Genomic DNA, 72,089 nt, shown 5'->3' with positions numbered 1-72,089 from the left:
ATGAGAAAATTAGTAATATATTGGCACAAAGGAGAGTCATGGCTTGCAAAGGTCTTGATCTAAGGTCTGTTGCAATCTGCTGTAAGATTTGCAGCAAAGTCAATGAGTTAGGGATCAGGTTCTCAGACTGATAGTTCATGGAAAGATTAAGGAATGACTTGAAATGCAGTTAGGCAGTGAAAATACACTGGCAGCTTTTCAGCAACATTACTATATGGTGGGGGGAGTTTAATCTTGTTTCTCATTAAATACATGTGGGAGGGCACAAAGCAGAGGTCTTCCTCCTGTTGAGGAGGGAAAGAGCCAGCTTTGAGGCTCTACAGCTCTTCAGCCACGCTGAAGATTACAGTCACTCTCTTCTGGAGAGTCCAGCAGTTCTCTGAATTTCACAAGAGCAGCTCGCTCTCCAGCCTGTCTAGCTCCCCTTGGCTGGTAGACCTGTCCTTGAGCATACTGACTGGTTCCCCAGTTTGATGTCGTTACTACCTGCCACTGCAAGCAAGGGTAGCTGAGGTTCTTGTCAATAGATCCCTTGGAGTGGATTAGAGTCAAACAACACTGAATGACTGGTGTTTATATATATATATATGCAGGACTTATTTTAGAACGATGTGGTTGCAATGGAAAGAAGGTATGTAGCCATTTTGGTTATTATCTATAGAAATGCAACAGTGTAAAAGTACAAAGATATCATATAAGAAAAGATATAAGGAAAAGAAAGAAAGAGAAAGAAAGGATCAGAGTAGATAGTGGAGAGGTACCTCCCATGAGACTTGTAATGAGACTTGATTGTTGCAATTTAGATGTCCCTTGGTCAAAGTGATGGTTGAGGTTTTGATCTGTTGGGGGTAGGGGAATCTTATGAAACACAAAGTTCAGTGGGTAATTATATGTTCAGGTTTGGGTGGGAATGCTCAGGTACCTCCGTGGGGAGGAGTTTTACACTGTAGCAACATGTGGATCTGTTAGAACATTGTGAATCATGTGCATTCCCTGGTGGAAGGCCCCAGAAATGAGTCTGGGAGCACTTTGGGCGTCTTTGATGGTTTGTGACACCTAAGGCATCTCATATCAGTGCAGTTGAGCCAGTTATGCCCCATCAGAAGGGATGAACAACTTCAGGCCTACTTATGAATGTCCTGGTACTCCCAAGGGTGGGAGTTTTGCACCTGAGCCAGTTGTGCAAGGGGGGACATTGGCATAATAAAAACCATTATCCCACTTTTCAGAATTTGATTCTTAATGGCCCCTTCCCTTACCTGGCTCAAAACCCAGCTTGTTGCTAAACAAAGTTTGGTTTGTTGTGGTCATCCTCTGGTGATGGGTGTGCACCCCTCTGCACCTTGGCTGTTCTTATGAAGTTTTCGCCATCCCACATACAGAAACTGTCTTCCTCCTCTTTGGCTGGGGGAGGTGCAAATGTGGCCTCAGCAAAGCACCCTGCTACTTTCCAAATGGTCAATTGTTTGAATCATTAACCTTAATGTTTCAGTCACTCACAGGTGTCAAATGCAAACTTGATGAAGGGGCACTCAGTCACCTCCTTTAGGCCTCTGATAAGGACATTATACTGGACAAGTTCTGGTAAAGGCCCCTAGGCAATGCTAATTTGTCACTTCCCACCAGGGAGAGTACAACACACTAACCACTAACCTATTTAATCCACTGTCCAACCAGTTCTTTATTCCCTTGCCCTTCCACCCATCCATTCTGTAATATCTTGGATACAAGATTAGTGTGGGAGACAACGTCAAAAGCCTCATTAATGTCAAGGTAAATGACACTCACTAACCTCTCAGCTACAAATCCAGGAAATTTGTCATAGAAGGATATCAGATTGGTCAAGTATGACTTACTACTGGTAAATCCATACTGGAAATTTGCTTTTCATTCTCCATGTACTCATGACCAGCTTTTTGTCTGGGACAAGTTTTTTGTCTTTAATCCCTGACTTGGTCTTCATACTGTGCTCTTAACATCATCATCTCAGAACTCTCCCACTTATCACCAGAGGCCTGGGAGACCTCACTGATGAACACAGGCAAAGCAGGCACTGAGTACATTATTTTGTCCACTATCTCTAAGTCACTACTCCAATTAGTATTTAACCTTGCATTTTCCTTTTTAGTAGTGTTTTACTACTACTTTGGTCATAGAAGCTCTTCTTGAAAGTTTTAGCTCCAGCTGGCCTTTGGCTTTTGTGACACTGCATGTCCTGAAAATGTTTTCAAGTTCTTCATTCATATCTTGGCCCTGCTTCCCATTTACATTGCCTTTTTGCATCAGAGCTGGTCATGACTTTCCAGCCCAGCCAGACTAATATGCTGGTAAGTCCGCTTGGTTTCCTAGGGACTATGATGAACTGTTCCCTAAAGACCTGCCAGCTTCCCTGATCTCCTTTGACCCCTCAGAGACACAATGATGTCACTTACCTGTTCCTTGAATAGTCTGAAGTCTGCTCTCTTATGCTTTACTATCTCTTTCCTTGCTCCCCTCTGGATCTCAGAGTCCACTATTTCATGGTCATTGCAGTCAGCATTGCCACTGATTATCTTACCTCTGATCAGCTCTTTTTTATTAGTGAATAGTAGATCCAACCATGTATCAACCTTAGTTGCCCATTGCATACCTGAGACAAGAAGTTATCCTCTTCCACAGATCCTCTTGACTGTCTGTGTCCCACTGCATTATCTTTCTGGCAGCTGCTGAGAATGTTGAAGTCTGCCTTGAGATCCAGGGTGTGTGATCCAGAGAGTTCTGTACATTTGAAGAACTGCTGTGATGGAAATACAAAGCTGAATGATGAGAATCTAGCGCAGATTACTTCAGCTATAACATTGTAAATAATAAATATTACTTCGTAGATCATAGGATCGTAGCACACTTCAGGTGCAAAGGGACTTCAGGAAGACCACCTCAAATCAAGGGCAGCTATGAGATCAGACCAGATTGCTCAGGCCTTAATCCGTAGGTGTTCTGAAAACCTCCAAGGCTGGAGACCACAGAGCCCCTCTGGACAATCTGTTCCTGTGGTTGACTGTCCTGACCTTTTTATGTTTAACACTGAACAAGGAAGAAAAAAAAAAGTTAAAGGAATGAATATGCTCATTATCATTTTGTGGATGACAATATAATGCTCCTCCTAGTGAAAGCTCATAAATCTTCTCTTTAAAACTGAGATAATGAAAAAATTATAAACTATTCCATGAGATAGCCATTGAAAGACAAATACAATTGTCTTCAATAAATCGCTATTTGATTTAAGAAATCATCAGAAGAATCTTAGTGTGTTAGCAGCTTCTCTTCAGAGGCTCCCTCAGTCAGATCTGTAGTATTACCATTGCAGTGCTGCACTGTATAATAAGTACTGAAAAAATTACAAGCTTAGCCTTATTTTGCTCATACGGTTTGAGGTTTCATTGCCACAGACTGATGGAGGCATGACACAGTATGTAAAATGGAGCATTACCACATCTGCTGTTGTATCAAAGGCATTTGTCTTGCAGTATCACCACTGAAATTTTGTAAAGAAATAGAATGATACTGTGTTGCCATCATATTAGTATTAGTTGTACTCTGACATAATTTTATACCCTCTTTTCCCCGCCAGTATTTCAAGTCTGGTATTCATACACCAATTTGGGACATGCTTTGGTGATGATGTAGATGTATGAAAACAGCGACATAGATGATTCATATATATTTTTTATTTTATTTTAATTTAATTTTTTTTATTTCTGGACAACTCTTGGCAAAACTTAAAAAACCAACCACTAATATAACATAAATATAGAGGATACATTTCTATTTCTAGAGGTAAATGTACTTGCAAAGGTGCTGTATTTTAACGCTTTGAGGACTGCGAGCACACAGTCATGTCCTACCATCTAGGGTCATAGTCACTTCGAAAGCAAAGCACTGTCCATTTGCAGTTGTGACTATTTGTGTTATTTCCTTTCCCGTGCACAGAGATATCTTGGTTTTTTTTTTTTTTCCTAAAAATGGCCATTTCAACTCCAAGAAAGGCACGCCTTCCTAACAATGAGGTCCAAAGGGAGAGCTCATGCCGAAATGCCTGAAAGCGCTCTGTGAAAGAAGGGGGAAACCCTGTTGTAATGAGGCTCTCCCTCGAGATGTGAGAGCTTTTGCAAACCTGGGGGACAAACTGAGCAGCTTTTTCCTCTGACTGAGGAATTCAACCCTTTTTGTGGGGAATATATAAATGCCCTCCCTGGACTGGTGCAAATACATGACTTACCACTGCTCCACCAAAACTGAATCAGACAGGTAGTTCTGGCCTGTTCATGAGGATGTGCTGTCGCAGAGCAGTTTTCAAAAGGACTTTAATTCTGCTTTTATTTCCTGTGTGTTCACGCTGACATTGCCTCTGGTCCTGAGCTCAGATTTTGGGAATATGGGCAAAATTGGAGAGGGCAAGTGAGAGAGGGCATTGCATGTTAACCCCAAGAGATATACTCTGTCAGATGCTTTTCCTCAGACAATGTGGACCTGATTGAAGCTGTGCTGTTTCTTTGGTGCTCCAAAGACATCAGCGGCTACAGCCTGCACCACCATAATCATAAGGTAAGAGAGAAGGGCGTCTCAGATATGTTCCATAGCAGAGCAAGTAACAGCAGCATATAAGGATTGATATAAGGACTGATGGGTACCAAAGGAGCTGAAGAAAGTCTGATAGAGAATTGGAAACTTTGCTGTGCTACAGTCCAGGCAGACATCTCAAATATCCTGCAGCTAGCTTCTTTGAGAGATTGGTGTTTTTGAACTCTCCTTGTGGAGAGGTGGATTGTGAAATATCTGAAATATGGAGCTAAACCTGCAATTCCCACATCCCAACAGGTGAGTTTTTTGGTGGGCAATCAAGGCCTTCCTGGTGTCCCTGTGTGTCCCCATAACTGATTTTTTTGACATATATAGATCAGATATGCAATGGCCCAAGCAACTAGGACATTTAAGGTCCTTCCATCAAAAATTAATCAACACTCTGACTCTTAACTATCAAATGTAATCTTTTCCATGAAGCTTTTTGTGAATATTGGTTCAAATGTGATGTATTCTGATATAGAATCTCACAAAGAAGTTGTGACTGTTAACTTGGAATTGAGCACAAATCAAGGCCCTGCTCACCAAGCCACCATAAGCTCTTTATTTAAGTTACTTCAAAACCAAATACTTCTTCCATTGTGCCTGAAGTACATGATACGATTAACATAAATTAATAAATTTGCAAGTACCATCAGGACAATTATATGTAAAAAAATTGTGAGTACCTAGTCCCTTTCCTAAACTTTATTAATTTTTTTTACTGTCCCTCCCCTTGTTTATTGGTGGCATCTGGCACATCCCACGCAACAGAGGTCTATCTTGTCACAAGTGTGAGCTACTAATGAACTGCTGAACTACTCTAACTTCCAGTGAAGTGATCGCATTTTGCCTTCTTCTGCACTCAGCAGGAGCATCACTTCCTGCAGGTACCCAAAAAGCAAGAGGGCTCTTTTCTCTTCTGAAATAGACTGAAAAGTCTGAAAAGTCTCTTTCAGAGGGCTACTTAGCTTCTAGGGAAGCTGAGAAGGAATCTGTGTTGACTGACTCCTAATTTAGGATCCTTTGGTTAGACAAAATGAACCTGGGCCCTTGACAGGACTTGAGTACGTAAATCTTTGAGGATTTGAGCCTAATCTCTTTGTACAAGGATCAAAGTCAAATCTTGCCTATTTGCTTTTTAATGCCTAACAAATTTTTTTATGTTATTTAAAAATAACAATTTCTGATAATGACTCATTTATAGAAGTTATTACTTGCTTCTAGTTTTCTTTTAACAGATCTAGAGATAAGAGAAAAACTGGATTATAATATCTTTGTATTACAATCTTGTCTTTTATTGGATTTTTTTAAAAGCCAGCAAAACTGGAAAGTCTGATGTTACATTTTAATTTGAACTGCATGCATTAATGGAATTAGGTACAAATCAAAGCTTAACATCTTGAATGTATTACCATTTTTGCATTCCTTTTTACTTACTTAAGAGCCTTTTTGGCTAACCATGTAGAATTGAAATGGTGAGTTAGTAATAATACAGAGACCTGGAGTATGGCACATGATTGTGCATTATCAAATAAAAAAACAAATACACGGAAAGAGTATAATTTTTGCAAAGAGATGTTTACCTTCAGAGAAGCACCTGTTTTGACCCGCTTGCTTGTCAGATAACCATTCATTTAAAATAACAGATAGATGAAATAGGTTCTCTGTAATCTTGCTCTAACGTCTGAACCAGCTGTTGCTATGGGAAATGTATTTCCCATGCAGCTCTCCTGAATATTACATGATGATCCTAATCCTTGCCATATGCGCACATTGAGAAAAGAGAAAGGTTATGGCTTTTTTGGTGTGTTCTTCCCTTCTGGTCTCTGCTGTATTTGATCTGTTTGACCTGTAAACATACTGCTTGTCTCCACTGCATTTCACTCTATAGAACATAATGCATCTTTTAATGAGTCACTGTCTTGCTGTCTCATGAATATTCAAATTACATGTGAAATTACTAGATGAAAAGAAAGCAAGTTAAATACCAGTACCCACTTGGTTAAGCTGTTATACTATTGTTACATTTCTAGTGAAATGCCAGCCAAATTTCCCAGGTGCAATTTCCACATCCTTCACATAACATCAAAAAAAAAAAAAATCTCTGCACTAAAATAATGCATGCAAATATACTGGTGGTTTTTAGGGGAAAAAAACACACATGGTGTAAGTTCATCCAAAAGAAACTACATTAAATATCCGTTGTGAGACAGAATTTTGGATGAGCTCTAAGCAACTTTTCATCAGCATGGTTCTCTGAAGAGAAACACTTTCCAGTATTGCTCCTCTTTATAAATGAGCTAACATCAGACGTTACCAAGCACCCAAACAACTGGGCTGTTTCAGACTTGCAGAACATTAATAAATGATGATGTTTATAAAAGATATTGCAGATATTTTTCCAGGTCTGTGCAAAGCCAGTAAAGAAGGAAAAAAAAAAAAAGAAAGAGAAATCCAAAAGAAGTCTCTAAGGTCTTTTGTTTTTTTGGGGATGGGCAAAGATGTACAAGCCTAAAGCAGGAAGGCTACTCTGTGTTGAAAGACCATTGCAGACAACCTGTGATCTTGGTGCTAGGGAAAGGGTAGACATCCTCAGAATAAGCCTACTGTCTGTCTGAACTGGCAGCCCTGGGTTTGTTTATTTATTTGTTGTGGATGTTTTTTGAACAGTAGCACAGCAGAAGGTTGCTAAATGCAAGTATAATTAGAAAGGTCTGAAAATCCTCCATTGACTAAGCAAATCCAGAGAAACAGATGGTTACCTCTTTGATAGTCTCCTGTTAGAGAGGGTGATACAAATCCTCATCACACTTTGTTCAAAGTCTCATCACACAGCTTTGAGGAAGATTTCAGATGATTCATTACACTCACTGAATGGGGTTGTTTATGTACAGAGATATCAAAATGCTGTCACACCTCACTTAATTGCTACAACAGAGACTCTGTGGTGGAAAACAAGTATGAGCACACAGAGAAAACAAACAGGTACTTGTACATGCACACCTACTCCTCAGTGCTGCTTGTAGTTTTCTGTCTTGCTCAGAGATAAATTTCTTCTGTGCACTGTAGCCTACTACTCTCAGTCCCCACTCACTCAAGTGTTTGGAGACAGACAAAGTCCAGGAGCAGGTATGGCTGCAGGTTGAATTCACACAGTTCTGATGTCTGCTGGCTTCTTGGAGCTTCTGTGTTACTCTCACAGCCTCCTGTACGTCTGTGTGTTTTGTTCTAAGGTCTGCAAAAACCTTTTTGCAGATTTCTATGGAGATGCCTTGATATGTAGTCATGTTCTAATAGGTTCTGGTATTGGTCTGACGAGCCTGAAGAGAGGATCTTGGAGCAGTTTTAATGTGCTTTCAGAGTCCTTCACTTTTTCGTCTTCATCAGCCCAGCTACACAGCATGCCAACATTTTTGATAGCTTTGGGTACTTATTCAATGACTCTGTGCTCAACCTGGCAGAAATGACAGCTTCCTGGGGGTACCCACAGTAGCACCATTACTGTGAAGTAGAATACCAGTGTTTGTCAAACAGTCGTGCCAGAGGATATCCAAAACATTAATTAAGCAGACATGATAAAGCAGCTAGAGCTGTTGGATTTGGCAATAATGTGGATTCCGAGAATCTGGCTAACAGAGGGAACAGATATTTGAGTACTTTCACATGGCCAATATTGAGTATTGGGCTGGTTCTTTGCTCCAATGATAATTTTGCAAATGATCAAAGGATGAAAATTTTAAAAAGAAGAAGAGAGATTTTTATCATCAATTATATTACACGTATGAAATATAGGTATTTTGAAATTAACAATTTGCTTGAAGATCTTCATCCTGCGCTTGTTCAGGACTTTGAAGTCATCAGATGCAGAAAGATTCTAGATTGAGGAATGCGTAAAAAAAATTAATATAAATTCTTTGGTGGTGTTCACTGGCTAGAAAACAACTCAATATGCAAGAGATGTAGGGTGTAGAGAAGCTGTGCAAGGCAGCGGTCATCTGTAATCTTGTAAGAAAGTAAACAGAGCAGAGGTGACAATTTGTCAATAAACCCAAATGCAATATCAGAAAACAGACAACTGGAGAATATGCAGCTTAAAGAAATGCAGTTTGTGTGAAACAGGAAGGTAGAAAACAAATGCCCAAACCAAGGCTTGTACTCTTTTAATTCTGTTTCTCCCCTTGATAAAAATATCAGGCTAAATTAAGCCCTGATGTAACTGCAGCAAAGTCAGTAGGGTTGTATTGAGGATAAATTGCTGCCATAAATCATCAAAATCAATGACAATTCTGTGTGTTCATGCCAGAAATTAATCTGGCCCATTACAACAACAAATTTTTGACACTCAGAGCTAAATTTAATTTCTGATTTCTATGTAACAAAATCAACTCGAGTTTTGATGTGTAATGACATGCCTGTGTCCTGGGAAACATTCCTCCAACCATTACTCTACCAGCTTCATGAATGTGAGCGTACAACATCCCTGTTCTGCCATCCACTTTCCCTTCAGGTGTGCCTGGCTCCAAACTACCCTCCTGTTGCACTGGGATGGAGGGCTTTTGCAGTGCATAGAGGCGAAGAGGTATGAGATAAGGGAAGAATCCATCCCGTGCTTGGCCTCATACCTTGATCTTGCTGAATGCAAACACCTGCACACCCAGCACTTGGTGCAGCTCAATTTCTGCTTCTCAGTATAATAGCATTTCAGAAGGATGTGAGTGAGGGAGATGAGAATAAAGGAAAGGGGTTTTGTATGCTGTCTGAGATTTCTCATGATAAATAAGGTAACATGAAACAAAACAATGTTGCTGAAATGGAGGCCTTTGCACTTTAGCCAAGTGTTTTAACAGATAATTTACTCTGACATGCTCTTGGACCTTTCCTCGTTTTGTTACCCTGGGATCCTCCTCAGAAACAAAAGCAAAGACCGTTCCTGCACTTGGGCACCAGATGGACAGGACAGGGAGATGGGATTCACTTCCTTGTGTGGAAAACAGGATTTGAAATGTTGGTTTTCTCATATTTGCTCCCCAACTTTGAATTCAGGGACCTTTGGGAAGAGTCAAAGGTGGCATAGTTCTCATTCTCTTAGTGTCCATAGGGAAGAGGGCGTATGCTCTGCATTCCCATTCTCTCTCCAGTTATTTTGTGATTTGCAGAGGAAAGGTATGTGTTTCACATCTTGTTCTGGACAAGTTTCTTTCGTTGAAAGAGACAGCTTTTAGGACTAGTTAATAGTTTTCAAGCTCTAGGTAATCCAGTATTCTCTTGACATTTGCTTATTATATGCCCTGAGGCTCAGCTCCCTCTCCTAGTGTTACTCCTTCTGCAAAAAAAAGGAGTCTCCTGGTTCTCAAATTATTTGACACTAACTCCAAAATGATACCTTGGAAGACTGATTCTTAAACTTTATGTTTTGACTCGACTTCCAGGTGTAACACCCATTTCCCTCATGATTCCACCCCAGATAATCAAATTAATGATGATCTTTGTCAGGCTTGCAACCTCCATTGTAACTTCTGTGACTCTAAGAGGAGTCAGCTACCTTAAAGTAGGCAGAGATTGAGTTTTCCCTGTGGAAGGCACCAAACAGAAACAGAGACTATACCACAAGTGGAGACAGATCTACAAAGAACATAATGAAGATGAAGTTTAAAACTATGGACTTACACACTGGAATGGACATCTGTGAACAGACCTTTGAACCTGCTTGACATGGACAATGTTGTTTCACCCCCATTAGTAATGTTAATGCATGTTAAAACCATTGTACCCCAGTTGTAAATTCATATTTTATTCCCTTATAAGTTTTCCCTCATGAACTCTCCTCCCTGATTGGTTGTTCAGTCCCCTGTTATGATTGGTGAGATTTTGCCGCAGTAAGGCGGTCTCACCACACCCCCAGATCATCCTATAGGTTAAAAGTTAATGTATTCCCTCTGTTACTCCCTTATTGGTTCTCCCCTTATGTCAATCACCTACTCCTCCCAGTTTCTAGACCCTTCCTTCCTTAACCCTATATAAGTCCTGTTCGCCCTTTGTTCTGGGCAGCACCCTCACGGCTCAGCGCCAGGAAGCGCCCTCACGCCTCCTGTACCATCAATAAATCTGCTGCAGACTGCGAACCCCCTGAGTGCTGTCAGTCCTTTCCCACTCGGGCTGCGGCATTTCCCCTACAACAGTAAGGCGTAAGGGTCTGTGGAACACTCAGCCAGCAGTGGCTGGGCATCTGATTTCCCTTTACAGACCCAAAAACTGCCTTCACATGGCATAAACCTGGCTTCTCATCCCTTAGACCACACAGTACTGACACAGTACTCTCTACTTTGCAAGTAACTTTGAGAAATGAGTATTATCTTGGCAGCACAACAAACTGATATAGCCTTTTCCTTTTATCAAGAACTGTAACAGAGACAAATGGAGATTATTTAGGTACCTGATTTTTTTGCATGTATATGTAAGATTCCAGGTTAATTCATTTTCTTTCTATTAAAAACTCTGTGCTAGTTTGAAGGGCTGCATTTGCATTCCAGCTAGAGTGAAGGTTTTATTTTCTAGCATGAATCTCAGCATTAATCAGAGCTGGATGCAATTTACACCCCCTTCAAAGAGCCTGTAAAAAGATAACGAAAAAATGTTAATCAAATGGCAAAATCCACAGAGAAAAATTCAACCCAGAAATAAATTATTTGAGCATATCTGACTTCCCTGGCATTGCCAATGTAAATCTATGCGGTAGGTCACTGCAGTGGAGTCCATAGTGGCTAAGTCTGAGGTTTTACTTTATACATATTTTTTTAAAATCCCAACCATCTAATTGCACAGTGTTCTGGGGTAACTGAAAAAATTGTCTTTAACACAGTATATGTAAAATAACTCATATTTCTTTTCTGCTGTTACAGAGATGTGCATAATGAAATCACCAACAGAACTTCATTAATTTACTATATTGTGTAGATCTTCAAGACCTCATTATGATTTTTGTTTGCCATGCCCACTGTTTACTTGCTCAGCAGCCTGTCTTCATAGTCATTAATATAATGAAAGTATAACTTTATAGGTCAGGCTGTATAAGAACAGATGAATTTTACAGGATATTAATTATTTTAATATTAGACACATATATTAAAAATTCTTCATATGTTTTAAATTTTATAGACACAAAATTTAGAATTAACAAAATTCAACCAGACCACAGGAGTTTCTTCTTGTTATTTATATGCGTTTCAATCCACATTTCTGTAATCTTCAACAGTGAACAGTGTAACCTATTTCAGGTTCTCATTTTTATGGCAGATTTCCTATAGGAATCTGTAAGACCTAAAGAGAGAAATGCAAAACACTTGAGAGACCACTCATTTTAATAATTGAAAATTATTTTTAATGGATTGTTTGAGATGCATGAAGTAAGATTTAAAAGCCTATGTGAACCCTTAAAATGTCAGTTTTAAGAATCAATATGACAACAAAAATAGATGAAAAAAGATACTGAAAAGTGTCAGGGGCTAAAGTGGTAAATTGCTAGGTTTGTGCCTGTTTTGATGTTAATTTTGCAAATTACTTTTTTTGGGTGAAGATGGCCTTGGGGCATGCAGTCTTTGCAACTCACTGTTCCCAGTAGAGAAACTGAAATGTGAGTAATTATGTCTGAAAGCAAACGTTTTGAAGAGTCTCGAGATTGTTTACATTGCTTGGAGGTCTTACTTTTTTTCCTGTATGATACAGCACCACCAGCCCCGGTTTTTTCCGGTTTCCAGGAATGCCCAGGAAATGGCTGCTGTGGTCTGTGTGGAGCCAAAGCATCAGCTGAGTGCAGGGCAGCTGCCTCTGACAGCCCTGACAGCTGGGCAGCTGCCGTTGGATGAAGCTCTGTGAAGCACCCATCCTACACACTGGTTTCAACCTTCCTTTGAGGTGGTGACCTAAAGCAGCCTGCATACTCAGAGAGGCAGATATCTGTAGCAAGATGTGGTGTTCACCATTCAGAGACAAAAATCCCATCTGGAGGAGGAAGACAAAAAAGAAACACCAAACATTCCCATGCTGCAATATGAGGTTGTTTTGAGTTTTTTTCTGCTCTCTCATGCACATTTTTCTAATCTGAATTCAAGCCTGATGTCATCTGCCTTCCTTTCCTCAGTGCATATGTGCTTTTCACACGTGCTCATCACTTTGAGGACAAATTCTTAAATGACAGGGAATGGGTCCAAATGGCTCATCCATTTTGGCAAAACTGATTTATCCTCAGGATCGAAGCAAGCCTCTTCTTCAAGATATTTCCCCTGCTGCTTCTCCAGCTTCCTAGGGATTTGTTTCTCTTCTCCTTGTTTCTAGGGAGGCAGGCTCTCCTTTCCTGTTTCTGTGTTATCTTGGTTTCCTTGCTGCATTTGTGCTGGGTATGGTCTAAAGACCATGATCTCTATGGAGCTGCTCTGCTGCTGGAGTTTTCTTTGTCCTGTTAGGTTTTTTTTTTGTTGTTTTCTTTGCTTTCTTCTGGGTTTCTAAACTTCTTTTTTTTGTCTCTTCTCCTAACATTAGCATCAGTAACCTGCCTGTGTGCCATGCCAGTGTTTTGAGAGAAAGCACTATCTTCGGCAGAGAGGTCCTACCTCCTGTCTCCTAGTGTTTACACTGAAGTAAGACCTAGCAAATTCTGCCATGTATTTGCTCAGTATAGGTGCTTTGGTAGGAGCAAGCACTGCAGTTAAGACATCCAACCACTTTCAGTGTCTCCCAGAGTGGTAATTTGCAATAGGTAAACCCGTTCCATGCACAACTTCTTCAAAACTTAGCTTTCTTTGATCTGTAGAGATATTTTTATACGATTTGTGGAAACTAACAAAGCTGTGCAGTGATGAGGAGTAAAATTTCCTAGCTAGGATGCAGTAAGTCTGAGACAGGTAATGAGCTCAGACTGGTTTGCCTATGTCTGCATCTATGTGGAGGCCTTCCTTTGACAGTTAAAATTAGCAATTCCATGTGCCCTTTGAAATTCATTATGTGCCTTTTGAACTGCTCCTGAATGGTCTTCCAAAAAAGATTAACACAGAAAAATCCCAGGATAAGTCTGCATCTCTCCTAGGGAAAACAGTACCTTTTCCCCCACTCTTTAGAGCACCTGGTGTAATTTCTGTGCATGCTTTCATTTTACAGATATGAACTCATCTAATGAAATGCTAATGGCAGAGTTTTTGGGTCTGCCTGGGTGTGGGTAACCATGTGTGCTGCAGACAGCAGCCTTGCACGTACTGCTTGGCATTGGTAAAATTCTCTGCACAGACTGTTGAGATGATCTTGAAAATGTTCTTGAGGTTCACCTCAAAATGCAGTTAAATAAACTCTATGAGTCCAGGTTAAAATACTTCTGTGTTACTGTTTTCTCCCTCTCACTGCATGTATCAAGGTTGGAGGGGGAGAACCATCAACCAGCATGTACATTTGAGTAAATACAGCAGAGGATGTTGAAAATGAAAGGATGGGAGACCTACAAATTCCTTCTTTTGAAACAATTTGAAGAATACTATCAAGCTATTCTTTCTCTACCACCATGTTATTTTTGACACTGAAGTAGGAAATCACAGTGTTTCATACACCTCTGGGTGGTGATTTTTGGAAAGCATACAAATCTGAATCTTGGCACAGTATCACTGATTAGCTGGATGGCACTGTCTATTGACAGGTGTCTGTATAATTGTAGCTATCTACGTAGGTTACTATCAGAGGAATTAGTACAGCAAAGATGCTTATCTCTTCTAGCAGCTATGTACTGTTGAAAATGAGTGCTGTTTATCCTCCAATTCATGTCTCTTAGAGCTTGGATACCTTTTCTCTGAGTATGTAAATATCTTACAACTAAATTTCTCAATCAAGTCCACCAAATGAATAGGGCATAATGACCTACAGTGCATGGGAGGGAGCTCAGTCATGGGTAACACTTTTTGCGCTGCTACTCAGGGAGCAAAAATGAAGTTCCTTCAATCAAAAGGCAGAAATACAGTTCCTCCAGACTTCAGGCATCTATAGCAGCAAAAGGTGGACTGCCTTTGGGAAGATAGTCTCAGGTGGGACATGAGTGAAGATGCCTCTATTGAATCCAGTGCATAAATATTAACATTTTCATTCATCCACAGAGAGAGAGGTGGAAAAACATTGCTTTAATTGCTCCCTATGGCACAGTTACAGTGAAAGCAGGTTACTCATCAGTCAGTTCCTCTTTTAACGCATCTTGGTCATCCTGTGGCTTGCTTATAACCAGCTGAAAAACATGTAACTTCCTTTACAGTATTTGATCACCAAACATGCAAAACTCCCCTTTGAATAGAAAATGAGGAATTTCAGTTACTGTATATAGGTCTCTAGATGTAGGAATAAATACCAGAATCCTGTGGTTATAGTGTTAGTTTCTTTCTAAAATTTACTGTCTACTTTTTATAGTGCAGTATTTAACTGACAAACGAATACAAATGGTAGATTCTTGTCTCCTGACTTTATCCTGGTCACTGAAGAAACATTAATACAGCTCATATCCTCAAAGAGAAAAAATAAAATAAGCATCAGCAATGTGCCAAAAGCAAGAGCTGTGTTCTTTAAAAGAGGACAGAAATGGACAGAAGTTGTTGCTTGATAAAAGTATTTGAAGAATTTAAAGAAAGGCATCCAAATCACTGGTATACTGAGTCCAGAGAATTTAGTGCAGAGCTGAAATGGATTGTCCCTTACACTCATATATCTTATCAAGAAGTGCTTTAAATAAACACACAAAAACATTCTCCCTGTAATGATGCTAGTTAGTATTTTTTTTCTGCTACTAATTTGTTTTGTCATGTTCCATGGTATGAACAAATTAAATACCACACGTCTCAAATGTCTCAAACAATTAGATTTATCTTGGTTAGTCTTGCTCTCTATCTGCTGCTCTGTCTGACACTATCAGGTCAATGCTCATGAGAAGTGGCGTGGAGTGGTGGTACCATGAGATAACCAAGCCTTACAGGAGTAAACTTGAGGTGTCCCTTAAACCTGTTGTGGATTTTCAAGAGGGAAAACCAGCTTCTGAAACTAAGACAGCTTGTGAAGTTTTGCTGAGACTGCAAAGACACAAACAGGTCAGACAAGGCATTTGATGCCTGGGACAAAATCCCATACAAGTTTTTTCAGGCCTGGAAGGATACCACCGTGCTAACCCCAGGAGTACACTGCCAGAGGCAAATTTCCAAGTGTGGTGTCAGTATGTGTTGCTAGCACTGAAATTTTTTAACCATCACACAGAGGGATAATCCATCCTGGAACTGTCTTCCCGCTAATCCCCTGTTAGCCTCATCTTTCAGCACAAACCAGAAAATGTGGCCCAGATACTGCAACTCATTCTCTGAGTTAGACTGACGATCATAAACTATCAAGATAATAGATGTGTTCTTACATAAAAGCACAGGACTTACTTTGTTTGTTTTTAGCTAAATCTGGCTCTGCACATCCTGACCAGTGGTTAAGTAGTGTCCATGTGCCTCTACAGAGACTATTGGCAAGCCACTGCAATATACAAGCATACCACACCCAGGTAGAAATCTTGCTAGTACTCAAAAAATGCTTTCTTTGAAAACCGGAGTACATAAACAACACAACACATTCACTTTAAAAGAAAATAACAATGGTCCCAATATATTGACTGGGTTGGGGTCCCTCAACTTCTGTGTGTCTCATCTAAGCCCACTGAGCATGGTGCCCAGTACAGCCAGAGCTCACTCCCCTCTGTGTGAGTGCAACAAAGCCTTCCTAACCTACGGGCTGAAACCCACCAAACTCGAGGGTTCAGAAGATCCTATTACCCCCTGGCATGGGATTGTGGCTAATTGGCTTCTGAATTTTCCTGCCCAGTGAATGCTGTGCAGCCTGATGGCTCAGCAGACATTTTTTGCCTTGCCTTTACTGCAGCAACCAATGTGTCTTCAAAGGCACCTGGGGAAGATTCTGGGAGGGGGTGTTGTGCACACAGACACTTGCTGCATCTGCTTAGGCATCCTGGGCATGGTCTAGCTCTGTTAGCGCTGTGAGCAGCTTCCTCTGGTGTGCCCTGCTGCATCCCAGGAATGGAGGCGCACTGTAGTCCTATGAACACCCCCAGCAGGTTTTTTTGGGGAAGGGCTGCATGGAATGCTGTGAGGTTGCCTCTGCCTCATAGCACAGGCACAGCTTGGAAGCATTATCCCTTGAAAGCTGAGCAGACATTGCCATTGCCATGTGGGACCAGGAGGCATGTTATCAGCGTGCAGATGTTCAGGCTAGGCTGACCACTCAAAAAAACGAAACTGCTCTAGCCGGAACAATACTGGCTGATCCTCCTGGTTCTTGCCCCAGGCCTACAACTGAACACGAAGGCTGCTGTGCATGAGGCTGAGCATGCACCCTACAACTCCAGTGTCTGTGCACAACCTCCACAAGAAACTATTTTTATTCCTACAGCCGATGGTGCTGTTCTAAAAGGTCAGTAAACACCAGCCATGTATCAGTGCCAGCCATATCAGTGGGAATCCAGATAAATTGAGACACGTTTTGAACAAGATATTGTACTTTACTGCTGTGTAGCGAGCCATGATTGCATACGTACAGACAGCATGGGTGTCAGCCAGCTTCACGCATGAGTCACTGCCAGGTCTGGAAATACAGACTGCTGGCTGGTAAGCTCTGCTCCTCTGGGCATCAGTGGTGGCCCTGGGTAGAGGTAAAAACGAGCACAGGCCAACAAGGAGCATGCCTGGAGAGTCACAGAATCATGGAAACATAAAATGGACTGGGTTAGAAGAGACCTTAAAGATCATCTGGTTCCAACACCCCTGCTATGGGCAGGGACTTCCACTAGACAAGGTTGCTCAAAGCCCCATCGAACCTGACCTTGAACACTACCATGGATGGGCCACGCACAGCTTCTCCAGGCAACCTGTTCCAGTGCCCCACCATGCTCACATTAAAGAATTTCTGCCTTATATCTAATCTAAATCTCTCCTTTTTCAGGAAATGAAAAAATGTGTGCAAGTATTAACAACAGAGGGAACAGAGAGAGAGTTGGAAGCAACCAGAAAGCCTGGTATCTGTGTGAGAAAGAAAACAATCAGAGCAACATGCAAGTAGTTCGGGGGAAACCACTAACTCTAAATAGTGATTACCTCCTCCTTTTTGATTCCTACTATATTCAAGGAAGCTAGAGTCTGTGCATTTTTTTCAATGGCACAGTATCCTAGAAGAAGTTGCTAACATCAATTTTCAGAACATCCTCACTGACAGCTTTCCAAACCCCTTGACAATCATAGAGACCCAGGGTCTGGCTGTCAATATTTTTTTATACGTGACATTAGAGGAGGAAAAAATAGTGATTTCATTATGCCGAGGTGGATAGTATCAGTGGGTGGGTACTTGGAAAAATATGATTCTAATATTAGCTTGAAAAATAAGCACATTTGTAGTGTGTTAGACTATGAAGACAAGGTTGTGTGGAGCAGAATTCCAACAGTGTTCCAACAGTGACGTGATGAAATAATATTTTAAAGTTAAAATTTTGCCCTTTTTAAGGCTTATCTCAACTTTCTTCATTTTCAGTAACACACTTGGATAGATTAAAACAAAAAGAAAGTAGAGGAGTAGCAGCATACTGAAGACTCAATGTACCCTTTGGTTTAAGAAAACAGAAAGAAGGTAAGACTTTCCATCAGACCTATTTTTCTAAATTATTTATTTGTCCTGCTGTTTATATCTACATGCTGCCTATAAATTACACAGATAAGCAAATCTACTGTCTCAGAAAGACTATATTCTAATTTGCTCAAGATAATCACCAGTGAGGAGCTGGAGACAGGCAGCCTTCCTAGGTCTTAAGAGGAATTTGAAGGCAAAGAGAGCATTTGAACATAAGGAAAGGTGTTTTAAATGATCTGGAAATCAGGCTAAGAGGGTGAAGTTACCAGTGGGAGAAGGCACTTTCAAAAGAAAGGACTCAGGTAAGATGATGCCAGAGGGATGCCAGGTTTAGATTCCTGGTGGTAGAACAGAGGGGAAGACAGAAGGCAATGGATGCAAGAAATAAGGAAATTCAGAGGGCTGTGCAATGCTGAAGGTCCGGTGCCCTATATTTCGGCTGCAGCGAGTGTTGTTAGATAGGATGTGAATATAAAAATTTATTCAGGGAATAAGAGGAAAGGATGACTAAGGTATGAATCCCAGGAAAGGATGTTTCAAGCTCACATTTTAGATATTATCAGCTCCAGTGTTTAGGTGGTTGTTCCTTTTCTGTCTATCTGTCTGTCTTTCTGTCTGTCTATCTGTCTATTTATCTATCTAACAGAGTTTTCATGTGTCACAGATTTTTTCTCAGGTAGTGGTGTTAGTGTTAGCTTTTGAGGAACATACATATACTCAAGGCTTGCATGTCATTCAAATTCTGCTTAAATCCCATTTTGAAGATTTCAATCCTTTGCAAGTCCTAAATTCCTCAAACTTAGGAGCCTGTTATTTGCCATTTGTTTTTACTTTCTCAAGCCATAAAGTATGTTTAAATGAATTACCTGACCCACACAATATTTTTAAGGCATATTTGTGGGATTCTCTGTTTCTGTTATCAAAACCGCTTTCCCACTAGTGTTCACTAATAGTGCACAGACGGGATGGTACTCTTGTTAACCTGTATCAGTGTGAATTTACAAAAATTTCCTGCCCTACCTTTGCAAGTTTTATTTTCTCACAGTCCAGTGGAGCTCTGGTGGATGAGCACAGTGCAGTGGGGCCTGGCTGCTGGCTCTCAAGGAGAGTTGGGCTGAATAATTTCTGACAGACTGAAGTGATCATGGTCACTTTTCATTTAATCCTCCTGCTCTCCTGTGCTTGATGCTGTCAATGTATTCTTGGAAATGAAGCCAGGGTTCAAATAGTGACTCTTCAAAGTTTGTGTTGTTAAAATTTCAGATGCACACAGCAATTTGCATTTTAGATGGCCTCTGGTGCGGGTCTTTTGAGCATCAAAATGTTGTGAATGGTGCAGCATATCTTTAGACATTAGCTGATTGACTAACACACTCCAGGTCAGGGGCACAGGATAAATGTATTTCTTACAGTCTGTTTAATCTTGCCTTAAAAAGCGTGTGTGCTATGTACACCCTTTGTACAGTTATGCTACTTTTAGCTATGTTTTTCTGCTCCATGTTAGTAGTCTCTCTGTTCTGAAACTCTAATTTTCTCTCTGCCTCTCCAGAATCTTTAATTCTCTTACACCTTGTGTAGTTTCACAGTTTAGTGAATTGCATTACATTGCAACCTTACCATTTACACTGGAATTACACTACAAATCAGCAGGATATATCTGCTACTTCTCTGCAAGTCCCTTATGAATATCACAGTCCTGCTGAGAGAACATCTAGGGTGATTGGAGAGAGAGGTCTCCTCTTCAATTAGTTTGTGAAAAAACAGTTCCTTTAATGTAAGGTTTGTGCTCCACCTCAGAGTGCAGCCACTGATGGGGAGCAGGGGCTTTTAAAATAATTTACTGAATATGTTTATATTAAAGTCTCACAAAGAGGTTTATTTCACCAAGAAACCCTTCTTTTCAGTGAAGTGGGCTGCAATGCACTTGCCAAACCACTCATCCACTTCTCACAGGAATGAGTGTGGAATTAAATCAAAGAAACAGATGTGTCTGGGTGAGGCAGGTTTCCTTTTATATGTAAAAAAATAGGGGCATGTTCATCTGTTTTGTAATTTTCTGATAGTGTTTTGATTGGCTCAGTGGAAAATGGCAGTCAGGAAAGCAATCCCCATACAGTATTTGTACTCTGATCCAGCGCAAGGCTTGGTTCCTTAGAGACTACTGGCATATCTGAACATCCAAGCTCCAGATTTTGGCCACTACTAGCATGCTTGAAGGTCAACAGCATCCCTTCTGGTTTGCTCGGATTATGCAGGGGAGCTTCCAGCAGTTCCCAAAAATATAAATCTGTGTGACAATACAGGGAGGAAGGGCCGACATGTCACAGACAAGATTTAAAAGGGCAAAGGACTCAGCCTTACCTGTTTCTGCCATCTCTGTTCCCCTTTTCCCAAGAACACTGTGCAGCTGGGATTTTTGAAATAACAATAATAAAAAATGTGGATTGTTAAAATTGGATGTACATCAAGGGAAACCCATCTGACACATATTTTTATACTATGGCTGTCTTACTAAGATGTACAGGCCCCATTTTTGTTGGGTTTAATTCAGAATTGGTCAGACTGGCTTCTCCTTGTGGAACCACAGAGCCTGCCTGTTGAATTCCTCTAAACCCTCCAAAACAAAGATACAGTAAATCACCTTTTCTTTTTCGTTGAACTATAAATCCAGCTGTTTTCTCAGTGCTGCTTTCTAAAAGGCTCAGTTTCTACCAAAAAAAAAAAAAAAAAAAAACGTACCAATTTTTTGATAGAAGTGTTGAATCAGGACATTATAGCATGTCACAGACCTTTTGTTTTCCATTCTTTACTAATAACAATGCCAGAAAGTGTTCCCTCCGAAATCCATAAGATGCATTCTCACCTAGATTTTGGACTATGAGTTTTAATGAAAAGTTTTTCAGTTTGTTTTTGTTTTGCATCAAATTAAACTAACTCTATACTTCAAATGTATTGTTCCCAACAGAATGCCAATATTGTATTAGCTTACCTCTTCACAGATTCTGTCAGAAAGACTAAATGCAAATGGGTGAGTATTTCTTGCACATCACACGGAGTGCATGCTAATTATAATATGGCTCTGCTAACCTGTATTTTGTGTATTATGAAGTTTTGAGGAATGATTATCATCTCCCAAATGGAGATCTTCTCATCCTCAGAGGAGCTGATTGGCCTTTTGAAATGAGTAGGGATTTTTTGGATGAGTCACTAGCTCAGATCAATTTTTTGCAGGTTATATGAAAGAGAATGAAAGAGTTAAAGAAATCCTGGCACTTACCTTCAGCTGTCACTGGCCAGCAGCTAAGAACCAATTTTATTTCACACTTCAGAAACAACGAAATATAAGGTACCCTCCAGACACCAGATATTAGTACTTTAGTAAATTAATTTTAGTCTTTTAGTCTACCCATGGAGCTGCAGCATTATTGTCTTTACAGATTTTCGATGTAATCCAAAGCCTTTTACTTCCACAACACAACATTTCTCTGCAGAACAGTGGTCTTATTCAGAACAAAGTGGTTGTTTTCAAGGTCTACATGCATACTTAAAATTGTTAAATATACTTATAATTTTCCAGTCCAGCAAGCATGGGAGTGTTCCTCCTTGTCCTGCCTGTTAAATTTAGTTAGACGTTTTGAAAAGGGGAGCAGATTGTTCACCATTGGCAGGTAAAATCAGGAAATAAAAATATTGACTCAAGACCTTTGCAGGACAATTAAACAGCTAATGAAAGGGCTGGAGTTCCTGCAACCACAGTATGCAGGAAAGAAGGATGATGTGCCTCAGTTTGACACTTCTCTGGGTCCTACTTCTGGCACTGAAATATTTTGGCTCCGGAGATTATAAAGGAATCCTGGTGAAGCATCACGAGTAACAACTCCTTCAGTTTTCTGAAGGACCTCTCAATAAACCTAGACATTTTATTCCCTATTTCTATTCTTCCAGAGAGGATGTTAACAGTGCTTTACCTTTTCTTTGGACAAACAGTGGCAGCAAACCTGTGGCAAAGGTGAATGCTGAACAATACAGACAAAGGTCTTCCTGCACAACTGCTTCTCTGACAGACAACCAAACTCTCCAAGGGAATCATGGAAAGAAGTCCAGATACCAAGAGCAAGGGTACTCTATCCCACTTGTGAAAACTTTAAGCAGCTTGGTTCCCTCTGACCCCAGGTGTGTGGATACTGTCTCCCTGAGTCCGGTGTCAGTCCTAGCAACTCAGGGTTTTCCCATGCACATGTTGAACTTCAAAATCCAGAGATAACAATTTACAACCATAGCATGACATAGGGTTTTGTTTAGCTGAAAATTTCTCTATTTGTTGAACTCTTCTGGCTCAATTCAGCCAGAATCCAGAATCCCCGTAAATACAGGTGGTTTTAGGTTTCAAAGCAGAAGACTGAATTTGAAGCACCTACGTGTGTGTAGGTAGAGATGGGGGGAGAAACCAAAGGGAAGTATGCATGAAGAAGTGTGAAAATACATATTCTTAAATTTGAAATGTCATTATATTTCCTCACTAGATAAAAAGACCAATTTTTATTTATACTTTTGGTCACAACAGTGAGAGAATCAGATACCACAGGGTATGCTCAGAACTGTAGAATATTAGGAGGAACAAGTGAACTTCAAGGCAACTAAATTCATATCCAAAGATTCTGGGTTTCTGCTTTTCCTCAGGGTATAAGGCATGGGGACACGAGTTTCTGGACTTGAGGGTTCTGTACCATGCAATGATTTCCCAAACTAATTCATCCCCATTGTAGAATGTCTGTGTTTTGGGACAACTAGAAGAAGATATCACCAGATAAGGGTCATCTAGTATCCAGACTGCAATAACTCTATCAAGATAGGGATGGCACCACCTGCCTGAAGTACAGCAAATACAGAACAGCAAGTAGACGTGCCCTTCAGAAAGCTGAGTTGAGTGCTGGGCGAAAGGAGTGATTCAGTTGATCCCATGAGTGGAACTGCCAAAGCTTGGCTTGTTCAGCAAAGGCTAACAGGAGATATGCGTACCCTGTGTAAATATATTAGGACATAAACGTCAGGAAGGGAAAAGAGCTGGTTAAGCTAAAGGACAATATTGGCTCAGCAGGAAATGGCTATAAACTAATCATGAACAAATTTGAAGTGGAAGACAGAAATAATTTCTCACCATCTCAGTGAGGTTCTGGAGCAGCTTGCTGGTAGGAGAAGTAGACATTAACTATTTCTTACAAAATAGAGCCCTGGGAAGGGAATATATGACATGACAACCTGTGGTAGAAAACTCTGGGATTGATGTGTTCCAAAGTGACAAGAAGCAATCATTGGAAAAAGCCTATTATCTCAGAAGAGGACTGCCTTGCCTGCTGCCATTTGATGTAAATGTTAATGTCAGGCTTATCAGGGCTGTCTCCTAGACTAAAGCCTCAACTCCCTCCTGCTGTCATCATGATGTGTTGCCGACTCTTCCTTGTTGCACAGCGCAGACTGCCCTGGCAGAAGCTGACCTCGACAGAGAGACTGAATCCTCGAGGCTATAAAGACTTGTTTCTGGCAGAAGTTGAATATTTCATAATTTTTGGGTCACGGTATCAAGAGGAAGAATATTTCTGACCTGATCACACCCACTGCACTCTGGACAGTTACATGTTTGGCCCCAACCATGCTTTTGTCACAAAAGGTACAGAAGTTTAGTGACCTGGCAAGAAGGTTGAGCCTAATGTGACATAACTCACTGGGGTTTTGGCTCTCCATGCTGCCAGGGAGTCTTAGCAGGTAGGTGAGACTTGTTCTGTCAAATAGCAATGCCTTACGTGTTGCCCTGGGTCACAGCAGGGCTTCTCTCACTTTTATTGCTTGAACCTTCATTTCAGATTTGGGATGGTTTAGCCAGATACGGGATGAACAACTTATTTGAAAATAGCTATGTGACAATGGATTTATTTGATAGGAGGATTCTACTGATAATTTCATACTGGGCATGTTTGGAGTAGGGGTTTGTGGCAACTGTTAGCCCTAAATAGGGCAGTTTCCACAGGGCTTTTTCTGGGTCATGAATACAGATAGTAAATGGTTAACATGAATGTTGACAACCAGCAGAATGTGTATGTTTTTGTATGGAAAAGAGTTTACTAAGGGTGCTTAAGATCAGGAACAACCTTTCTTACAGCCAGGACATCTCAAGTCAAGTTCTAATCACCACTTTCTGTCCTTTCAGGAACTACTTGTTCTGGCCTATTTATTTTGTCTTAATATTAATCTTTACCTTGTGTGTGTAAGGAAATATGCTGGTGACTGCTCTATGTCTGGAAATACAAAGACTGATCACATTTGTAAATTGTCCCTGTTACTCTGCCACTGCCAGTTGCAGCTACTTTTATTACTTTTTTTAATTAATCAACATGGCAAGGAGAGGGAGTGGAAGCGGCTCAAAGTGACAGACCGGTGTTTATTTGCACTGACATCTGAGATCATCTCAAAATGTTTTTAGATATTATGTCAAGAAACACAGGAACTTTGAGTCTTTGGATCTTGTGTTAATTTTTTTCTGGGTGTGAGTTTTATGTTATCTGGCAGGAAAATCATTTGTTGAAAATTACTTCACTGATGACCAACATATAAGTGTGATTTTGTGTTGCTATCCACTTTCTAATGGAAAGAAAAATAATTGATTTTCTTTTGGTTAGGATTATATTTTCTCTGGGAACACTGGAGAGAAATAAAAACATTATGCTTTATACATAATGACATGCAATATTTGGGGGGAGAATGAATAGCTTGACTATTAGTAATAAAAGAAAAGGCAAAAGATGCCTTTCAAAAATGTTTGATTTTACTCTAGTTTTAAGCAGAGACTTTACAACGGCTTCATATTTTTGTTCTAAAAGAGAACCTTCATGAATCATTCATAGCAAGGATGAATTTCTATTCAGTGTGCTGCTTCTTTACTTATTACCTTTATACTTTATCAGTGTCAGAGATGACTCAACTCATTCATATAGTTCAGGAAAACTGCAGAACTGCTCTTCCATACCACAAATAAAAGAGAAAAATAACTTTCAATCTTAAAGAAATAGTCTGCAATGGTAAGTGTGTCTACTGAGATGGATGAAAGTGTTAAAATAAAGTAGTTTTATCGAATCCATGTCCTGAACAAAGCTTTTCTGTAACATTTTCTTTAAAGTAGAAATTTCCTTTCAGCATAGGTACATGTATGTGATATACTTAACCACATGAGGTCACTTATGAAACAGTCTGGGTCTCATGCTGTTTTCAATATCCTACACTTTTTTTGATCAATTTTTGGCCCATTCATCTTTCCCTGAGAGTTTGACAATTTGAGTCTGAACTTTGAAGCCAGATCCTGTTTGAGTTGGAACTGAAGTCACATAAAAAACTAGCCATGTGACAGATATGGGAAAGAGCTGGTTTAGTAGATCTGCCAAAAAGTAGGCCAGACACAAAGTATCTGGAGGCGTCTGATTTAGCACCCAGAAATAGTCTGAGCAACGAGTGCCTCAGGCCATCCACTTGCCGGTTGTGCTAGACCCTGCTCCCTTACGAGGCCAAGGGAAAGAAGTAGGCACAGCACCCAGGTCATTCATGTCTTTTAGGCCATCTGATTTCAGTTTCTGCCACCCACATCTTTATGCCCTCTATTTTTAATCTGTCCTTTCAGATCTAGTTGAGCCCCATCAGGCTTTTGTGTACTGTTCTAATTTATTAAACCTAAGACAGAAAGTCCTAACCAGTGTTTACCAAAATAAAACCAACACCAAGGTCAAACAGTGAGCAAGAAAATGAGGTTTTCAGAATTAGGCTAGTGAAAAGGCATCTGTATCCATTGCAGTGTCTTTGAATGAGCTGTTTTCAGTCATGTATTTACTTCAGCTTGAGACTTGTAAGATTTCTTCCTTTGCCTTATAGCTCTGTAATCAGGAGTGACTATGAGACCTGCCTCTTATTCATGAACAGTTTCCGTATCATATTACTTTGTCACATAATATTGCAAGGAAAATGTGCTTTCATGATAGAGGGTTTTTGTAGTAGAGATCAGTTTGGTTGGTTGCAGTTTTGGATCTGAAATCAAGCTGTTTTGGCAGATAACAGTGAAGTCATTCTCTTGTACTCTCTTCTACCAAGCATAATGGTATTTAACAAAAAAGGAAAAGATATAAGTAAGTTACCATAATAATGATTGTTTCTAATCCTTGACTTCAGAATTCATTTTTTGGAGCTTCTGTTTTCTGTGATCTTATCTTTATGAAGAAAAAGATATCCAACCCTAAATGAAAACATGGTCTGGTCGAAGAAATGCCAAACACAGCAAAAGAAATGTTTTCCTTTTCTCTACCTTTTTCTTCATTAACACCATGGTTAATCAAAGTGGTGATTAGCAATTGGTTATATTTCTAAGTGTTATTCAGCTACGAAAGGGATCTCAGTATTTTAAAATAGATGAAAATTTTCAATTGAAATAACCTTTGTGGGTGCTTATCACCTTTTCTGTTTGTTTTAGCTGTTTTGATTCAGGTAGCTCTGTCCCGTTCAGTTCACCTGATAATAACAGAACAAAGGGGAAGACAAAATGTAAGTAGGCATGAAAAGTTCCTAAAGCCAGGGTACAGTGAATGTAACAAATGCTTATTTGACACAAGGATGTTTTTAATATTTGCAAAAGATATAAAAAACCTTCTTCTAATTTTGAACTCTGATGTATATCCACTGTACTACTCCAAAATCTCACCCTACCTTAATTATAAAATTAAGCTTGCTATGATAAAATAACTTGAATTTTTATACACCTGGTTAATTTGCTTCACCTACAGATTTCCGTGAAACCTCAAGCTAAACAATCTGTTGATCAGCAGCTATAAACTATGTGCAGCAAACCCCTGAATCAGTGCCACAGGCATTTAAAAATATTGTCTTCTAAAGTTGTTCCCACAAAAGTAAGAACAATTTTGTATGTGAAAATTCTAGAGAGTTAGACTAAGTGAATATCCATTTAAATAACTCCATTCAGACATGCTAAATAATCTTTTTGTGCAATACAATGGGATGATCAATAATGTAAAACAGGCTCTTTGACTATAGCATTTTGATTTATAAGAAATTAAGTGAAGATAGCAAAGAAAACATTATTGACTTCATAATTTCTCAGAACAGAGGTAAAACTGCACAGCAGTTTTAAATAGAAAGAGATTTTCTGGAGGACACATCACATTTTGGCTGCTGGAGGAAGCCAAAGAAATAACTGAAGAAACTACTTTTTAGATAGATGAGCACTGTAAAAAAAAAAAAATCTGGAAAAAAAGACCTGTAGGTTGTTTGCATATTGTTTTAAAGTAAAGTCTTGTTTATTAGAGTTTGTTTTACTCCACTTGTATCTGAATATTGGTCATGCCCTTCTGCAGATGGCAGAACTTTGGCATAGTGTCTATTGGCACACTGAATGAAAACAGCTTTTCCCGGGTGACTAGCTCTCCTTATTTTAAGATTAAATGAATGATCCTCTGGAAATGTATTTCTCCTCTGATCAGCAAAGCCGTATGGTGCAATTTTTTCCTAGCCATTCCTATAACTCTAGGTGAAACCATATTTTCGTAGGTATTTAAGCTCAAAAAAGGTGGGGAAGTCACTCTATATAATAAAAAGTGAGGTGGTGATCAAGCTGCCTGTCATCTATATTCATTTGCTGTCTTGTCCTGTACCAATAGACTTCCTCTAACCAACAAGTGGCTTCTTTCAATGGCTCTTCAATCACCACACTTCTGCTTGAATGTGAGGAAGAATTCAAATTTTATACTCAAACGAGATTCAGTCAGGAAAGTTAGAACATAGCTAGATCAAAAGCACCAGCAAAACTTGTTTATTTTCTGATGTCTCTTCCTGTGAACTGGGTGTACATCCTCAGATTTATTCCATTTTAAATGAAGAGGGGTCAAATAAAGGGGCTCTGTGTGTTGGAAATGGTTGCTTGCCAGATTCTGTAGTAAGAAGATACAGCAAGTAAGAATTATTTGAAAGTTTTGGTTAAAACTCTTAACAAAACATAAAAACAGGAGAGTACATTTAAAAATTAAGAGCAAAGAGCCCATTGTCCTCTTTCTGTCACTTGCCAGCATATGAATAACAGTGAAATACAGAAAAAAACAGTGTATAGTGATTCTTCAGCATCAATCCTTCTTGCTCAATTATGACATTTCTTTAATATTAATTTTTTTTCTCATTTTCCTTAGTACTAATATCTCACAGCATTTGATACTTTAAAAAAGAAGGGTGCCAGGTAAACAGGATAGTCTGGTACCGTTGAATATGCCATTTTGTAACCCCATGAAGAGTGTTAAAAAAATTCTTTCAATTTAGATTCTGTGGGGAAAAAAAAGGATTTAAAAAATCCCTCACTCCATAATATATGCCTCAGCTGAGGCAGAGGCATGCAATTACTGAAAGTCATTTAGGAGTTATAATATATCAGCCCCTTCAAGCAACAGCATGAAGTCTTTATTCAGAGGACTTAACTGAAAGGATCTGTTTAACAACTCGAGCAGGACTTGACCATAGATCAGACATGTCGTGGTTTTGCTCTGGGTCCATTTGCTTTCACACCCTCCACACAATTATTAATTAGTTGAGAGAAAGTTTATGCAGACAAAAGAAACTGGATTGGGAAAAAAGGTATGAGCATTTATTACTAATAAGCTAAAATTAAAGAACTACATCTACAACAATTCTACTTAAATAAAAGGTGCTATGTATTTACAGAAAAATACTTCTCCCCCTCCCCCTTTATATCAGTTCAAGGAGGAGAAGCAGTCCTTTTCCATTCTTGGAGTTCCAGCTCTCTCTCTCCAGTAACTCTGCAGCACCTTCGTCGCAGCTGGAACTCTTTCTCCTTCTCTGTGTCGGCCTCCAGGGCTGGGCCTACCCCCCTCCTGGGTTAAGACCAGAGGCTAGGGGGTTACCCAGGTTCTGAAGGCTTTTCCTTCCATAGGCTTGCAAGGGGACCCTTGCTTACTATGGATCTTCTTCCACAGGGTTACAGGGGATAATGGCTTAAGAGTTCACCCCTGTTTCCCTATGGAGGTCCCTTCCCATGGGAAAACAGTCCTTGATAAACCTCTCCAGCATGGGTCTAGCATGGATCCCACAGGTGGATCCCAACATCCCTACCCGAGCCGTTTTCCGCTCCAGCATAGGTTCTCTCAGGGTCACAAATCTCCAGTACCAGCAGCATGGATCTCTCACTGAGATCCCAAGCTTATCCGAGCCGTCCTTGCTCCGGTATAAGCATCGTCCCCTTCAAGGGTCACAAAGTCTTCAACAGGACTCTGCCTCATCCGAGCCGCTTCTGCTCCAGCATAAGGCTTTCTCTCTCTGTCAAAGTCACAAATCTCTGGTACATCCACAAGCTCCTCTGTGAGCCGTATGAGGGATCTCTTCACCCCAACAAACTTTCACAGGTAGCAGGGATTTTGTTTTTCAGTCTTTACCCTGCTAAAGGGAGGGAGAGCAAAAGGGAGAAGAAGCAGCTCTCCTCCCTTCGAACCTTTCTTCTCTCTCCTCCGACTGCCAGCTTTGACCTTGAAAATCCTTTATCTCTTCGCTGAAATTTCTCTGCAGCAGTTTCTGTCCAAGCAGTTCGTTTTTTAAACTTTTTTTCTTCACTCTTTTACAGAAGAGAAGGAAGGCTTCAGTACTACACCTACCCCCCTCGGCCCAAGCTGGGGAGGAGGGGGTCTTGGCCCTCCTCGGGCCCGCTACTTTTCTACATGGCTGCTGCCTCTAATTTCAACTGTGCAACCAACCTTCTCTTCCATTTTCTTAAAGATGTAATTAGCAAAGGCGTCACTGAACTTTTTGATTGGTTTTTTTTTGTCCGGAAATCACCTGGACAAAACCATCCTCAGCCCATCCAGGGATGAGCTGGTGGGCAAAACCATGACAAGACAGCACAAATAGAAGACGAGGTTAAAGACTTAGAATTAATAAATTGCTTATTTACTTCAGTTGTCTGCATTACAATTAAGAAGAAAAAATAAATAAACGAGGGAAAAAGTTTTGTTTATCTGAAAAGCTCTTTCTCTTAGTTCAAAAAAGTGGACAGCTTCAAATAGTACAAGGCACCAAAACATTCTTGGGCAATAGCAAGTAGAAGTCATTCTGTATTAGAGGATTGTTTGGGTTTTGTACAGCCAAGTTATGGAGTGACTGCTATTGTATTTGAATAGGGAAAATAATCTGTTACTTTTTGGAGGTAGGATGATGCATTTGCCCAATACTTCTGGTTGATGGAGTGACAGATCCAGCCATCAGTATTGTTTTGTGCCTTCTGATTTTTAGCTTAACAGTCTTACACAGTAGTTGTGGATTTCTTACCCATGACATTTTACACTCACTTCACACTAGCTTAACAGAGGTATAAATGCAAAGCCATTTGCTAGACAGCCATTTTCCCCTTAACCTGTCCTACAAACCATCCTTTCTTTTACAAATCTAGTACAAGAAATGCATCTGCCCTGAAGCCTCATAAAATACTTGACAGTATCAAAAAAGCAAGTGTTTGACAACTTCATATTTGCTTAAAATGCAGCCACAGTAGAGCATAAGTGCAGTCTAAAGGTTTACCAGGCTTTACAAAAATAGGGAGCAAGGTGGGAAGGAGAAAGGCTGTTTGAATTTTGCCTGCTTTTGCTTTATGTAGAGCTGAAAAGTCTCTAATTTTTATTAACTTTGTAAATTTTTCAACATTTTTATACTTTATCACATGTAAGTTTACATATTAATGCAGAGGAGCTACACTGATTCTCAGATGAGAAGAAATCTAGAGAAAAAGGTCTAATAATTTCAGCTAGCTTTGTTTTGACATGCATCTCAAATCGAGTGAATGTAGATACTTACAAATAAATGCAAATACATAAATATACAAATATATTCTAACAATTAAGTACTATGTCCTTATATAACCAGTGATCTGCATGCAAAAGGCATGCAAAACATCAATAGATCATCCTGATGACAAATTTACATCCGTTTTGAGCTGTGAAAACCAGTCAAGGATTGAGTTTATAACTTGTGTTGAGTTCGAAAGTTAAAATTTAATATTCTTCCTACTTATCATAACTACAAAGTGCACTGAGGAAATGAGATAGAAAACCTAAGCTTCTTACTATCTCTACTGGTTACAATAAATAACCTGCAATGACAGATTTGACTGACAATTTTTTCAATAATACATGAAGCAAAATAACTTACCAATCACTTATTCCTGAGCATATTGGATTTGCATTATTAACAGTGATAAAATTGTTGTTATCTGCAGAAGTAAGGTGGGCTGAGTGAAAGCAAACAGGAATTTGAAACAGTGTTTTCCTTTAACATGCATATGTTCAGATAGGGTCAAAATCAGAAGAGCCAATGCACTTACACTAGTGTGAGTCCAATATAAATCAAATTGGAATTAGAGCCAGGAAATCAACATGTTGAGGTAAAATCCAGTGGTATGGTACTCCCAAAGAAGAGCAACAGAGCTGGTGAAGGTTCCAGAGCATGAGTCCTCTGAAGGGTGGCTGAGGTAGCAGGGGGTGTTTAGCCTGAAGAAAAGGAGGCTCAGGGGGGACTTAATTGCTCTCTAAAACTACCTGAAAGGAGGTTGTAGCCAGGTGGGAGTTGGTCTCTTCTTCTGATTAACAAATGACAGGTGAGAAGAAATGGTCTCAAGTTGCACCAGCAGAGGTTTAGATTGAATATTAGGAAAAATATTTTCCCTAAAAGGGCTGTCAAGCATTGGAACAGGATGTCCAGGGAAGTGTCAGAGTAACCATCCCTGGAGGTGTTTAAAAGATGTGTAGATATGGCAGTGAAGAACACGGTTTAGTGGAGGACTTGGCAGTGCTGGCTTAATGGCTTAATGATGTTAAAGGGTTTTCCCAATCTAAATGATAGTATGATTCTATTAAAGAATATTTTGTGTGATTATTTTTCTGACCATATTTGTACCTCAAGTGCTACATTATGGATCACCACGTGACAAAAAACAATTATGGCATGTGGGTTTGTGTATTTATATGATTTAAATATCTACAATTTTAAAGAAAGAAGAATGAGCTGCATGCAATTATGTTTGTTAAACGTAAGAAATATTTATAATGTTTGTGAATGCCAAAGATTAGATAAATTTCTTTAAAAATTTCTGGAAGAATAGGGATGGAAACTCTTTCATTAACATGCCATGGGACACTGTGGGAGTTAGGAAAATTAGAAAAAAGTAAATGATATGTCCTTATGTAAGATGGGCAGAGGATATTGTCCATATAAGTATCAAATAGATGACTTGATGTTTGCCTTTGAGAGAGCTGCAGAAAAGTAGTTATAGAATAAAGTAAACAAAAATATAAAGGCTCACAGCATGGATAATTAATCTGTAAGTTTTTGAGATAAAGGTTTTTATGAATCTATTACAAGTTAGATTGAAACAATAGTGTGTAAAATATTCTTAGAAGAAAAGCTCATCTTTTAACTCTATTAACGTAGGTGATGATCTTGCTTAAAAATAATTAATATTCTTTTAGGGCATTCCAGATTTGAGCTAAAGTTTGGCTTAAAGTTTAAGATATATCACTTTCTGGAGACAGAAAGTGTGAAGCAGTTACAGCAGTTCGTCTTATGAGTGGCAACTTTAACTTCCATATTCCGTCACAGTCAAGCACACACACCTAACTGGAGACTCCTGTAACAGATTTAATTTAACCACAAATCATATTCTTACTAAAAGCTTATCAACACATAAAATGAACTAAAAAGTGTTCAAAAAGAAGTGCAAAGGGCACATTTGTTTCCTTACAGGTTTGCATCTCCAAAGCTCCCATGTGCAATACGTATTTTGCTAGTGCCAAAGCCTGCAAAGGCAGATGGCTTGGAGAAAAGGTCAGAGCAGCACGGGTGGATGGCAGGTGGATGGCAGATGGATGGAAGCACTGGAGTTACTGTAATACAGCAAAGAGGTCCCTGCTCTGCAGCACCCAGCAGTGCTGCCCTTTTCACACTATCCTGGTTCTTTTCTCAGGTAAAAGACTGCATGGGCAGTTAGTCCAGAACTGCCTTCAGTGTCTTCTGCCAAACAATCTGCTGCAGCTACTGGGCTGACTGGCTTGTGTTAGTCTTGGCAAGGACTAAAAAATTTCTTATTCCTCAGGGGTATGTCTGGAGAATGATTTAGTAAGTGTAGCAGCACACAGTGATATTTAGAAAACATAATATTCTTCAGTATTGCTTGATTGTATCCCAAGGCTATATGGGTTTGATGTAAAGACACTTGATCCAACCTCACTCTGTGGCAGACTATTACCAGAAGGTAGCTCAGAACACAACTGCTACCAGTAAATGTCCCAAACACTGCAAGACATGACCTCACAGTGGCATCCTTAGCATTCTGGGAATCTCTGTGGGATATTATGGGAGGAAAGAAATCCTGTCAGTTTGCATAACAGCCGAGGAGAGCGGAGAAAGTAGCTTGCATTTACCATGAAAGCCGTATTTCAGTGCCTTTGCAGCTTGCTGTTATCATCTCTGTGTGTCCTCCTGCATGGCAGAGGTAGCCGTGACAAGGACGCTTGGCAGCCCTGCTGTTTCCCAGTCAGAAACAGACTGATGTCATGTTACTGGAAAACCCTGGTCTCCCTGGTTTGCTCCTGCAAGTGCACAGCTGTTTGGAGTGCCTACTGCAGTTTGCAACACATATCCTGAGTGTCTCCTGCATCCAGCACTTCGTGGAAGAAACAAGCAAAGAAAGGGCAAAAGTCCCAAGGAATCCTGAGGGTGGTAAGTGGAAGAGATCCCTCCCATGATCCTTGTATCTAAAGGCTGCCCTGCAAGAGCAGAATCGTGGATTTAACTCGATCCCTCCCACTTTCCCCATGACTGCGCCTGTTGTGCCATACCCTCTGATGCTGGCAGGGAGAGCACCTCTGGCACCACGGGGGGACTTTTTTGTGGGAATGGGTGGAGAGCTGGTACTTCAATGCAGGAGTGAAGGGGAAGTGTACATAAGGAGTAATGGAGGGCAGGAGCAAAATCAGCCTCAATGAGTCATTGTTTCTGTGGATGTGCACTGAGATTGTGTGTTCCTTGGGCATCTGGTGCCAGTCTGACAGTGGTAAAGTTGTATTTAACCCACTCAAGGCTGAAGGTACAAATGCAGCTGTATAAAAGTGCATTTCAGGCCTTTATTTTCCCAGTACTGTTTTCATGATGTCCTTTGGGGAGCAAGATGCTGGGTATGGGATGATTTCCCTACAGACATTGACCAGAATGATCACTTCGGTTGTGTCTCAGGCTGTCACTTTCAGCTCTGCAGAGTTTTATAATTTTTTCCCCCAGAGTTTGAATCTGTTGCAAATTAAGGAAAAGTCTAGATGGGTAGCCTTCATAGCCCAGGTACCTTTTTCTTTGAAACTCTATTGCAGAGGCTTTGTTCTCCTCAAAAATCAGTGCAATATGATGGTTTAATGTGTGTGGGTTGTCTGGGATTGCGTTAGAAGCTGTCTCGAGTAGACGCAGCAAAATGTAGAAGTTTGAAACTGTGCCGCTTGTATGCTACTCAGTCTGGACAAAGCCATTTCTTTTCCATTATTCTAGATTCCCTGAGGACAGCAGTTCGGGATTCCCTGCGGATCATAGCACAGGAGTGAACTAACCTGTGTTCAGTGTCAGCTCTGAGGGACCAGAGCTCTACAACGAAACAGGGACTGAACCAAAATGAAGGTATAACCATAAACGTCTTACACTATTCTGGTGTCTACCCTTCACAAAAGATATAGAGATGTTAGACAAGGTACAGTGGACAGACCCTGAGTTATATGATTTTGGAAATTAAAGCTCCTAAGAAGCTGTCTGTTTCTTCTAAAATGCCTTAAGGAGTAATATGATCATAATTTAAAAAGAGCTACACAGGGAATTATTTTCTGAAAATAACTGAGATTTCCACAGCAAAAGGCTTAACATGATCCACAGGCTACAGACTGAAGAAAACTTGGAAGTGAAGTTGATTTAATTCTGAAAAAAACCAGTACCTTGAAACATGGTGGATTTTCTACCTTTAAATCAAGATATCTATCTTGATCTAGATGGAGAAATCTCTCTCTTTTATTTTTTTTTCTATAAAATATTCTATAGCTGAAAGAGAAACAATAGCATCTTTTCAAAAATAGTTGAGTTAGGTTCTTTGTTCTTTGTTAGATGGGAGGTGAGATTAGATGAGAATTGCATTTTTTTCTTGCAGTCCTCAACAGTGAAAGCATTTGTGAACTTCATGGAATGATAAAGACCCTTTTGCTTTCACGTATAGCAGTGTTATTTTCTGCTGAATGCTCTTTAATGGTAAATGAAAACAGAAAACCAACATTCCTTTGTTACTATGGATCAAACATAAATGTTGATGTGATTTAAACATGCAAAGACCTTTCTGTATGTGAATTAAGAGACTATTAAGAAGCTTAAAATAAAACAGAAAAGGGATGAAAAGAGACATGCAAACTGGACTTGGATAACTTTAGGATTCTTTTAAATAACTCAAGTAATTTTCAAATAAAATCTGCAGTTGGTAAAGAAGCACTGACACTTGCAAGGATGGCAATGGAGGACCCAAGATTGGCATGAGGGGAACAGAAAACCATAGCAAGAATTCATCTGGCATCAGATTTTGCAGGAAAGAATGATAACTGTTTGCATAACTCTGTTTTTTTTACTTCCTAGGACGAAGGAGTCAGAACTGGAGAGGTGAGTGGGGCAACAGCAAAAAATACTTATGAACACTATAAGTTTGTAAATTTGACATGGTGTTCAGTCCAAAGAAAATATTACTGAGATCTTACAGAAGTGGAAACAGAAAGAGGAGATATTTTCACAGATATTTTCACAAGTTCACTCAGTTAGGCAACATTTCTGAGGACTGATCACAAAAACTGGATAGTCGTCAAAAGCACAAGAATATATGAAATATGATAGAGACTAGCTGATACATAAGAAAAGTGTAGAAAGTGTTTTAAGAAGATCAAATGGAGAAACATTTATAAAAGCAGTGTTTAAAGAGAGATTCCTACTTCATTTTCAACAAGAGAAAACTATGCTTCATTAACTTGACAGAACACTTTGAAACTCATTAGTATTAAGACAGAAAAAAAGGGTAACTAAGAACATAACTTGTATCTAAGTTTTCCATCAGAAAGATTAGTCTTTAACCCATTTGAGGTTATCTTATAACATTTGAAGTTGTGGAACAGTAAACCAGGTTGGAAATTTGGCAAACTAGAGGATAGCTTCACAGAGACTGATTTCAAGAGTTATTAAAAAAAACAACCAAACAAAACTCCCAACAATCTATCCACTCTGAAAATGACCAGAGTAAGCAAAATTAGAACCCAAGTATAGTGAGACAAACACCACTTATTATGATGAGCATATTTAAGAGGAAGGTCAAATGAAGGAATGTTTCTGGTCTTTGCAGTGTTTCACTGTGAACATGAGACACTCAGATGTTAGATATTGGAGCCCAGCAAATAAGTACCTGGTAAGACTGGAATAATGACCCACATGGTAACAGCCTTGGCTGTTACCTTGTGAAGCGCAGCAACTAACCCCAGATGGGTGGTGTGAGATTCTGATTGCAGAAGTTAAAAGTTGTTATGAATATAAGCCTTGATTATTACCTATCCAGAAGTCTATCTGCTGTTCATTACTGGGAAAGACATTTGGCCAGGAATGGAAAATGTGCTTGAAATGTATATTCACTGAGACTGCATACATTTTGGGAACATAAAACCGCCAGTGCTGTGCTGGATCACCCTTCTCTGTTATTTTTCCTCCCAGTCTTACTTTAGTCAAATTTCTTTCTTGTATATGTCTAATATCTTGTGCAATGAAACTCAAGACTCATTTTGCTATTTTCAGCTTCAGTAGTTTCTAAGAGACCCCAGAGAAAGTCTGAGAGGAAGAGTCAGCTTGAATCTGGATGGTTTATTATTTGTTGTTCTGACAAAACTATGAGCAAACCTCCCCCAGATGGATGCCTATGTTTCATCTCTCCTACCCATCTGGCATCCAGACATACCTGAAATGTTTTGGGAAGGAGGGAAAAATCAGGCTTAAAAAGATCTGAGCTCCTTAAAAATTTGGCTCAATATGCAGTACAAAGCGGCTGTCTGCTGCATACCAAGTTCTCACACTCTTTTCCTTCAAACTTCAGACATATAAGGAATTGGTTGCATGGCTTACTAGAAAATGTGGTATGGATAAATATATTTGTAATTTGATTTGTCTGGCTGTATATAGTAAGTACTGTAATAATATAGCATTATCCTCTATTACATAGCATGCTCTCAACTGCACCCAGGGAGATCCACCCTGGGTGGAGAGCATGGAGCTTGGCTGAATATGGTGGTTTTAAAAAATGAAGTAAAACATGCTTGGGACCCAAAGTTTATCAGTAACTTGAAGTCAAAAAACTAAATACCTCTTAACCGCTCAGTGAATGAAGTTGTCCTGAGTGCATTTTTGGACCAGAATAGATTTCTACTGGAACAGGATTTACTCTTGGAGATTTTTGTGCTCTGTTTAGGGTTAGGAGTTAATTAGATGCCATCATTGTAAAACTTTCTCTTGTATGTTATTTTGCCTAAGCTTTCTTTTGCAGAATATTTTTATAAGCCTGGTGGCAGTGGAAAGATATTGCTACTTTTATCCAGAAAAAGAAATGACCTTGTTACTGCACTGACTCTTCTTCCTCTCCTCTGACAGTAGTCCAAAAATAATACGTCATTGGATAAACTATACGTTATGCACTGGTATCTACTTTTACTGAAACTCAAAGCAGCGTGGTATCTTCTGGTTGGTAAAACAAGAGAACTTAGGAGATAGATTTGTAAGTAAGCAAGAGCAGAGAGGTTTTTTTTGTCCTCTGAGATCAGCCATTAGCAGATTTGCTTTACTTCTTTGGAAACTTTCATACCATATTTGCAAGGAAGTTGTGAAGTGAAGCAAACTAAACTAGCTGGGGTGGAGAGTCAAATCTCCAGTTCAAATGAAGCCAGCACTGGTCTAAATTTGCCACAGTGTCAATATGCCATGACAGACATAAATAGCATGTACCTATTAAACAAAGGAAACAAGCTTCTTTAGTCTTATTTTCAGACAAAGTAAACAAATCCAAATTTTGTGCATTTTGTATTCATTCTTCCTTTACGAAAACTACATGCAGGTTTTGGCATATCAACAAAATCCATCTAAGTTAATTTTTGTAAACTTGATTTTGTTTGGTTTTGTTGCATTTATTTTTTTGTTGCTTTGTTTGGTTTTTTTTCCCTTCTATGACAGGAACATCATAGCCTGGAGAAGAATTATGGATGAACCACGCGAGGGAACTGCAAGTAGTCAGAGAAAATCCTGGTCTCATGGCAGACCCTGACTGGAGGGGTGGAAGCAGATTGAAGATGTTTGGGTGACTCCTGTGCTCTGGTATGAGTTCACAGTGGCAAGAAAGTTATCCTTGCTTTCACTGTACTTCTTTTTCTTCTTCTTGCAATTTATAATTATGCAATCAACAACCACAAATCTGTATTGGCTGTTGGAGGGAAAAGTTCTGCTCATTGCTTTTAGGAATTCAGAGTGAAGTAGTAGTTTGTGGTGTAGCTTTTTCCATGGGAAAGCAAAGAAAGAAATCTTCCTCTTCCAGTCCAAACTGGTATTCTATGTTGTTTCTTTGCTGAGATGATAATACACTCTGTTTATCAGAATGTCTTCTTGAGAAGTGAAGTGGTAGCCTGACAATGAATATGCACTATACCACTAAAATTTTATAAGTCTTAAGTTTCTTTGGGTTTTAATGTTGATGGAGTACTTTTTAAATGGGATTTTATATTGGACTTCAAAACTATAAACAGATGAGAATTCCTGTGGCAAAAATTGCTGAAGGTTAAGGAATTCCCTGTTCCAATTTTCTAGTGAAGATAGAAAAATTAAACTAAATTTGATATGTGTAATTTTTCCTCAAAATAATAAACAAATTGCAAATATGTTGGTAATGGAAAAAAAAATAACAGAACTCCTATATTCCTCTGGTAAAGCATAAATTTGCAATTAAAGTTTTATTTTTTTTCTGCTTATTTTTCTCCCTTTTAATTTGACCACTTTATGATGAAGAACTAGAGCCAAACAGAGTGTAGGCTTCTGTAACGAGGGGATAAGATCTGATCATGTTACTCAGGAAATGGTTGTGCACTGTAGGACTCCAGTATAAACTGAGTGGAAAGTAAAATCATTATTTAGTAGTATTAATTAAAAAGTCACACAGGTAAGCAGAGTTCATGGAGTCCTGCCTGAAATTTCTTTGGGAACATGCATTTTTAAATCATTAATATAACTAACCCATTCCAGTGTTTTCCCAAGTTTTCAAGTTCAAATCCTAGAAGTTTTATGGTTTTGTCTACTCAAATTTTATAACTTCGTGTTATACTTGCCGTTTTACCTTCTTCTCTCCATACCTTTCCTTTCACTTCCTTTCCTCCTGTTTTAATCTACTGCAGGTAAAAAATGTAAATGACAAGAAGTGTAAACTGTCAGGGAGGTCGTGGCATAAATGGCAAGATGTCCTATTGACTTCAGTGAGTGTTACGTTTACTCAATCCAGGACAAAATTTATTTTATAAGTTAAGAAAACTAGGGGAGTGGGGGAAGAATCCTGGCATTACTAATTTCCTTCTTACCATGCTTCTTACCAAAAACCATTGTTTTGTTCACTTCTGACATTACATTTCAAGTTTTTTCCTGTGTGTTATAAATCAACAAAGCTAAGCCCCTGCATTTTGAGAGCTAAACTTCTCCAGATAGGAAACAACTTGAGTTTTTCCAAAGTCCAGTCAACAAAACTCATCTAAACTGATAGAAAACCCATAAAACCCTTCTTCAAGGGTATCAGGTTTTCTCTTTGTATACCCCAAGTATTTTGAAAAGAACTCCACAAGAGTAGAAACAAGTAGGGTAACAAAATTTATGAAGTGGAAATGACCTGAAAAAAACTCTTTCCTTCATATTGTGCAAATGAAGCCAACTATGTCCATAAACTCTTTCCTTTATTTCCTTAAACCCTCCCTTATTCTTCTTTTGTGAAGGTTAGGGGACAGAAGATGTGTCATGTTGGATGTTGAGGAGGCTGCTTCAAAAACCCAAAGCAGTCTTATATGGTGAAAAATTTTTAAAGAATAAGGATGAATTCTCATCACATAGGTGATGTAATGTAGCCTACATTAAACTTACCTGAGCCTTGAGGCTCTGGAAAATTAAGCAGAAACCCACAACTGCTTTCCCTAAACTCACCAATGCCTATCATCACCAAGTGAATAAAGAAAAGGACTTTTTCTTGTCCAAAGACAAAAGAAAAAAAAATTATATTTTAACTAAAAGAATTCAGGACTTAATGAATATAATTCGATTTATTTCATAATCAAGCCATTATCTTTTAAAAATAAATCTCAATTTGATAACTATAAAATACTGTCCAAATCATAGGATTTTCAGCACCAATTTGTCTTGTAAATTAATTCAATCTGTGACTAAGTAATTACTTCTAATTTCAATTAAGGCACTAAAGTCCTTGATAAACATATAACTAAAGGCCCAGCAGACTGCTACAGCATTCAGTCAATAGCTATCTAACACATGGGCCCATTTGTCTCTGAATTGCAAAGGTAAAGGAGAAGAGAAGATTTGCACATACATGTACAAAGTGACAGCAGGGTTAATAAAGTCTGTTCTATGGAAATGTAACACTTCCATCATACTGACAGGCACCAAATGACAAAGGTAATTAAAGACTTGAAAGATATACAGCAGGCTGAGGGAGGTGATTCTCTCCTTCTACTCTGCTCTTGTAGACCCCACTTGGAGCACTGCGTAAAGCTCTGGGACCCCCAACACAAGAAAGACCTGTTGGAACAAGCCCAGAGAAGAGCCACTAAGTTGGTCAAAGTGCTGGAATTCTGCTCCTATGAAGACAGGCTGAGCAAGCTGGGGTTGTTCAACTTGGTGGAGAGAAGTCCCTGGGCAGACCTTATAGCAACCTTCCAGTACCTAAAGGGGGACTACAAAAATCCTGGAGAGGAACTTTTTACAAGGGTATGTAGTGATGGGATTGGGGGAATGGCCTTAAGCTGAGGGAGGGTCTATTTAGGTAAGGTATTAGGAAGAAATTCTTTACTGTAAGGGTATAGAGACACTGAAATGGGTTGCCTAGAGGAGTTGTGGACTTCCCATACCTGGACATGTTCAAGACCAGGCTGGATAGGGCTTCTGAGCAACCTGATCTAGTGGCAGTTTCCCTGCCCATGGCAAGGGGGTTTGAATCTTTATGATCTTTAAAGATGATCTTTAAAGTCCCTTCTAACCCTAACCATACTATGATTCTGTGATTAAGAAATGTGGTGGTACTACCAGGCCAGATGACTCCTATTGCTACAAATCTTTCTATCCCTCTTCTTCTTGTACACTCAAACTGATAAGTGACTCCTGTATGGAAGATTCCTAGAAGAATTCTTTGCAAAAATGAGGAAACACTCTTGCTTTTTTCCTTCTGATTATGATTGTTAATTATGCCTCAGCCACACTCCAAAGCAAAAAAGTACAGCAAAAGAGGTAAGAATTTTCCTCGGTGCCTTCCCCCATCTCCCTCCACTAGAAGTGGCTGTTTTTAAAAATTCAAGAATCACAGAAGTGTCTAAAACAAAAAGTTGTAATACTGCTGGGATTTGCAAATGAGGAAGTTCATAGGCATGAGTTAGGCAAGGGAGAATATCTCCTAGCAGACCAATTGATTTTTTTTTGTCAGAAGGTACTGCCTCTCCCAACAAACTTTGCTTCACGTGGAAAACTGAAAAGAAATGACAAACTGAATGCTTCTTTTAGAAGAATAAACCTAGATGGTAAAACTACTAGTCATATAATGATGGAGCCAGAGAGTTTCCTCAATTAAAAAACAACACTGCTTTTCTCAATAAGGCATTAATTAGACTTTGCTATTTTTTCATTCATCATGGCTAGGCTTCGCGAACGAAGATTTGAGAAGGGTTCTACCCACGCTTGCTACAAGCACGCTGATGGCTATAAAGGCCAATGTGAGATAGACAAGTCTGGTTGCAGAAGGCACAGCAGAAAGACTCCCCAGGTGATATCGACGAGATGTGATTCTTTCTGCGTTGTCTTTTCTCCTCGAGAGTGATCCTGCGTGTGTTCTCAAAAGCAGCAGCAGCGTTATAGATGGTGTGTCTCCAGGCCTCCCGATTGGAGGCCAGGGCAGACCAATGGTGATGATCAATATGGCCAAGGCTGAGGGATTCTTTCAGAGAGTCCTTGTATCTCCTCTTTGGGGCTCCTCTCTTGTGGTAGCCAGTGGCAAGTTCCCCATAGAGGACGATTTTAGGGAGGCGATAGTCCTGCGTCCTGGAGACGTGCCCTGCCCAGCGCAGCTGTGTTCTCAGCAGCATGGCCTCAATGCTCGTGACTGTTGCCTGTTCAAGGACAGACGTGTTGGTCACACAGTCAGTCCAGTGGATGTTTAGGATTGTATGGAGGCAGCGCTGATGGAAGCTTTCTAAGAGACGCAAGTGGTGCCGGTAAATGACCCATGATTCAGATCCATATAAAAGAGTAGACAGTAGAATGGCTCTGTAAACGCTGATCTTTGTACTTTTCTTCAGGTGTTTGTTTTGCCACACTCTTTTAGGGAGTTTACCAAAAGCTCTGTACACCTTACTAACCTGTTGTCTATTTCTGCATCAATCTTACCGTCTGAGGAGATGATGCTTCCCAGGTAATTAAACTGCTGGACTGATTTGAGCTCTGTTTCACCAATGGTGATATGGGGATGATGGAAGACTTCCTGAGGTGCAGGCTGATAAAAACTTCTGTCTTCTTCAAGCTGACTTCCAGGCCAAAAAGCTCAGCAGCCTCTGCAAAGCAGGATGTTGAGACGCTGCAGAGCTGCTTCTGTGTGGGCAACGAGGGCGGCATCATCAGTGTAAAGCAGCTCACGGATAAGATAATTTAAGGTCTTAGTGTGGACCTTCAGTCGCCTTAGGTTGAACAGGCTCCCGTCCGTACGATATCAAATGTAGACACTGTTTTCATCATCGAGGTCTGCTGTGGCCTCATGCTTTGGAGCATCATGCTGAAGAAGATTGTGAATAAAGTTGGTGCAAGAACGCAGCCTTGCTTCACACCATTGGCTATTGGAAAGGGCTCAGAAAGTGCATCGCCATATCTGACTTGACTGCGCTGGTCCTCATGAAGCGAGGTGATCATTTTGGGGAGCTTGAGGGGGCATCCTAAACGTTCCCAAATCTGCCACAGACCTTTTCTGCTCACAGTATTGAAAGCCTCGGTGAGATCAGCAAAGGTTACTCTGTTGGGAAATGGTGACATTTGGGTTTGAAGAAGAGGTTTAGGAAAAGGAAGAGGCTCTAGGAAGGGAAATGGGAGGAGCAGCTCAAGCTCAAATCTGTTAGTCAGCCTGTGCCTCTGCTAGAAGAAAGGGGTGAGGGCAGAAACCATGAGAGCACTTTGGGATTCCCAAACTCTCCTTTTTCAGCTATGTCAATTCTCTGTAGGACCTTGCCACTGGCAATGAGAGTGAGGGATTTCTGGTATACCTGTGTCCAGCTGGGGTTATCAGAGCAGTTGTAGCTCTTCAGCAGTGCAGAGGTAAAGCTGGACCTCTGCCTGTCTGGTCACCAGCAAACAACAGCAGGGGCATAGTCTGAGTGGGCTTTCACTTTTCCTGGGGCTGCAAACCTCCCTGGGGAAATGAATACTTAAAAGAAAATGAACATAAAGGTTGATTTTTGTCTTTCACTAAACTAGGCTTTAGTGGACCCTAAGAATGCAACCTTTTGTTTCAGAAATTGTTAGAAAAGTTTTTTTGTGGGAACTATCATTGTCTGTCTTTCATCACATTTTTAACTCCAGTTATTAAATCATGATAAACCCCACAAAGTCTGATTTACTTTATTTTCGCTACTGAAGAAATTTCACTTTTAATTTAGAACAGATTCAGTTGACATTTAAGTATTTAATTCCAATTTCCTCAGATATTTCCTCCGCTATCAGCAAGAGATACTTTTTCAGGAAATCACTGTTAAGTAAAAGTAGGGATACCATCCAACATACCTCAATTTTTCATGAGATACTCCTTTACTGTGTCCTTTTCTATGGAATTGTCTCACTCCTTCCATTTGTCTTTGCCTGTAATCCATGTTATCTTAGCTTTCTCTTTAAATAGGGACATAATAACAGACTCAGATTTATCCCATTGCTGCTTGTATTACTGAAAAACATACTGTGAGCAAAAGTAGTGCTCTTTCCATACCATACAGTGGTCTGACTGCCTGGGACAAATTCCAGAGCTATACTTTCCTGTTTTGTGGGCAGAATTCTAAACGAGGCATAAGGAAAGTCAGCTGCAGAATGTATCAGCTTGTAACAGGACTCAAGTTTGCCCATTGTGCTTAGTTTCTTGAAAGCCAATCCAAAGCAAACTTAACAACTCCCCTCCTTCCTAATTTTGGAGAACAGAGCCTCAGGGTACAGATGGTGTGCTTGTGTGATGTCTCATTTATATGGGCTGCTCTTCCCTTTATGCACTGCTCTAGCAGAAGTTTTGTTGCCATGCTGTGCTAATACCTGCAGCTGCTATACTTTGCCCTACATTGACATGGTACATTTCCCAAAACAAACATATTAACTCAGGGAAAAATGTATCTAATTACAAAAGAAAGATCTTAAGCAGAGTTGCATCAGTAGTAGTGTTGGGGGTACAATATGAAGAGCCAGAATGCGTATTTTTAAAATGTATGCAAGTGCTTAAATTATGTGTTTTACTTGTGGTGTGGCAATACAGGTCCCTTCAGTGGCAGCAGTATGTACTGTTATCAATCACTGGAGCTACTTGCTTGATCTGTTAGACAATGACATTGAAATCAAAGGCTGACTAAGAAATAGAACTAGTCACATTTTCCAACCTGAAAAATAATGGATGGTTCAGATTTTTAGATTGAAAAATCCAACTTATTTTATTTCATATGCTTTCTTCCAGCCCATCTTTTTTCTATAGTTTTTAATGTTTTGAATCTCCACAGCAGCTGGGCAACTATTTACACTGGACATTACAACACCCTCAAGTTTGCTCAGCCAACTCCATCAAAATAACATTAGGGCAGAGAGGACTATAAGTTCTTGTGGTTTCCTTCAAGTCCCATTGGAAATATTCATTGTAAATAACAGCTTTGTACAGGAATTCTGACTGTAACTGTGGTAACATGGGAGACTGTAGCCACAGTTGCCAGGTTATTATGGACAAGGATGCACTGTTCTTATAGGCTTTTCATGAAGGACAATAAGATGGGATATTAGCCCAATGTCCAAAATATCTCTCAGAACCTTTTTGGACAGAATATGCTTAAGAATAACAGATTAAAGGAAGCAGAGCAATATTGCACTAGATTGAATAATCAATAAATAAGAAGAGCGGATGAAATTAATTTGGAGTCATTCCCATAAAAGACAAAAACCCTCATGAGATGAGAAAGTCCTTGGGATGCCCCCAGACTGTCAGGTAACTTATTCTCATGTTATAAGGCTTTGGCTTTGTGAGGGTGTGACTAAGTTGCAGATTTAAGATTGTCTTCCACTAACTATTAGGAGTGATAGCAATTCTTCACAACAAGAAAATACAACAAATCTAACAAATTCGTGACTTAGTGGAAGCACCAGGATTTCTGTGGTGTATCTTCTTTTCAGCCTTTCATCTATTTTTTTCTACCAACAGGCAATTAAAAAGGAAACATTTCACAGGTTTAGGATATCCCTTTAACAGCAGGATATCAATAGCTTCATTGTAGTTTGTTTTGCTTTTATTGACAGTAGTACAGGAAGAAAGGAAAACACCTAACCAATGTATCTATCACTTATTTTCAGCTAAGCTGTTTCTTTTGTTTTCTCTCTAATGGTATATAATTTATCCTTTTAAACTCTGTGCAGTCTTAAACTCTGTGCAATCAACTGTCAGACAGTCAGCTGTGTTATGCTAGTCTGTGGACTGGGCTTGCATGGCAAGGTTTAGTAGCAGAGGGGTTACAGGTTAGAAGCTGCCAAAACCTTCCTTCACATCCAAGAAGACCTGCTGCTGGCCAAGGCTGAGCCAGTCAGCATCAGTGACAGTGCCTCTGGGATAATGTCCTTAAGCAGGAGAAAAATCCCAGCTGAACAGCAGCAGTCAGAAGAGAGGTGTGAGAATACATGAGTGAAACAGCTCTGCAGACTCCAAGGTCAGTGAAGAAGGAGGGGGAGGAGGTGCTTCAGTCTGTTGAGTAGAGATTCTGCTGCAGCCTGTGGTGAAGCCAGTGGTAAGGTAGGATATTCCCCTGCAGCCCATGGAGGTCCATGCTGGAACAGAGATCCACATGCAGCCCATGGAGGACTCCATGCTGGAGCAGGTGGATGACCCTGTAGGAAGACTTCCCTGAGGTGGCACCTGGCAAGACCTGTGGACCTGTGGAGAGATGACCTCATGTGGGAGCAGCTTTGCTGGCAGGACTTGTGACCCCATGTGGGACACACACTGGAGAAACCGGTTCTTGAAGGACTGGGCCCCAAGGAAGGGACCCACACCAGAGCTGTGTTGGAGAAATCTGACTTCTTCTCACAGAAGACTGACTTCTGTGAGAGGGACCCCACATCAGAGCAGAGGGAAGAGTGAGAGGAGTCCTCTCTCTGAGTAGGAAGGAGTGGCAGAGGCAATGTGTGATGAACTGATCTCAGATCCCATTCCCTGTCCTGAGTAGCTGGAGATGAGTGAGTACTGAAAATCAGGAATGAAGTTGAACCTGTTGAGAAGGGAGGGGCCAGGGTAAGGTGTTTTAAGATTTAATTTTCATTTTTCTCATTACTAATCCTCTCAAAGTAAAAAATTGAATGAGTTACCCAAGTCTGCTTTTCTCATGACTGTAACTGGTGAATGATCTTTCCCTGTCCCTGTCTTGACCCACAGACTCTTCATTGTATTTGTCTCTCCCCTGTGCAGGTGAGGAGGGAGTGATAGAGAAGCTTTGATGGGCACCAGAGACCAGACCAGACCTGACCACCGAAACCACCAAACCACTGGTCTGTTTCCTGTTTTTGGGATGAGCTCTCAATCAAACTGTGTGTATTTATTAACTTTTTCGCATTTCAATATTTCCTTAAATGCCCCTTTTATCATGATACCTGGAAATCACTGTTCTTTGTCAGCAGATGATGACATATAGCTATTGATACCAACAAACACCTGAATTTAACAAATGCATCTCTCTTTCATCAGGTTGTCTAATCACAGCCTGCCTGTGGCCTGAGGCTGTGAGTGTTTCTGACTTACTTGCAAAGTAGGAAATAATATTTATGTGGGAACTATGTGATTCTGCCCAGAAACTATCATATAAATAACTTATATATGAAGGTTTCTTTAAAGGACTGTCTATTCTGTAGCTGATTTTGTCCCATTTCTTCCCATGGTGCTTGAACTTCCTAATACTAGGATGAAACTGGTCTATTTAAACAAGCTTGTAGCAGAGAATCTTTGGGGAAAAAAGATCTGGATTTTTTTTTCTGTATATTACTTCCACTTATCCACATTTGATGAAATGAAATCAGCTTTTAAATAGACACACTACCATTGTGCTTTACAAGATGCTAGCCTATAAATTTCATGTTCTGTTTGTAAAAGGGAAATGAATTCCTTTCATACCAGTTAGAATAATTATTTTTTTGTATTAGAAACTAATGCCATCTTACGTTTTTTACATGTTAAATAATGTATATTCCTATTCAATCATGATGTATTTTATTCCTACCAAGGCACTTTTGAGCAATTAGTGCCAAATCTTTTATGGTGGAGGGAAAATATGGTATTTCTTGACTACTCAACAGACAGGCCATTTATAATGAAATGAAAACACATTATGTAAAGCTAAAAGCATTTGCTTTATTAATTAATCTGAATGCACTTCCCTTAAACTATCAGCTGCTCTGTTTGGGAAAGTAGTCTACTAAGTCATACTGGATTACATGCTTATATCCCTTTTTAATTACATTTGGAGGAAACATGATAACAGCCAGAGGAAAACCAGCATCTCTCTATTTTGTGAGTTAGTCAGTTTGGACACATCCTCTCGAGTAGCTGACTTTTATTTAGTCTGGTTTGGAAAGAACCAGGGCTGTGAGATACAATAAAGAAAGAACATCATTATTCTCTTTAATCCTGCCTAAATTTGTCATGTTAGGTATTAAGGAACGCAGGAATCAAAGTTCAAAGAGAAAGCACTAAACTGTGAATTAAAAGAATTTGTGAATAGCCTGGGAGATAAAAAAAATGGGCAGAGATATGAATGATGAATGGTCACATACAATTTTCCATTCACCTTTTTATTGACTCCAATTATTTTTCCTGTAAATTAGGAGAGCTTGCTTTTTTCAGTTGCCAAACTCTTCACAAAGTGTGCTGAAGCCTCTGCATCCCTTCATTATAAGTGGATCAAATCGATAATGTAGAGCATGGCACAAGTAATCTTAAAGCAGAGACATGGAATCAGCTGTAAAGGAAGCCTAGAGGATGTCTAAATTGGCAGATGTCGTGGTTTTGCCCTGGTTCAATTTACTTTTATACTCCCATACAATTACTATCAGTTGAGAGAAGGTTTATGCAGATAAAAAGAGACTGAATTAAAAAAAAGTATGAGTATTTATTATTATTATTAAACTAAAACTAAAGAATTATATTTACAATAATTTTACTTAAGTAAAAGGTATTATGTATTTACAGAAGATACTTCTATCCCCATTTCCCTTTATATTAGTCCAAGGAGGAGAAGCAGTCTTTTTCTGTTCTCAGAATTCCAGCTCTCTCTCTCTCTCCAGTAACTCTGCAGCACTTTCGTCGCAGCTGGAATTTCTTTATCTCTCTCTCATTCTGTGTTGGCCTCCAGAGCTGGGCCTACCCCCCTCCTGGGTTAAAACCGAAGGCTGGGGGTTACCCAGGTCTTGAAGGGTTTCCTTCCATAGGCTTGCAAGGGGACACTTGCTTACTATGGATCTTCTTCCACAGGGTTACAGGGGATAATGGTTTAAGAGTTCACCCCTGTTTCCCTATGGAGGTCCCTCCCCATGGGAGAACAGTCCTTGATTGACTTCTCGGCATGGGTCTAGTCTGGATCCCTTACTCGGATCTCAATATCCCACCTGAGCCATTTTCTGCTCCAGCGTAGGTTCTCTCAGGGTCACAAATTTCTAGCACCAGCAGCATGGATCCCACACATGGATCCCAACATCGCTACCCGAACCGTTTTCTGTTCCAGCGTAGGTCCTCTCAGGGTCACAAATCTTCAGTAACAGCATGGATCTCTCACTGAGATCCCAAGTTTATCTGAGCCGTCTCGCTCCAGCATAAGCATCGATCCCTTCGAGGGTCACAAAGTCTTTAACAGGACTCTGCCTCATCTGAGCCGCTTTTACTCCAGCATAAGGCTTTCTTTTTCTGTTAAAGTCACAAATCTCTGGTGCATCCACAAGCTCCTCTGTGAGCCGCACGGGGGGTCTCTTCACCTCAACAAATTTCTACAGGTGGCAGGGATTTTATTTTTCAGTCTTTACCCTGCTGAAGGCAGGGAGAGCGAAAAGGAGAAAAAGCAGTTCTCCCCCCTTCGAACTTTTCTTCTCTCTTCTGCGACTGCAACTTTGACCTTGAAAATCCTGTTATCTCATGGCTGGAATTCTTCTGCAGCGGTTTCTCATCTAAGCAGTTCGTCTTTTAAACCTTTTTTTTTTTCTTCACTCTTTTACAGAAGAGAAAGGAGGCTTCAGTACTGCACCTGCCCCCCTCCCCCGGCCCAAGCCGGGGAGGAGGGGGCCTTGGCCCTCCTCGGGTCCACTACCCTTCTACATGGCTGCTGTTCCTAATTTCAGCTGCGTAACCAACCTTCTCTTCCGTTTTCTTAAAGATGTAATTAGCAAAGGCGTCACTGAACTTTTTGATTGGTTTTTTGTCCGGAAATCACCTGGACAAAACCATCCTCAGCCCCAGGGATGGGCTGGTGGGCAAAACCACGACAGCAGACAAGCCTGTCATACCCCATTCTGGGAGTTGTTCTTATTATTTAAGTGTAGATCCCAGTTTCTATTTGAAACTGTCAGAACAATTATCACAATCACTGACCAAAATGTAAACCAGAGAGAGTTTGGAGACAAGGTTGTCTCCTTTTACAAAGAGGTTGGGTCGCAAATGGTACAAAATATTTTTTTTTCTTTGAGTATTACAGCTTCTAATCTGTGTCTTAATCCATTTTTCTATGCTAGAAATAAATTAGTCAACTACTCTTTTATGAGCACAACATCAAGTCTACATTCAGAAAGTCTCAGGTGGATATTTTTTATTTGATAGACCTTATATTTGGTGTCCTTGGTGAAGAAATGATATTTTTACTGCACCATAACTTTTTAATATGTCCTATCAAACATCTTTGGATAAGGATGAATTTTCAGATGATCTTAGAATGCCTAATTCAGCTGGGGAGACAGGAACAATTCCACTGAGTTTTTTTTCTCCTGCTGGAGATTTCCCATTAAAGGAATGGAAACTTGCCTTCATTTCAAAACTACAAACCCAAGAATAACACCAAAGAAATTTTTGGAGTAGCTGTGACAGAAGATGTGGGACACTAGGCGGACTAAAAGTAGAATAGTCTCTCAGACATTCATAATGATGAAACAACCAGACGTAACACTGGCACCTCTAGGCAATTGTCTACATAAAACAGTGTTAAACATATACATGCATATATAATAAAGAATGACTCCTACTGTTCTTTGTTGGTTTTTTTTGTTTTGTTTTGTTTTTTAATTTTAGTTTATTTCCTGTCAGAGGTCACAGTTAGTTAAAAGCAGACTTCAGCCCTCTTAGAAAACAGTGGTATCAACAACAATCCTTTTTATTAACCCACCAGCGTACCTCTGAAATTTGATGGCAATGATGACAAAGTCCCTAGCAGTGTGAACTAGCAGTGTAATCTACCTTGTCCAAGTGCACAAAGGAGGAATGGAGAGGCCATCCTGACAAAGACAAGTAGACTTCCATTTCCTCGCCCATTCAACCTGCTGTGTGCAGCCAGTAACTATCCAAAATGACCTCAGTTAATTTTTGTTGTGGTTAGGGTTCCTCTGTTAGGGACAGTCATCCCTGAGAAGCCTGCTTGAGACCACCTTTTCTTTCCGTATGAACTGCCAAAGAGGTGTCAGGCAGTAGTGAGTTCCAGTCACTGATGGCCTAAGCCAGGTTTGAGTGTAGATATTAGGAACAAAAGACCTATGAAAACATGATTTCTATCATCATCATCATCATCATCATTATCCTCATTGCAAAACTCACAAGGTTTAATTTTTTATTTGTGGGCAAAGGGAACGTAGGTGGTAGGCCCCAGTTTCAGACAATTAAATATGCCTCAAAGTCATCTCAGGTCTTTGTCCTTTAGTTTCTTTTGTTTTTAAAAGCATATTAAACAAAGTTCCCTTTAATTTGTAATCCTCTTGCCCTGCACATTGACATTAAGACCCAGGGGCTGACTGTGGTGGTCTTCTCTGTCATATGCTCCTCTGTGCAAAGGAGATGTCCTCCCTGGCCTGCTGGTGGACTGAGGCACTGTGCACCAGCCTTGGTTGACACAATCCTTTTGATTCCTTCACTATCTGGTTCTTAGAGGAGATTGGCAAGGAATTCTTTACAGTGTGAGCAGAAACCTCTTCTGACTTATCATGGCATCTGAAAGGCAAACAGAATGGTCCTCTGTGTCACTACTTACACGGGGCAGCAGGTGACTTTACTATCAATGACTACACAGTACACTAAATCAGCATTTACTATAAACTAGAAAGGCTGGAGAGAAGCAAGATTGTGCCAGCTCTTATGGGTCACCAGAGCAGGGCACAGATCCTCATGCTGTTCCTTGATGTCAAGAAATCAGGATTTTCTTCTTTCTCCATTGCTCTCTCCTCTGATTTTTCAAATTCAATCCTTTCAGGTTCCTAGGTACTATTCCGAACTGCTCTCTCCCACCCCCTCAGGGGCAGTCATGTCCAGGACAAAGAGCTGACTCTCATTTTGTGTGTTCTCCTTCTTGCTCTGGTCTTCTAACCCCTGGAAATAGCATGTTATCATTGAGGTGGGCTAACAAGCAAGTAACCCATTCTTTGCTACAGGTCAGGTTTTTCCTTGGTTGCTCACCTTGCAACTCCACAGTGCTGTATGGACAGTGCTATCTGCCACTGATTATATAGAGGACATTTTTGGCAGTGATGTTCTGCAAAAGCCTTGAAAGTCTCAGTATGTAAAGGAACTTAAACTGTACTCTTGTGTAGAGGGATATACTGTACTACACAATATAGTGACGTGGAGAGATCCTCATGTTCATGACAAATTAGGTAGACTTGGAACTGGAAGCAGTGAAGACGCAAAATCCGGGTAAGACCACACCTTGTTTTTGGCACTGACAGCAAACTGTCTTCTGACTTCACTTTGGCACTGACTTCACAACCTGTATCTTTCATTAATTTGGAGAGGCAGCAGGTTTTTGGAAGATCTGGGTAGAAGCGTGCTGAATTACATGCTTCCACTCTAGAAAGGAGACACCCAATAGACACAGTTTGCTAAGGTGCCACAGTGAGTAGTCTGAATATTGCTTTCTGGGATTTGGCTTAGAAACCTACTGGCTGTCACATTAACTGGACCTCTGTCATGATGAACATTTGCTCTTTCTCATATCTGGAAAGACAATGTTTCCCAGAATGTCATGGTTTTCAAAGGCCTCATTAGACAATTCTCTAGTACCATTGAATTTTTCTGTGTAGGTAACTGGATGGTTACACACACAGGGCTGTCTAATAGTAAGGTCTTGCCTGATTTCTTTGAGATTGCTGTGAGATTTTGAACAAAGCCATTCCTGCTGTGTTCATGCTGTCTTTCATAATTCTAGCCTTATCAAATTAGCAATATATATTACTGTTTTAAGACCTGTATTTGTATCTTTCTTGCACCCCTGTATGCCCTTTGATGCTGTGCTGCAACAGTGACTGTTGTTTCCTGGTTTCTGTCATCCCTATCCCACCCCCTTTTATATTCTGTACCTGATGTTCAGGTTCTTCTGTTTTCATTGTCTAGGGTCATTACCTTCTTATATAAATGTACTGTTTGTTCCTGAGAGCAAGGTTACATTTATGTAACTTCTGCCATTTAAAAGTTAGATATCTGGGCTGAGAGGGGTCTTCTGTGTTTCCTCTGTTCCCAGTTGAGAGAAATAGGCAAATCCAGAGGTGGATTTGTCCCATCTGTTTCAGCTGCTTAATTCAAGATGAGATGAATAATCTGCTCGATGCATTTTATCTTTATGCTATGACTATAAGGGGAGGTAGATGATTAGAGTAGAACAGATGCACAAATGTAACATAGCTGATGTTAGGTGAGATGAATCTGGATCCTAGACCAAAATCAGTGTCCAAGTTCCCTCAGTAGTTACTACATGAAAAATTAGCTACAGCCAATTGATACTTGTTACCCTGTATTATTGGATGGTATGAATTTCTGTTTGGAGTGCCTATAGAAATTAGGGAAGAAGCCTAGCCATACCTAAACTAAATTCTGATAGCTAAAGCAGGAGATATACATGTTACTCAAACAGTGACACCGTGCAAATACTATTGTCATTAATAGTAATAGTTTCTGTCTTAGAAAACACGCTTAACACACTACTACTCTTTCATCGGCTATGACAACTTCATGAATCTAATTTCCCACTGCTTATGGGCTAAAGATAACCACAGAAATAATAGAAACATGTCCCAGAATCTTTCCCGTGTCACTGCAAATCAATATAATTTTTCTTTTCTGTCCCATCTGAATTTTATAGAAATTTTGTGTTCACAGGAAGTCACATAGAAAATCACATTTCTCTTTTCACCAGCCACGAAGATGATGTTAATTTTGTCTTCGTTCTCTTAATACCTTATGTTTAATAAGGTGCAACACATTATCAGAAAAAAAAAAAAAAAGAGAAGGGGAGAGTATGAATTAAGAGTAGAAAGTGAATGTACAATTTTCAGGGATAAAAATGAACAACCTAAATATGATGAATGACTTGTAAAGTGGAGTCTGGAAACTGAAAAGACCATGGTTAATTGGGCACAATGGGTCACTGGGGAAAGACAAGTGTGTTATTTCTCTGACTAGAGAACGGTGAGTCTCATTCAGACTTCAGTTTTGTGAGGCAACTGTCATAATTTATTTAGAGTGAGTGTTTGACCTACTCAATAATTAAAAAAAAAAATTGCAAGTTGGTAAATAAGAAATTGAACAGACAACTCTTATTGCCAGCTAGAGAGGAAGCTAGATGTCACTGGATGTTACCTCAGTTTAATCTGAGAACTGTTCTGCCCTCAAAATACTGCTATTCAATAGTCACTATAGAGAGCCAATGTTTTTGAAAACAAGACATGTATCATCACTTATGACATTCAATTTTAAGAGTTCACATTCAAACTTATTGAATTGTAGGATCCCAATTTAAGCGGCAATATAATTACAAGATGGTAGTGCACTACAGGTCTTATGCTTTACATAATAGTTTTATCACATAAGAAATGTTATGCATACACCATGTGCTTTGTTCCTTCACAGTCAAAATATGTACAGTTCTAATTGGTGCAGTCCCACTATGCAGCCAGAATCAAATATTTTCTGAAATCAAGACACTGGAAGACACCTATGGAACTGAAAAATAATTGTATTACAGAAACAGTGATGTAGACTTTTTTAATGTGTTATTCATGTTTCAGTTAACCAAAACAATGCAGACTTAGTTTGTCAACTGTCAAATGAATTAATGGTAACAATTTTCCTTGGGTCAAAGGGAAAACAAATGAAAGTGGTATTGCAGAAGGATAGGTAGTATCCAAATGGTTGTAAAGGTCTAGAGAGGTTTTCAAACTTGTATGAAATCTTCACCTACCTGAGAAGTGAACTTTCTTGTTCAAAGAACAGCTGTGAATTTTATAGTTTTTTAAAAAATATATTAATCTCTCTAGATCATTCTTTCTATGAGCTGGGTTTTTTCAAACATAAAAAAAGTTCTAGTGATTAGTTCTGACCTTAAATGATGTTCATGTAAGTGAAAATAGAATAATTTCTCATAGACTTCATGGTGGAACCAGAAGGGAGATGAGTGATGAACAAGCCTTGACTTGGCAAACCATCTAAGCAAGGACACATTATCCATTCAGTTAGTGGGTATTAATGGAGAACAACATGGCTGTAGAAAGTAGGGCATCAGTCCTATCATGGGTTTAGTAGAGACATCACCATCATGGCAAGCAGCAAACATGGGTAAACAGAGAGGGAATGAGTTGAGTGGAAACTTGAGTAAGAAGATGAGAAATTCAAACTAAATTCAGCAGTGAAGTGTGAGTCAAAGGATCTTAATTTATTATCCATGTCCTTCTACTTAAAAATGTCATTATTTGAAAGAAAGGTTGAATGCTTTGTCCCATTTGCTTGGTATGATGAAGTGGGGTCTCTTAATGAAAGTGTACTTTGTTCATTAATTAATTAAAATGATAAGCTCTCTCTTGAACTATTTGTCTAATGAAATGGATTAAACATTTAATTGGAGTGTGCATATCTATTAAATCTATTTTTCTCTGTTATTATTAAATATGTCTCTATATAGGTGATGTAACATTTGTTCAACCGTGAAATTAAAATTTTATTGAAACAAGGGTTCTCTAAGTTCTTTATATGCTTTGGACCTGTTAGTGAGACCGTCCTTTGAGAAGTGATGAACACTGAAAACGGTGGCAAACCTCAGCCCATGTTCCTATACTGGCACATTTTATGCAAGTCTCAGATATACCTTCCAAATCTCCCCTTGAAGTGTTCCTAACCCACTGCCTGTGGGCTTGAGTTTCTCACTGTGAGATGACCTTCATGCTGGGTCACACTCTGAGGACACACCTGTTGGTGGGATGTATGTTTGTTGTGTGATAGGAATGTGTTGCTGGCTAAACAGATTGACTCCTCTACCTTCCAAATAGCACTTCCTCTACCTTCCCTAAGTCCTCTTGTGGGTGAAGGGAAGGATTTCTGCTTTGCTTCTCTGTTTCTTCATTAAGGGAGTGCTTTGATAACTCAGCTGTTACTATCATCTACCTCTCACATGGATGTTGATGAACTCCAGAGTGAGAATGAGCACCACTGCTGTAAGAAGCTCTGCTGAGATACCTTCTGTCTCTGTGTATGAGCACTAGTATTTTTCTTATGTTTTATGTCTTTCTTCAGTGATTTGGGTTTCACACAATGGTAAATAATTTATTTTACTTTACTTCCTCCACTCTGCTCCCCCAGTACTGTGGGATGTGTCACCTGTAAGTCATCTGTAGAAACTAAGCAGCTTCCTACACTGGAGTGCTGTTCAAAATTCTTCCTCTTTTTTTTTCTGTTTTGGTTTGAAAAAATCCTGAACCAAAATCCTCTTTACTAAGCCTAAGTATAACCTTTCCCCATTTTCCTGGTATTACTGGAAAACTGCAAAGCTGGCATACCTTTTAAATGATGCATCATAATGAAGTGCTAAACCAGAGTTGCAATTTACTCTGGCCTGTAAATTTCTGACAGATGCCAAGAAGAGGCAGGGAGCCCTGTTTGACTAAACTGGAAAAAATTCCGCAAGGAAGACATGTCTACCTCTCTTTTTATTTATCATTTCCGTAAGCTTGTCCACCTCTTCAGTCAACATCATAAATATCAAGGGTAAACAGTAAATGTCTGTAGTTTGACGCAGTTACATAGAAGACTGGCAGTGGATTCCCATGCTTTTAAAGGGCTGTCCCTGTCTCAGTCAGGGCTATAGTACACTGCAGGTGCTGGAAAAGGAGACCATGATGCAGACATAGCAGTGAGATTTCAGTTGCTGGAATATCAGAGGTTGCTTCTGCTTAGCACAATGGGACAACTCAGCTGACCTTATCAGGCTCACAGACAGCTGATTAATACAGTCCACAATGTACATTCTAAATACTAGATTAGAGAAATCTCTTCAGATTTTTGATGTCAAACTGAGTTTTGACTGTAGGCAATCTTTCAATGACTTTGCAAGATACAAAGTATTAGAATCATAGCTCTAATTCTGTGCATTCCAGAAGGCTAGTTCCGGTTTTAGAACTTTAAATTCAGATTTGAAGAAATTGAAGAGCTCCTAATCAGTGTCTGAAACACTTTCTAGGGGATCTCTTGATAGATAGTAGAGCTCAGCTGGCATTTTGAGGGTGAAGTTTGTCAGTCTGATTTAGACATCTGTAGGATGAGATTATCTGCTTTCTAGAAATGTCTATTCATCCATTAGTGCAAAAAGGACGGAAAAGGATTACGTGTGTGGGTGCTGAGTATCAAACTGATACTGATAGTTTTGCCAAAGTGACATTACAAGGTCCTGGCAAAAGCATGTGGCAAAGGAAAAAGCTTAATGAGACTCCTTGACTGACACTCCAAAAATGGACAATTCTTCGTAATCTCTGTTAATTCCTACTTTAAAAAAAAAACTCATCAAACTTTGTAATACATTAACGTGTCACTGATGATTTCTACTCCAGAGTTTGCCTTGAGGTGCAAAAAACAGAGGGATACTCCAGATAAGAATCAGTGGTTTTTTGACAGAGTTGTGCGTGGGCGGAGAATGTTTAAACAACACCTGTCCATGCTAAACCTGATTCAAATCAAAGCCACAAGAATATGATACTGTGTGATATATTAATAATGAAATGAATGATGAAAGAGATGTGTCAGCCCAGAGGAAAAAAGGAAAAATACTACTTTTTTTTTTCTTTTTTTTTTTTTCTTCTGCACCTGCATGAACAATTGCACTCTGAAAGAAATATGTACTGTACTTCCAGAAATGACATTTCACTGCTGTAGATTCAGAGGAAGGTGTGTACATTTTAAGACACATGGGTAATTAACACTTAATTTTTTTATCATCACCAGTGGGAAAAAAAATGGGTGAGTAAATGTTAATTTCCTTCATGTCCTTTTAAAATTTTATAATTTAAAATAACCACTTAAAAAGGGGTTTACTATGAACATCCTGAAGAGAAATTACTACTGCCATCCTGCTATCAAACTTCAGTGTTTTCCACTGATTTGGGACCTGATTCCTCAGGTGTATAAGTTGTCAGAATGAGATAATTGGGCTCCAATTGTGAATAGAGCCCAACACAGCAAAAATTTTATGGTATGAAATTGGTCCAGAATTGATCTAGTCTCTCTTCTATGTGCCAAGTATAATCTGCTAAAACAAAATAAAGATGATAATGGCTTGGAAATATGGCACATCGACTATGTTGAAGGTTGGTTTGTTGTCACAAGGAACAGCACCATGTTGCCTGTAATGATTGGTTATGGATCTGTTGTAGATATTGAGGTGAGTGAGTAGTAATTCCTACAGTCTGGGAAAGAAACAGACTGAACTGTCAAATGAATAATCGGCTCCCTTTCTAAGCAAATCTTTTTCCATTTTTCAGTAGCAAGAGAATGTTACAGTAAGAGAGCAGTCTTCCTTTTCAGACCACTGGTATCTGCTTGCAGAAGAAATCTGTTTGGAGCCCCATTCTGGAAATGAAGCCTGGGAGAGATGAGCTTACAAATTTCTGTCACCTGGAAGAAAACTGTGGTCTGACAGTTTCACTGGGGCACAAATGCATCACTGCGTTATACCAGGGATTTGTTTCTTTTCTTCAGAACAAGGTAGGAGGTGGTCTGTGGGAGGTCCTTAGGAGCATTTGAACCTACATGATGTTATCTCCTCTGACACCTTGAGGGGCTAATCTTTCTTCACCCTCTTGTTAAATAAAAGACTTTCTGAAATGCTAACGGTGGATGTTAGCAGCTTTTTATTGTACCTCTGCAAGGTTTTTTACCAGCCACACAGGAATGTGCTAAAAATCCAGAATTTTTATGACTTCTTCGATTTTGTCTTCAAACCTTTATCTCATGTAATTTTTGCAAAATGGTACCTCATAGTATAAGGGTTGCTTGTTCATCCTTTTTTAATTCTTATAATCAAAACAAAAATAATTGGAGGGAAGAAAACACTGAAAGGGAGGTGGTACTTCCTTCTCTACAATCCCTACAATGGAAACATATACAATTCCAAAAGGTGATGCAGAAATCCATTAAGTCAGGAATCGGCTTTTTCCATTGAGAACAGTTGAGGTGGTATGAGGTACTCACTTATCATTAAAGAATGACTGGTCCTGTTTTCCATCACCTCTGTTGTTCACAAAACCACAGAAATACTGAGACTGGAAAGGTCTTGAGATCATGAAATCTACTAGCCTGCTAAATCAGGGTCAGATAAACTAGGTTGGTCAGGGTTGTGTCTTACTGAGTCTTGACTGTCTTCAGAGATAGAGACTCCACACCCTCTCTGGGCAACCCGTTCCAGTGTTTGACCACCTTCACTGTAAAATACAGTGGGTTTGTGTGTTCACATGTAATTTCCAAAGTTATCAGTAGAGCTGCTTTCCAGCTAGTTGTCCCCCTGCATGTACTGGTGACTCCTTCCCAGATGCAGGGCTTCACATATCCCTTTCTTGAACTTCGTGACATTCCTTTGTGTCCAGTTCGCCAGCTTATTGAGATCCATTATATTTCCCCCATTTACTAAAACTTCCTAGAAAGCTGTATGAAATCTGTATTGCAATTCGCAACTAAAAAAATTTCCTTCTCCAATTGCAAAGATATTTTCATTTAAAGTAAAAATCAATCAAAATCAATCTGCATTTTTAAAGTATGTGAATATATGCCCCTATTAAAAATTCATGTCATAAACTGAAATTTTATTTCTTTATATAGATAAATTGCAATGGGAAGGAACTAAAACCCTAAAATCAGAACCTTCATGCAGCTGGGTCTTTTTAGTCTACAGACAAATCTAGATAATATCTTTTAAAACCATTGTTATGATGCCTGTGATTATACTATCCAAACAGAAGAATTTACTTCCTGTGACCTACTAGTTTTGCCATGACTTCATGTGACTGAGAAACTGAGCCACAGAGGTGTTGGAAAGTTTAAAGTACCACAAATATTAGAAATGAGGTGGCAGACAGTGCATCCAAAACGCCTTCCACTGAAAAGTCTCTGTTTTGTTTCAACAATTATTTATCTTTCTGTTTGCTTTTCTGAGATTATGCTGATTAGAGAGATACAGAGGGAGTGAGAGTGCTGGTGACAGGGGATGTGAGAGCAGTAACTCAACCCCTCTGCATTTTTCTCCATAGCAGCTGGGACTTTAATTGCCCTCTCTTATTCCTCAGGTTTGAGGTGATGGGGACATCTTATTTTCATTCCTCTTCCCCAAACCCCTCTTTTTTAGGAGACAACATTGGTCCCAAATGAACATTTTCCAAAGCATCATAGATTGATACCCTGCTTCAGCTTTGGGCATGTGCTGCCAGGACTCATATGTACAGAGCTGAACATTATAAAGCAAGATGAGGGGGAAATGAGAGCTGTGGAAAATGTGTTGTAACATAACCTGTGATACTGAAGAAAGAAAGAAGAAAAAAAATAGCTGACAGTCTGCTAAAGCTATATTTGTTTACTGAGTTTCTCTGTGAATGTGACAAAAAGAACAATATGCAAATGTTCCACCTGATTTCTGGTAACTGACCAATCCTATGGCAAATTGTCCCTCAGTGCAGCAAGTCTGGAAAAGACAAGGGGAGAAGAAACAAAGATTACCACATCAGTGAAGCCTGAGGGCTGACAAAATCATAGCAGGGATGGAGGTAGAGCTTACCTTGCCAGTCTGAAACAGAACTAGATTTTCTCAAACTGTCTCCCAACAGATATTTGACTGGTATTTTCTTAAAACTACACAAAAGTAAGAGATTTTTAGCACCTCCTCTACAAAAACCTTGCATGCAAATCCAATGCAAACATAAACATCCCCTGTAGGCATTATTACCTATTTTTTACACAAGCATTCAACTTTGGTGCTTAGGCTTTTTTCACTCACTTTCACTGTACACCTTGCAGAGGGCATATGCCCTATTCTGAGAGTCAGGAGCACTTTGGATTCCACTCTTGTTGACAACAATACATGCAGGGCCTCCCAAGTTGCTTTGATGTGCACGTTTTATTTTGTAATTGCACCAAAAGCTTCTGTTTCAGCAGCTAACTGAAAAGATTTCTTAGTAGTGAATTTATAGTGGACTCCTCTAGGACACTACTTCATCTGCGCAGACAATTCATAACACATTACTATCACATGTTCTTTGAGCTTGACTTACAACAAGCTGTGCTCTATAGCAATTTTATCTAGCCAATTTTTTCCCCAGGTTATTTATATGCCACATGGGATGATATTCAGACTTTACTGCAGTAGAGTTACAGCCTCTCCTAGCCTGGCATCCTGGCTAATTATCCTGTCAAGAAAGGATCAGGTTGGTCCAACCTGTTCTTCAGATATCCATGTTGGCCATTTCATTATCTTGTCACTCTCTTGGGGCTTTCAAAGGATTTCTAGCACGTCCCCTTGCCCAATCTAGGCACACTGCACCTATTACCCTGCAGTTGCCTTTTCCCCATAAGTGTACATATTCCACTCATTCTCCTGTAGTTTTTGGGATTCCATTTGCCCTTCATGAGTTCACAGTGGCATCCAAGAGTTTCATTATTACTTCATGTTGTTCTTTAAGTACTTCAGGGTAAATTATATCGTGTCATGATAGTAGTTTATCTAAATATACTTTGAGCTCTTGTGTCTCTATTCTTCCTTTGTTTTCATTTCTGTACCATCTCAGTCACCTTACACATATGGTCAGAGGTATTCTTTTCTTTATGTGTGTGTGTAAGGAATGAATTAAACAGAGTATGGAACATTTTGATTTTAGCAGTGGCACCTGACTGTTTCTTCCTGTTTGCTTCAGCATCTGTTTTTTGTTTTCAAATGACCATGCAATTGTTTTGCAATGAATATTAAATGTGTCAAACTGTGGAATATTCAGAACATTAGTTCTGGTATACATACCTTTTGTGCATTGGGCCCATCCTCTGCCTTTGGACTCCAGTGGTGTTTTTCTCCTATGTAGCATAATACACTCCTTTTTGCTCTCCATGGTGACATCACTGTTTTTAAAGCTGAGGAAACAACCTGAGGCTAGGAAAACCATATGAGAGCATAATAAAGATCACTGTGCACCTTGAAGTACATACTGACTTTGTTATTGCTCCTGGTATGACAAAATCAATAACATTAACAGTAGTGTAAACCTCTACTTTTCTTGAGAATGTTTTTAAATTTGCTGACCTGGTTGTGTACGGTTCTTTGTCCTCCCACAAAGGGACACTTCAGAGGATTCTTGAGCTTGCCTTTGACATCTCCCCCTCTTACTCCAAGCTCCTTCTTATGTCCTTCACTATTGGCTTTTTGTGCTTTTCAGGAGTCCGAGCCTATAGACATGTATTTTTGTCACTGGAATGCCCTAATGAAGTGTTCTGAGTGGTGGAAATTATCATACGTGCAACATCAGTCAAGTTCATACAAACAGACTGGAAGGTTTTTGGGGCTTCAATTGAAGACAAACACAGAGAGATGTTTGCCTTTAAGAGGCTTTTCAATAACTAGTATCCGCCAGAAACCTGACTCATTCATCACTGAACACTATGACTGGTTCATCTAATGGGAATTTTTGACAAAGAATGAGCTACACTCTCATATTTTATTTTTTTGTGTGTGTGTGTATGGGGGAAAGGGAACGAAATTTTCCTGCCTTTTGTCTCCAACAGGGCCAGAAGACCTGCACAAAAAATGATTAGTGGTTTCTGTATCGAATGGATAACATAAGAAACAGTATTTCTTCCAGCGTCTTCAAAAAAAAAAAAAAAAAGAGAGAAAGAAAAAGTAAGATCAAAAGCTAAGGAAAAAAATGAGCCAAGCAAAGTACAGCAAAATTACTCAGCCAAGTGTGTTCTATATTCAGGTTTATAACAACTATGATATTCAGAAAGCTGAATTGTGGAGCAATAACAAGGTTCAGTGTATAAAGACATCATTTACCTTCAGCCTAGAGATCATTGCCCTTTCTCTGCTGCAGACACTCGAGAGCTGTGTGCAGGCAGGCAGTGGGGAGCATAGGTGCTATGGAAGATACCAGTCATGGTGGGGCTCTGGCACGTGAGGCAGTGGTGTTCATCCCCTGGCTGATGGCCTGCTGTCCAGCCACAAGCCCACTTTGCCACCAGAGAAATCCTTCCTTGCCTGCAGTTGTGCTGCTCCATTCAACATTCATGAAAACCCTCCAGCTTCCCAGTGAGTATCCATTAGCCACCAATGCTGATGTTAATGAGCAAACTGTGAATGCACCAAAGAGCAAATTGAAATGAGTCACAAAATACACTTAGGATGTGCTTCCTGCCAGTATTGGTGCGTCATTGGTAAAATGCTGGTTCCTTAACAACAGGAGGATAAAGAGCAGGAATACAGCTGATTGAAAAAAGGCATTATTTAAAGGAGTTCCATTAAAAAGATTAACTGATTTATGAGTAAATGAATCACATCTGCACATTAGCCCTTTATTTGTCATCCCAAATTGTTTTCTATTACATTAAAGCAGTTTTAAATTAAAATGTAGCATTAAATTAAATTAAGGCCTGCTACAGAAACAAGATGTGTTTCAAAACTGACATAATTTAATTACAGTCAGCCTGTGTAAATAAGAGTAAATAATTAAGTTCTGATAGTAAAACTATGTTGTCTTGCATACTTTGTTCAATTTAAGACATATTAGGGCCTAGAAGTACAGTGCTTTGTTGTCTTTATTAATTCCTTTCAGTTTTACACCTGTCTGAATATTTAATGGGAAGTGGATGGTTGTTAAAAACATATTGACATACATCACTGGGCTGGATGGGAGGAAATTCTTGCTGCATTGCACAGGATGACAGCTGGCACTGATCACAATTTCAGGTGACAAGTCAATCCTCAAAAACTGGCCAAAAGAGGAGTATAATCTGGGTTCATTCCAGCTTCTCTGCTGTCACCCACACAAGGGAAGGGACGTGCATTTACAATAAGGTGCTGGTCCCTGTCTCTGTCAGAGTGCTAAGACTACAGCTCTGTACCTGGGGACAGGCATCATGTGGTCGGAACCACATGCAAGTTTCAGGTACCTGCTTCATATAGGACTTCTGTCTGTGATGTTAGTGAAGTGCCATTGTTTAAAGCAGGAGTCATTTCATAGGGCTGGGGTGAATCAGCAGGCAGAAGATGAGGTATGGGAAGCCTGGAAGCAGTAAGGAAATCAAGCACCTGGAGTCAGCAGATGGGTGCCAGTGGTGGCGGAGACCTTTCTGGGAGCTCCTCGCTTTTCCTCCTCCATTAATAGGGTAAAAGACCCAACTCTAATATCCAATCAAGAGGCCTGGAGACACACCATCTATAACGCTGCTGCTACTTTTGAGAACACACGCAGGATCACTCTCGAGGAGAAAAGACAACGCAGAAAGAATCGCGTCTCGTTGATATCACCTGGGGAGTCTTTCTGCTGTGCCTTCTGCAACCGGACTTGTCTATCTCACATTGGCCTTTTTAGCCATCAGCGTGCTTGCAGCAAGTGTGGGTAGAGCCCTTCTCAAATCTTCGTTTGTGAAGCCTAGCCATGATGATGATGATGATGATCTGTATATATAGAATTATCCAATGCAAAGGAGCAACAGCCACCTTAGAGGTGAGCTATTACGCACTAGCAACAAAAGTATGTACATGGAATATGAAAACCTAGAGACTGAGGAGCTAAAGACTTAGAGAAAAGCCCTGAAGAAAATCATGCTTGATTTTCTGAGATTTTACAGTGTTCGTTGTGACTAGACTCATAATAATCCAGTTTAGTTGCCCCTGAAGTCCATGGAAAGACTCCAGCTGAGTGCAGAGGGGGTTAAAATTTGTGTACAATGGGAATGTTACTTATAGTTGGTTGAAAAGCTACTACGGAAATCTCCACTTTGACCATTCTTTGATATAAACATCTTCACTTTCGAAGAATTTTCATAAAATTATTTGTATAAATGTTTGTGAAATTAAGCTTATGAGCAAGCATCGGCTAATCTGAAAATCAAATTTGCTTCATGAGCAAAATAAATTAATTCTGGTCAGAAATGGAAGTAGTTTATTTATGAAAAAAGGGATTTTAGGCCATCTGTCAGGAAACTCAACCTAAACAATCTGCTCAGTTCTCAACAGATGTAAATCTGTGAAGCTCTGTGGATTTTGAGTGACCAATAGCACAGTTCAGGTGGAAGTGAAAAAATTACAGTTTATTCACAACTGATAAGTTGAAATTTGGATCACAGAAATATTTACCAAAAAAAAGTACTCCAAACCAGCTAGAAAAAAAGCACAAACATTTAGAAACCGAGATTAAATCTGCTACATTTTCCGACCATGTATTTAATTTATCATTATTGTATCTGTCTTGCTGCAATAAGCCGGGATAGTTTCCCTGGAAGACTTTTTTTCTGCTTCTGCACCTTGAAGATCTATGCCACACAGAAAAGTAGCCCAATTACATGTACAGTCTTGCTAAATATAAATTCCCCTATCACAGGGTGATGCTAATGAGTTCTCTTAACAGTGGTCATACTGGCAGAAACCATAATCTCTTCATTAACTGGTCTAGGGTAGGCAGTAATGCTGGGTTTACAGAGGACTTCTGCTTTCAAACAGTGCTCGCTAACATCCTTTATTCCTACTAAGGTGTACAGCAAAGAGGAGAAATTCAAGATTGAAATGTTTGAGGATATTTTGATGTACCTTAGAAAGGATGTGCTTGCACAGAGTAAAGTTGCAGCTTTCAGCATGGGGATAAACACAAAGAATTACAGAAGCCTGGAACTTCTAAATCTTGTGGAAGATAGTGAGCAAATCTCTAGGCTGAAGTTTTGCACTGCATCTCCTGAAACAAGTCCAGTCTTAGCACCGCTGTCCATAACACACCTCAACCTGGCACGTTTGAAACACAGCTCTGAGTTTCATTGCAGAGCTCTATTCTCATTTTGAAAAAATAAGGTCAGTTTTGTCAGCCAAAAATGGTGCACAATGAATCTTCCAATGCTTTATCTGAATTTTGATGGCCTTTTCTGTTACCAGTACCAGCTCTGGGGTCATAACAGAAACTAAACTCAGCAAAAATGCAGAGTTTTTTCTGACAGGAATCCCTGTGTGTCCAGGCAACAAAATTAGCACAGCATGTTTCCAATACATGGATTAAAGAAACTTAAAGTGGTCAGTCTGTATGAATTCTCAGTGCGTTTGTTGCTTGTTTGCTAATTAGTCTTATCTTTAATGCTCTTTCAAAATTGCGCATTTCAGAATCCTTTGCATCAAAATGGGCTATAAAATGGCTGCAGAAAGAGGCAAACTGTAGAAATGACTGGAGGTGGAAGAGAGAAAAAATGACATGATCTAAATTTCTAATGCCTCATAATTACCAAAGTTAAAATGAAAGTTTATGCCATTACTGTTTTGTCCAGCTCTCTCTTCCCAGTCTGTGGTTCTGACCTTACAGACTGTGGTGATACTGGTGACGATGGGAGGTGGCTGACAAACTCCATCTTCAGTAAATCACCTTCCAGTCAACATTTGTTTTTTCTACCTGGATCCCCTGAGCTGGGTCGGGTCAGGTCATAGAGAGGAGGGAGAGTCTGGCTGGATGGGTGAGCTGTTGATGTGCTACTGCTTTCTTTGGGCCTGAATTTGTAACCGCTCCCTCTTGAGAATTCCTCTTGAAGGCAGTGGTCATTCCAAACTTGAACAGCTGCAAAGCCAAGCTCTAAATCAATTCTACGTGTCTCCTTGTCAATATTGTGCTACTGCTTATTACAGCATTGACAGAGAGGCTTATGTATCCATGGCACTTATGTTTAGGTAATGGGAAGAAGGAAAAAAATGATTACTAGTGCAGACTAGTAGGTGCTGGAGAGCAGGGGGAAGAAAAACCTGCTAAGTTTTTGGTTTGTTTCCAGAAACATTCAGTACCAGATTTAATGGAATATATGAATCTTCTGGAATATATCTGGAAGATATAAATCTTCACAGATCCATGACAGCTATAAGCACTTTGGAACAGATTTCTGACTTTTTTTTCCCCCCCATCAAGTCTTTCATATAAAATAAAACATTACATAGTGGAAATCAAGAACTGAATCCTTTTAAGAAGGAACCTGAATGGATCAGAGAGAGGAACCTTGCAGAAACCTTTGACAAACTAGCTGGTCCTAGAAGTAAGTACCTCTTACCATGGAACAGCTGGAAAAAACTCAAGTTGATTTGCACTTCTGCCCTTTTGAAATGTTACTGTCATAGCTCTGTCACCATCAGCCTTTTCCTTTTAAGGATGCTCAAGGCAGTGGAGTTCAAGGGAAGACTTTACTGAAATAATCTCTCTTTTTGCTGGCATTGCATTTCTTTCTTTTAACAAGCAAACAGAATGCACATAGCTCGGTCTCAAAGTAGAACCACTTGCACAGCTCTCTGCCTTCCGAGGGGCTTAATTACAATATTAGATTACAAACATACAGGAACTCAAATCCTGCATATATTAAATCCTTCCTCTAGACTAAGGCTTAAAGATATGACTCAGAGATGCTGGTGATGGGTCTATTTGTTTTGAATCAAGGGGCTATGCTTGTCTCCTGTGGGTAGATAATGTCACTCCTCCTTCAGAAAACCCAAGCAGGTGTTGCTCTTTTCTTTTAACTGTGGCGATATGGAGGGGAATGCCAAGGCCTGGATTTGCCAGACAATGGGATGAGCAGCGCAGGTCTCAGCTTTGCACTCAGTGCTTTCCTGTATTTTCAGGTGTGTCTTCTCCCCAGAAGTGAAGGAGGTAGACAGGGGTTACTTCTCACAAGGCCATGGGTGACTTGAGAGGGGAGAGTGAGACATATGGGCAGCAGAGGTGGGGTGCATGCATTGAGCTACTGTGACTTCTCAACCAAAGGATTCATGTCCGTGTCTCCCAGGAGAGAGATTTCTATTCTCTGAAAACTTGGATCCAAACTAGATATAAACTCTCTGTCTGAAATTAAATTTAATAGGTTTCACTAGTACATATTTTCTGTCTAATGAACTTTAGTTCATTCAAGGATGCCTTCGCTGAAAGCAAATCACGTTCTACCATGACTGAGAAGAAAAAAAAAAAGAGAAAGAAACAAGACTAATGCAGTATTAATAAACCTAATATTAAGCAACAGGTTCTATTCCAACAGCTCCAAGCATTCAGACATGTACATTTTTAATCAGCTGCTGATTCTTATTGAAAAATGTACAAATACAACTTTCAAGAGAGGATTACACAACAAGTTTCAACTTGTTTCATTAATTACTTCTTTTTTTTTTTTTTTTTTTCCAAAGGAACAGCAGGAAATTGCTGGCAGGAACCTTGGTGAACCATGTCCATGGGCCATTAAGAATGGATTAAATTTACTTTTATAACCTCACTGATTCAAGACTTTTTATTTCTCTCTTTTCTGAGGCAAGTTGACTTGGAAATGTTATTCAGAAATTGTTCTTTTCCTGCAGTGAAAGTGCTAAGAAGAAAGAACACATTATTGGATTTTGTTGTTCTTTATTATTGAAAATGACAAAGGAAAACAAAACTGAGAAAAGCTAAGTCCATGTATTATACGCCATCAGGCACAACACCTTATGCTTTTGTCTAATAATGAATAAATTCTACTAATGCCTGCTTTGACCGTTATTATTGGCATTTAATTAAGAGACGGTGGTCAAAATGAACTATGTGACCAGATTATGGTGTCCTACAGCAGGAGTTCCACTGAGGTATTTAGAGAAGAGAAATGTTGACTGCATTATTCTACCTCATTTCAAAAATGTGGAAGATATTTTCCACTTGCAGTAGCAGTTGCATTAAGATTTCTATTACTGTATTCTGGACAAAATCATGAGATAGTTTGTATGTCTCCTTGAAGGGATTAACGGAATAGCAGCTCCATTCATATGCTTAAGAAAGTAATGCAGATCTAACACTCCTTCATGGTTTTCCTCACTTTTCTAATTTTTAGTTGGAATGCATGATGTAGTTTGGAGGTGAAACAGTACAGTTTAAGTTTTTGCCCAACAATTAATTTAATAAGACTTGAATCCGAATTTTTTACCTAAAATCATACATAATAACACTATTATCTTGATGATGTTCCAAAGCATTGAAGCATGCAAGCATGAATCTAGTATTAAATACATGCATTTGTCTTTTGTATAGAAGGGATTATTTGCATGATTAAAACTGAGCTTATGCTTAAACATATTGCAGGACGACAGCTAGTCCCAGGGATATTTCTGAGTTACTCTATTTGCTTATGGTTGTATCTGAAAGCATACTCTAATGCAAATGAAGTAATTTTCCAAATTTGAAAATTGTTAGTGGGATCCTGCAGCCTAGCACATGGTGTATGATTGTATCTACTGGAGCAACTAAATTACTATCATTCTTATATATTCAAAGTTCAGGGTAAATCCTTTGGAACCTTTGGTCTCACTGATTGAGACCAGTGTTTTCAGATGCAGGCACTGAAAACACAAAAGTACCTTTCAGACATGTCATTGAAAACGGTCACTCTTGATATTAAGTCTTTTCAAGATATATAGTCCACTAGTGATCCTTTTTAGTGGTAGGAATAGTTTTGGTTCATGGTAGAAAAGTGCTTTGGCAGGGAGCAGTGTGATAGAACTGCAAAATGTGACAATAATTTGCAGTTTGAAGAATGCGTGACATTAACTGAACTAATAGAATTCAAGATTACAGTAGTAATAGTACTGTGGGAATACAAAATATAGTAAATTTATTTTGTGGAAATGATTATGAAGTCCAATGGATATTTCATTTTTAAGAGACAATCGAATTGTAGTTTTCCATTTTGGTATTTTAATGATCTTGACACAATTCTGAAGACAGATGATAAAAAATTATTAATCAAATACAAAATAATATTCATTAGAAAAATTACATTAGAAATGCATTGAGGGTGAAAATTACATTCACATGCACAATTTTGAAGAAAGCAATGTAACAAACTGTACTGCTGAATAAATAATTCTGTGAGGTAAATGGGTGGTGTTTAAAAATGAGAGCTGCAATAGAATTTAACCTGTTTGTTTCCAGTCTTTTCTGAATGCAGATTTACATATTCTTCTTTACTGCTATATCCAGTTACTTTCCTCAATTTCTGAGGCCCATGGAACATATGGCATAAGGACTGCCAGCTTGGATCACACCAGAGATCATTCTAGTTTGAAAGATTGGCTCCATCAGGGAAAGAGAATGAAATCTGGGACAAGACTAAATAACAGCTCCCTCAGAATTCTTTCCATTCCTTTTGTTCCCCTTTTCTTTTACTACACAATAATTTCAGTGAACAATCACTGGGTCAGATGTGACCATGAGAAATGATGAATCATCATTCCCCAGTCACCCCTCTTCATCCCGTTCATGACTGTACGTAGCATTACATTCCTCCTCTACCCCAAGCAGAGAAGTAGCTTTTCCAGTCTAAGTGCTAAGCTATGTTATATTTCTTTGAAAAGGAGTTGCTTTATGTCTCAGATAATTTTTGTCACCATTTCTTTAATCTTCCTTTTGTGTTAGAGCCCTTTCTAAAAGGGATGATTATAGCAGCATGCTTTACTCTGAGGTTGGCCAGACCATAGATATGTAGAGAGACGTACTGGTGTCCTCTGCTTTATTGTCCATTCCTCCCCAGTAATCCTGCTCTTCTTTTTATCTTTCTGATCACTGCGAAGTCAACATGTTCAGAGAACTGTTGATGGTGTCTCAAAAATCCTTTTGCTGATTAAAGCTGTTAAATAAGAAATCACCCGTGTGTATGTAGTCTGGGGGAATTTTGCCCTTTGCTTACGACTCCACATAGATCAACAGTGAATTTTATCTACCATATATCATTTAGATTTGCAATATTATTGTATATTTTTCGTTCCTTTACAAAATGCTTCAGTTTTAACTCCCTCAACTTAGTGTGTCTCACCAGCAGTATTTGCACCTTGCTTTACCCATAAGTAGTATCTTCATGAATACCTCTGCTGATTGGCCTGCACTATGAAATGACTTTTTCCCAACCTGTTTCTCCATTTTGGACCTTACTTAGTTCTTATCCAAAGACAACTGCACATCTTCAATGAGAGTCTTGACAGACGTTTTTATGATTAGCCAAGGGATTTTAGAAACAGAATTTTGTTCTTGGCTCTTTCAACTATGAGGCATTATTTCCTTCAAAAATTTAAAGACTGAATAGGTCATATATATCTACTATTTCTATTATTTATCGGTTTGCAACTTTTTTTTACCAGTTAATCTAGCTTAGCCATCAGGCTGGCTTCTAGTTTCCAGTATCGCACCTGAAGGTTTTTTTAAAGAATTGTTGTCACTGTTGCTTCTTTGATCTTTCTGGTGATTTAAGCTACAGGTTACATGCTGTGGTTACTAGTTCAACAGTTGAGGTCTTTTCCAGGGTCCTGAATAAATGCCATCAGGTATCTTGGTTTGATACCATTCACTTAATTGCTCTGCTCCAAAGTTTTTTTTTAATAGATCATTTAGTCTTTATCTTTCACCTA

The 72,089-nt window shown here is 39.5% G+C and overlaps 1 long non-coding RNA gene across 2 annotated transcripts; it reads left to right on the top strand.

The window, feature by feature from the left end:
• Positions 1-36,026: 36,026 nt before the first annotated feature.
• Positions 36,027-47,962, top strand: LOC126640265 (uncharacterized). 2 transcript variants are annotated; one of them, XR_007628971.1, is made up of 3 exons: positions 36,027-36,051; positions 38,644-38,784; positions 47,396-47,962. It is a non-coding gene; the product is annotated as an uncharacterized LOC126640265 (long non-coding RNA). The 2 variants fall into 2 exon arrangements; XR_007628970.1 differs by lacking the exon at positions 47,396-47,962 and adding an exon at positions 41,199-41,293.
• The last annotated feature ends 24,127 nt before the right edge of the window (positions 47,963-72,089 follow it).

The sequence above is a fragment of the Myiozetetes cayanensis genome, unplaced genomic scaffold, assembly GCF_022539395.1.
Source record: "Myiozetetes cayanensis isolate MyiCay16 unplaced genomic scaffold, myiCay2020 scf2-11, whole genome shotgun sequence".
NCBI lineage: Eukaryota > Metazoa > Chordata > Aves > Passeriformes > Tyrannidae > Myiozetetes > Myiozetetes cayanensis.
The sequence above is the reverse complement of the archived record's forward strand: the minus strand, read 5'-3'. Positions and strand labels throughout refer to the sequence as shown.